The sequence below is a fragment of the Pelmatolapia mariae genome, linkage group LG2 (genome assembly GCF_036321145.2).
Source record: "Pelmatolapia mariae isolate MD_Pm_ZW linkage group LG2, Pm_UMD_F_2, whole genome shotgun sequence".
Taxonomy (NCBI): domain Eukaryota; kingdom Metazoa; phylum Chordata; class Actinopteri; order Cichliformes; family Cichlidae; genus Pelmatolapia; species Pelmatolapia mariae.
The window spans coordinates 543,465-612,500 of record NC_086228.1 but is presented as its reverse complement, the minus strand read 5'-3'; the positions used below and the strand labels follow the sequence as shown (position 1 = coordinate 612,500).

At 46.6% G+C, this 69,036-nt stretch overlaps 5 protein-coding genes and 1 long non-coding RNA gene across 9 annotated transcripts in view; 3 read left to right on the top strand and 3 right to left on the bottom strand.

Annotated features, from left to right (window-relative positions):
* Positions 1-5,047, bottom strand: part of dok2 (docking protein 2) — a 19,862-nt gene extending 14,815 nt beyond the window's left edge. The window contains exons 1-3 of the mRNA XM_063483780.1: positions 4,529-5,047; positions 4,119-4,256; positions 3,769-3,936 (exon numbers count right to left, since the gene is read on the bottom strand). Of these exons, the coding sequence (XP_063339850.1) occupies positions 3,769-3,936; positions 4,119-4,256; positions 4,529-4,588 (366 nt within the window). The 5' untranslated portion in view covers positions 4,589-5,047. The remainder of the gene's footprint in view (positions 1-3,768; positions 3,937-4,118; positions 4,257-4,528) is intronic.
* A 1,898-nt stretch (positions 5,048-6,945) lies between these two features.
* On the bottom strand, positions 6,946-8,378 carry LOC135932118 (uncharacterized). Its single transcript, XR_010573285.1, has 4 exons — positions 8,205-8,378; positions 8,059-8,091; positions 7,571-7,754; positions 6,946-7,112 (listed from the first exon to the last, which is right to left on the bottom strand). It is a non-coding gene; the product is annotated as an uncharacterized LOC135932118 (long non-coding RNA).
* A 4,630-nt stretch (positions 8,379-13,008) lies between these two features.
* Positions 13,009-30,142, top strand: tsc1a (TSC complex subunit 1a). Of its 3 annotated transcripts, none has more exons than XM_063489405.1 (22): positions 13,009-13,116; positions 13,514-13,631; positions 13,820-13,923; positions 14,003-14,155; positions 14,288-14,432; positions 14,546-14,700; positions 14,789-14,862; positions 20,610-20,800; positions 20,934-21,001; positions 21,070-21,181; positions 23,774-23,841; positions 23,937-24,033; positions 24,104-24,324; positions 24,394-24,527; positions 24,953-25,023; positions 25,447-25,613; positions 25,708-25,890; positions 25,980-26,090; positions 26,465-26,587; positions 28,401-28,588; positions 28,662-28,802; positions 28,959-30,142. In XM_063489405.1, exons 1-22 carry the CDS (start codon positions 13,045-13,047, stop codon positions 29,398-29,400), a joined length of 3,138 nt encoding a protein of 1,045 aa, XP_063345475.1. In that variant the 5' UTR covers positions 13,009-13,044; the 3' UTR covers positions 29,401-30,142. The 3 variants fall into 3 exon arrangements, with proteins under 3 accessions (XP_063345475.1, XP_063345483.1, XP_063345465.1); XM_063489413.1 differs by having other exon boundaries at positions 23,934-24,033; positions 24,953-24,996; XM_063489395.1 differs by having other exon boundaries at positions 23,934-24,033.
* Positions 30,143-41,915: 11,773 nt separating this feature from the next.
* ak8 (adenylate kinase 8) lies at positions 41,916-52,365 on the top strand. The gene is made up of 14 exons (XM_063489382.1): positions 41,916-42,917; positions 42,986-43,070; positions 43,933-43,982; positions 44,077-44,169; positions 44,414-44,482; positions 46,921-47,002; positions 47,086-47,157; positions 49,294-49,494; positions 50,229-50,351; positions 50,671-50,760; positions 51,091-51,232; positions 51,329-51,409; positions 51,581-51,710; positions 51,927-52,365. Exons 1-14 carry the CDS (start codon positions 42,834-42,836, stop codon positions 52,014-52,016), a joined length of 1,392 nt encoding a protein of 463 aa, XP_063345452.1. The 5' UTR covers positions 41,916-42,833; the 3' UTR covers positions 52,017-52,365.
* Positions 52,366-53,778: 1,413 nt separating this feature from the next.
* On the top strand, positions 53,779-64,416 carry ddx31 (DEAD (Asp-Glu-Ala-Asp) box polypeptide 31). Of its 2 annotated transcripts, XM_063489360.1 has the most exons (20): positions 53,782-54,037; positions 54,141-54,269; positions 55,607-55,743; positions 55,864-55,939; positions 56,030-56,073; positions 56,207-56,277; positions 56,682-56,791; positions 56,879-56,920; positions 57,838-57,902; positions 58,085-58,204; positions 58,294-58,400; positions 58,483-58,709; positions 58,799-58,951; positions 59,029-59,088; positions 60,139-60,189; positions 60,819-60,958; positions 61,037-61,121; positions 62,661-62,772; positions 62,854-63,100; positions 63,939-64,416. In XM_063489360.1, the coding sequence occupies exons 2-20, from the start codon at positions 54,165-54,167 to the stop codon at positions 64,033-64,035; spliced, it is 2,049 nt and encodes a 682-aa protein (XP_063345430.1). In that variant the 5' UTR covers positions 53,782-54,037; positions 54,141-54,164; the 3' UTR covers positions 64,036-64,416. The 2 variants fall into 2 exon arrangements, with proteins under 2 accessions (XP_063345439.1, XP_063345430.1); XM_063489369.1 differs by lacking the exons at positions 62,661-62,772; positions 62,854-63,100 and having other exon boundaries at positions 53,779-54,037.
* Positions 64,417-64,856: 440 nt separating this feature from the next.
* Positions 64,857-67,797, bottom strand: barhl1a (BarH-like homeobox 1a). The gene is made up of 3 exons (XM_063488474.1): positions 67,434-67,797; positions 65,857-66,058; positions 64,857-65,192 (listed from the first exon to the last, which is right to left on the bottom strand). The coding sequence occupies exons 1-3, from the start codon at positions 67,795-67,797 to the stop codon at positions 64,991-64,993; spliced, it is 768 nt and encodes a 255-aa protein (XP_063344544.1). The 3' UTR covers positions 64,857-64,990.
* Between the last annotated feature and the right edge of the window lie 1,239 nt (positions 67,798-69,036).

The window sequence follows — 69,036 nt, the reverse complement described above, 5'->3', positions numbered from 1 at the left end:
TCTTTTGCTGCCTGCTTTTATTTTTCAATCCTGGAAGATTTTTGTTAAAGAGAACATCAAATGTGAGCATCACTGTTGCAAAAAAGAGGAAACTTTTTCATGCACGGCTTCTTTTCGGTGCATGTTTTTATTTCCTCCTCTCAGAAGCTGCACTCTGATTGGCTGGTTCCTCGAGGACTATATTTCCTGTTACACAGAGCCTGAAAGAGGAAGTGGAGCTGTGAGTCAGGACGGTCAGCTGTCTGCCATCGCGCTGCTATTTATACCCACGGCTTCAATGTGACGGAGCAAAGCAGCAGGAGAAGAAGAAATGGCCGTCGGTCTGTAATGAGCCCTCAGCTGTGCCGCGGCGTTGTCATGGCGGTAGCATGCTGCCACACCTCCTCACCCTGACCCGGTCCTGCTCATCATTCAGACAAACATCAGCACGATCGCGGTGCTTCAGCTCATCTCCTCTTTAGTCTTTACTCTGCTAAAGCAGCTTTGCATGATTCACACATCAAACTAATCCTTCTGTGTCTCTTACAGCAGCGGTCCCCAACCTTTTTTGTGCCACGGACCGGTTTATGCCCGACAATAATTTCACGGACCGGCCTTTAAGGTGTCGCAGATAAATACAACAAAATAAAACTAGTACCGGTACCGAAAAAAAGAAGATCTATTCATAACACACGTGAAAAGACCCAGGAAAACCGAGTTAACGATAAAAACGAAAACAAAATAACGCTGAAAACCGATAAAAACCCTGAAAACCATACATTTCACACCTGAGCCTCAACTCTCGTGGCCCGGTACCAAACGACTCACGGACCGGTACCGGTCCGACGCCCGGGGGTTGGGGACCGCTGATTTACAGGCCTTGGTGAAGTCTTTAGGAAGCCTGCAGAGGGGCAGGGCCCAGCGCTAACATATATATACTTTTTAGTAAACACTGAGAAACAAAACAAAAAGTATAAAAGTACTCCCAAAAGTATTTTTAAAATGAAAGTAAATATTAGATTTTAGATTTTCATCTTCTACAAATGTTTTCATTTTCAGCAGAGACGCTCTGATGATGTGTTCAGTGGGGCGATCGTGGCTCAAGAGTTAGGAGTTCGCCTTGTAATTGGAAGGTTGCCGGTTCGAGCCCCGGCTTGGACAGTCTCGGTCGTTGTGTCCTTGGGCAAGACACTTCACCCGTTGCCTACTGGTGGTGGTCAGAGGGCCCGGTGGCGCCAGTGTTCGGCAGCCTCGCCTCTGTCAGTGCGCCCCAGGGTGGCTGTGGCTACAATGTAGCTTACCATCACCAGTGTGTGAATGTGTGGATGACTGGATGTGTAAAGCGCTTTGGGGTCCTTAGGGACCAGTAAAGCGCTATATAAATACAGGCCATTTACCATTTAAAACCTGTAAAATGTATGTATACAAATCACAAAGTGCTTCACAATAAAACCACAAAAATAACTAAAATAATAGAAAACATGAGGAAATTCATTCAAAGCTTGTTTGTATAGAAATGTGTTCAGCTGCTTTGTAAACGAGTCAGTGGAGCGTGCACAGCGTAAAGACGACAGCCTCGGCGCCTGACGACCCACGCGGGGTTTGAACCCAGTACGTGGGACCGACGGTGACCTCTGACCCGAGTGCTCGGGAAGAAGCAGGAGGCCTCAGCGGGTCAGAGATACGCTGGGGAGCTTCACCACGCAGAGCTCGAAAAGCTCAAACTAACATTTTACACGAAACCTCAAATTTACCAGCGACCGATGAGGAGAAGCCGAATCTGGAGTAACATGTGACCTCCTGTTAGTGCGGCAGCGTCGCGTGCAGTCTGAAGGCGATCCAACGCCGATTGGTTGAAACCAGTAAAAAGACCGTTACAGAAGAAGTCAAAGCATGAAGAATCACCTCAGGCTCCGCCTCTGACACCAGCACAGGTTACAGATGTTTGAACACACACTCAGCTCTCAGAGATGACGCCCACATTTCTGACGCAGGAGCCTAAAAAACAGATCATGTGATCGCCAGCAATAGTTTCTGTTTTATCCGTGTTTAACTGGACGACGTTACATAGAAACCATTAGAGTAGAACCAACCACCTCGCCCTGCAGACCGCGGCCGTTAAGCTGCAGGCAGACTCGTGTGATTAAGACTAGACTTTGTAATAAGATGTGTGGAACGTTTCATACCCTGTTTGAAGTTTTCTGGATGCTGAAAAGTTGTTCATTGACTTGTTGTGTAACTACAGAGTGACAGCTCACACACTGTCGTGCTAATCAGCTGCTGTTTTGCTGGTTCAGTCTTACAGTCTGTGGTCTTAAACTGACACAGATTCAGCCGCAGAGAGACGTCATCACATGACCAACGGACGGTTCATTTAAAAAGCTCTGGCGCTAACATTGAGGCCGGAGGACAACGATGGTGCTTGTAGCGCAGCAGTGAGTGTGGCTGTCGCTCCGTGGTATTGAATAGAAGTCGGGGGTTAGGCTCGCAGGCTGTTTGCTGCGCTGGTGCTCAGACGTGTTGCTTCCCTGTTACACTAGTGTCTGATCCTAGAGCACATGAAGATGCTGGTGAATCGCGAGCAGTGAGAGGAGACGTGAAGCAGGGTGTCATCAGCATAGCCATGGAGTGAAATGATGGAGGCGCTTTTCAAAGGGCCCTGAAACAGATCCCTGAGGGACGCAGCACGACCCAACACGAGGACTCAAACAGGCCACATCAGCTCAGAAACAGGAGGCTGCTCTTTAACTCTGAGTGAGTCTCTGTCAGTTACAGAGAGCATCAACATGAGAATGGAGAAGTTATCTCAGGTCGGCAGGAAGACGATGTTACGACATCGGCGCTGAAACAGTTTGCGGGTGAATATAAATTTCTTTTCTTAAAAGTAAAACAGTTTCACGTATGTGACGATTTACAAGAAACAGGAACCGCGTCCTCGCCGGCCTGAGGCCCGCCTGCAGCCAGTATATATGTACACGTGATCACACGAGTACAGACACACACCTAAACACACCTGCACAGTCTCAGGTTGACCTCTGACCTGTCTGTTGTCTCTGGGCACTTTTTACAATCACTGTGACATCACACCTTCATTCAGGCGCCTACCAACCATCCCGAGGTCAGGGGTCAGTTTGTCACAGAGCCACCACCCTAAATAAGCTAAAGATGAGAGCCGTTACATCACCGTGGCCGTTAGGAGGTTTATAAAAACTCCCGAACAGTCAAAACGATGTTTTCAGACAATGAAATGAATCCAGTGAAATCTATGAAAGTTTTAAAAGTAATTAAAGGATGGACAACAGCTTCATCTTCCTGTTTCTAGTACGTAACAGCTTCACGTCCGAATGGACCCAAACCATAAACATGACCTTTGGTTTGGAAATGATGTTCCTCTTAGAGTCACGGAGGACCAGGAAGCAGGGGCAGGCTCAGGGCGGGGCTAGTGAGCCTCAGACACAGCCATCAGTCGTTTTAAAAGAACAACCCGGAGAAGGTCAGCCCGTTTTGATCCCAAGCACAGTTTCCATGTCTGACGCTGAAGGATTCCAAAAGTTTTCCGATTAGATGACACGATCCACTGGATTATGTAGCTGTGATTTACACGGACGGTTATTACAGGTTCGCCTGAAGCAGCGATGTCAGCATCACCTGCTCTTTACTCTGATTGGTCTATAACAGATCACTGTAGGTGAGGTTTCCTGTGACTGTGAGAGCAGACCAAGTGTGTGTGTGTGTGTGGGTGTGGGTGTGTGTGTGTGCGTGTGTGTGTGTGCGTGTGTGTGTGCCTACAGGGAAGGCGATTTCACACAGCTTGTGTGTCCAGTCATCCAGATGGTTCCTGTCGGCGGCGAACACGTAGATCTTCTCCGTGGTCTCCACCAGGAAGGACCCGGTGTCTTTGGGACATCCCTCCATCTCCACCTCCGTCACCCGGATACAGTCCGCCAGACGGATCACCTAGGACACGTAAACACACACTATCACCTGGGTACCAGCATGCATTATTGCTACGGTAATAACCTGGAATGATGCTGAGCCGACAAAAAGTAGCCACAGAGTGAGAAGAAGAAGACGAACAGCAGCATCGGCAGGCACAGTAGAAGAAAGAACACAGTAGAGTCCAGTAGAGTCTGCTGCACCTTCTTGTGCTCCTGCTGCTTGCGCAGCGTTTTGTCATTCTTCTCGGCGTTGCCTCCATCTTTGCACTCGTAGAACTCCAGCCTGGAGATGGAGCAGGAGCTTTCTCTGTACAGGACGCACCACACCCGCTTCCACTTCTGTAAAGACACGCAGGAGAATACACGTTACACAAACACACCAACACGCACGAGTATTAAAAGGTGACCACGGCTCAGGACGGGAGGCGTGCTAACATTCTTCTTCTGGACTTTGTGAAATGACCGTTTGGATGTTTGGACAGGTGAATAGCCTCGAACACAAACTCAGGTCAGCAGGTCAGTGCAGGGCAGTGACCACAGCAGAGGAAGAATAAGACTAATGGTGACACAGGCGACCAATGACAGAGGTGAACAGGTGAACAGGTGGGTACCTTTCCAAACCTCTGCTGCTGGAGGTACAGCACCCCCTGCTTCCTGATGTCCTCCTCCATGACGACACCGCTGCTTCACCTCTCCTCTCCTCGTCTTTCTCCGCTCCTCTTTTTGCTCCACCTTTGTCGATGTTGGCGTCCCTGCTGTCTCACCTCCTTATATGTCTAATCCTCCTCCCTGCTCCTTAAAGGGTGAGGGTCTCCCCCTCTGGTTGTCCACGTTCTCCTCCTGCTCCTCTTCGTCTGTTTGCCTTTCGCAGCTCTTTCTCTTCTGCGTAGTGTTTACGCTGGACTTTTGTAGTTCAGGTTTGAACTTCTCCTTTACGTCTTCCTGCTCCTCTCTGCTCCTCTCTGGTCTCGTTCTTCGTCTGTTCTCTTTGAAGGAGCCCGATCGGTCCAGTGTGCAGACTCTCAGCGTCTCCTCTGCTCCTTCTGTGGTTCACCTCCCCTCCTCTGCTCCCTCCCTCTGTGAGTCTGTGGTGTGAGTGTGATGCAGAGAGACGTTGAATGTGTCATGTGTGTTTCCTGCCTGTTGCAATGAGTAATGCAGAACTAACAGGCCGTGTGAAGCTTTGCCTGAGTGCTGCGCTGCTTCCTCATGCTGTCACTTTGTAGCGTTAGTTCTAACAGAGCAGCTTCAGCGTCTGCTTTGACTTTTTCACAGTTTTCTTTCACTTTTGAACCACCCGTTCCTCCATGTGCTGAGACGCTGATTGCACAGGACTGTTTAGTGTTACGACGCCCCCTGGTGGCAGCCTGGTGTCCTTCGCGGCCTGTGTGGTTTGTCTTGATTGAAAACATACTTGGTGCTTTTCAGGGGTCCGTTCTTCGTACCTCGCTTACTACATCCAAGATCAAATCATCGCGCTAACTTTGAGCTCGCTAATCCGGTTCTCCGAACACACCTGTTGTTGACGATTAGTATAGCTGGATGAAGTAATCTGAGATCACTGGGTGGCTTAAAAGGGGCTACGCATCGATAGTAGAAACATTGATCGGCAACCCTGTGATTGGTCGGCGAAGATGTCGAAGGAGCGCGCTCAGTATTTCACGGCAGCAGAGCAAGAACTCTTGATTGAGGGATTTCAGGAGTTTCGGAGTTTAATTAAAACGCAGGGGAACACTGCAAAGGCTGCAAAAGCAAGGAGAGCGAGCTGGCAGAAAGTTGCTGACAAATTAAACTCGTAAGTAATTTATTATATTATAAGATAAGATAAGATAAGATGACCTTTATTAGTCCCACACGTGGAAAATTTGTTTTGTCACAGCAGGAAGTGGACAGTGCAAAAGTTATGAAGGACAATTAGAATAAAATAAAATAAGAATAAATACAGTACACAACTGTACAGAATAGAATAAAAATAGAATACTATATACACTAGAATAAAATAGAATAAAATATACAATAGGATAAAAATAGAATACAAATGCTATATACAACAGAGTGAAAAATACAACGGTGCCAGAAAGATTATTGCACATTTGTGTTATTGCACATTTGTGAATGTGTGTGTTTGATCAGTTAAAGTCTTTGTTGTGGAGTCTGACAGCAGTGGGGAGGAAAGACCTGCGAAATCTCTCCGTCCCACACCGTGGGTGCCGCAGTCTCCCACTGAAGGAGCTGCTCAGTGCTGTCACAGTCTCCTGCATGGGGTGGGAGATGTTGTCCAGCAGGGATGACAGCTTAGCCACCATTCTCCTGTCACTCACAACCTCCACTGGGTCCAGAGGGCATCCTAGAACAGAGCTGGCCCTTATTATATTACATTATATCATGTGATATTATAATATACCACATTATATTATATTACATCATATCCTCTTTCACATTAGAGCCACAACAGGACCCACTAGAACATGGGAACAAGTAAAAGTGAAATATAAGAATATTCTACAGAATGGTAATATTTATCACTTATATTGCTTTTAGTCTCTTGAAAAGAGACCCTGCAATAATCTGTTTGTTTGTAAATAATACCCTCACGGGAAAATCGATATCTCTCTATGAGCACACTGTTGCGCTGAGCTAAAGGATCCTGTCTATCCCGCAACCCAGATAGCAAGGAAACATTGAAACAATGTTGAGTCAATATCAGGCGACGTCATTGAAGCAACGTTGAAGTGTGACGTTGACCCAACATCACTCTTGCACCCATTTTTAATGTTGAAACAACGTCAGGTTTTGATGTTGAATCAATGTTGAAACCTGACATTGATTCGACGTTATATTTTCTAACACTGTTGACATTGAAACAATGTCAGATTCTGATATTGAAACACTGTTGAGATATGGTATTGATTTTCCACCTCTTTCGCACAGTTGCTTTTTATTGAAAAAAACAAAAAACCAAAAAAGGTCAATAGACATGTATCATTTGCAAAATACTTTATTAAAAGACAAAGTTTCCTATTTACATTTCTATGTTTCACATCACTTTTTATTATTTACTCCGGGATGGGGATGGATGATGTGCTTCCTGCGCGCCACCCGTACGATCTGGAGCATATCTGAGCCATTTCTGGACTGCTTGAGCAAAGACCAACTCAGACATAGAGTTCGCCCCTACCTGCTGCGCCAGGCCATCTAGGACAAAAAATAGACACACACACAAAAAAAGGGAATTAGAGCACATGAATAAGCTCTTGTTAATTGTCTTCAGCAGGGAGAAAGTATGTAAACTCCTAGGCTGATAAACATGAAAGTCACCAGGCGGAAATCAGCAAACTGCCGCATTTGATTCCCAAAGAGCTATAAGCTGAAAATGTGATATGTCTTAGCATGGTGTGCCGTGTATCCTTTAAAAAAAAAAAAGAAAACATGGGTCCTCGGGCTGTACAAAGTGTACAACCCGAGGACAAAACAAGCCGAAGACCAAAGACTCCATCTCCAGATTAACCGGACATGAAAGTCTTGTTATTAAGAAAGACAAAGTAATATAGCAAAAAACAGACATAGGAAATGTGAAACGCACCCAGCACATCAATTGATCCCTTTATTGTTCACTTTAGGCTCATAAAACTACAATAAATGTTAAAACTTACCAAATATGCATCTGCACAGCGCTGTCTCTTTAAATGCCCTTTTTTGCTTTGTCTGGTCCTTGGTATTTTTTCCCTGCCCAGTTGAGTACAGAGGCCAGCTCCTTTGTAATGGCATAAACCATTACACGGCGGACTCGCACCTCCAGTGTGGTCCAGCAGCACCAATCAACGCAAAGCGTCTCACCTATAGACACATTTTAAGAGATGGAATTAGCGAGTCTCATGTCTTAAATGTGTATGCAAGTGCTTGTGTGTTTACTTCATGTAATTGATGATAGAAACATGTCATTTGGTTTTCCCTAAAGCCTGATTTTCAAGTCATACAAAGAATAAACCAAAGTATTGGCAGTGCAATGTATTTCTATTCACTTTTGTTGGATATTCATTTGTTAGTTCTTGTAACTGCTAAAAGTGTTTACTAGTTTTTGCCTGTCACATATATTTGTTATACCATGTAAACTGTGAAATTCCAAGATTTTCAAACTTGCCTTGTAATAGTGGCCTCACAGAGTCTCTGGGATCTACAGAAAAAAAAAATCACAACAAGATGACATTCAGGAGTATAAACTGGTGTTTTGAAGATAAGAGTACAATAACATTGTGATGCAGCTTTAAAGCTTTTTTAAAAGCATACCATCTATAGGGAAGACATCAGACTCTGCATGCTGGGGAGATCGCAAAGCTGTGTCGGTTTGTGCCGGAGTGGCGAAAGGTGCCGGAAGCTGGGTGGGGCATTATGATGGTTGCTATCAGTGGGCTGGGGGGCAGACTGCGGAGTGATGAGGGCTGTTTAGAAAAAGATCATTTTTTAAGTATTTAAGAATACAGACAACTTGTCAAAAAAGTTTCCTTGTGTCAGACACAGATATGTACACAGACACTAGACAGTATTTTATTACCTGGTATTTTCACTCGAGGGGCCTGGGGAAACCGTTTTTTTGTAGGCTGCTCGTCCTCTGAGTCCGTATATGTGTACAGGGGATTTGGTCTAAAGAAAAGAAATTAAAAACGGTCTTAAGTAATTGTAAATATGCTTTTGGCATATTGTTTCCTAAAGTTAGTTTGATTTCTAACAACACACACAGGAAACAGAGACGTGCAAGAAGGTGCAGTATACAATGAATTTTTGAAGTGCACAAGTGTACACGGCTTTGCATTTTTAAAAAGTTTACAAACTTCCACTTTTTGGACTATATTATGTGGTGATATTGCAGTATGCAAGCACCACAGATATGTATAAAAGACAAGATCATAAATTCTTAACAATCAAAGATATGTTTGTGAATAAAAAGGTTTTACTTGTGCTTTCTTTTAAGACTGGTCTGGGTTTCTTCTTCGGACTGAAGGTCAGACGTATCACAGCGTTCACGTGGATATCTCTGAAGACTGCGTTCTGCTTCGTGAAATGTGCCTGGAAATACAAACACAATGTACGGCCAGACATACATTACGTGTGGACAAAAGGTGCAAACGCATAGAAAAATCAGCGTACCAGCGTATTTCAAAAATACGCTGGTACGTGTGGACGTAGCCTTATTCATTATTCAAGGCACAAACGGAAAGTCATGTACGCGTGCAACGTAAAGTTAGGTGAGCGTGCAACGTACAGTCACGTATGCTGCGTGAGTCTAAAGTTTTCGTGTGCGCATTGAAGTGAGTGCTCTCCAATCATCAAAAGTAACAAAGTCATTGAACACGTTTATACAGTTAACTTTACGTTTATCAATCATATATCACAGATTTAGAATTTTTTGTAGTACTAAGCAACTACAGAGCGAAAGTCTGGGTCAAGCGCCGAGGCGACGGCAAGAACAAAGGAAACCTCGAAGCGTTAAAGCTAGCTTTGTAAGGGAATATAACGAAGAAATTATGAAACGAAAATGTTTTCTTTGTTGATATACTTTGTTCGCAGTGCAATTTATTTGTTGCCGGATTGTAAGAAGTAGACACAATTTAAATAACAGTAAGAAAAAAACTCGTTAATGTACAACATTAACAAGTTTTTTTTTTTACTGTTATTCAAATGCAAACATGGAAATACCGAGTAGGAAAAAAAATCATTCATTCTTACCTTATACTAATCGTGGTGCGGGCCAGTGCAGTGCATGAACTGATGCCTTCTCCGGTCAATTCCGCTGAGAGTAAATTAAATGTCCCGCTCTACTGTAGAAGACAATGAATACCGGGGGAGGGGGGGGGGGGTGTACCAATGTGAGAGGGGTGCTGCGGAATAGTCCAAGTGATCGCTGCTTTAATTTCCCGGTCAACTATACATAAATTGCACGTAGACACGATTTTTTAAAGCTGGTGAACTAGACCAAGTCATTGATAACAAATGAACAATAAATCTACTTTCTCTGGTACTTTATACCCGATCAGTTGCAATGCAATTTAATGCTCAACTACAAATCGATGGTTTTTGATGGTGACCGGAGCCGAATGATCGTCAACTATAAATAGACGTTTTCTCGACGTTGTTGTTGTCACCTGGTCGACTATAAATAGATCAAATATCAATGACAAAAAAACAACGGTGAATCAACATCGTTACAACGTCTCTATAGTAAGACCGTCGGTTTACCACAGTATTTCAATGTTGTTACAACATTGGCATTTCAACCCCGACCATATACGACGGTTCGGATGAAAAATCAACATAGATTCAATGTCGTCTTGCTATCTGGGAATATACGCTGAATTCTGAAAACTCTCCTTATCAATCTTGCACCTTCCGCAATGGGTTGCTCGCGTACAAACGGACAGGACATGGCTGCGACAGACTTCCCAAATCCACCTTCGCTTTTATAGCCGTGGTCTCTCATCTTGATTACACAAAGTAATTTACTATTACTACTCTAAAATATGAATTACATCTGAAATAATCAAATACATGAAATAGAATGATTAATAGTACATTTCCCTTTTTTTAGGAAATGACCTGTATGTATCTGTATGAAATCAATAAAAGAATCAAATGCTGCATTATCTTTAGTTACATTGATAATATTTATTTATGGTAAAACAGTGGAGAAATATCGCTGTTGCTTTCATATAACTGCAGCGGACATACCTGAGTGGCCGCGATCTAATCCTGTTTACATAAAGTAAGCCTGCTCCCGAGCAGGTTTACGCTTACGGATCTGTTGCTATGACAGCAAGTCCCGGATGAGCTTCGGAGAACCGAACGATCCAAGATCACGCGAAATCGTCAACATTCAAATCCGGCTAACTTACTTAGCGAGGTACGAAGAACGGACCCCAGAACTGGAACTTTCACGTTTTGTTTCGTTTCGTTTTTTGAAGCAGTTTTTGTATTTTTGACCTTTGAACTTCAGTCTGTTCATTTACAGCCTCCTGTTTTTGTTCCAGGCTTCAAGAGACGCTCACACTTTTCTTTATACGGCACCGAATCACAGCTGGCCCCTCAAACAATCTGGACTCGTTTATGCAAAGAGGAGCAGACGCGACACTCGTGCTTAATCTCCGAGTGAGTGTGTGTGTGTCTGTGTGTGTGCGGTGGAGGGGGGGGGACACACGCAAACGTTTAGTGTTTAATGATGTTGATGTTTGTTGTTTTAATGTGCTGTCAATAAAATTGTGTTAATGGTCTCTCGTCCCCCCCCGTCTCTCGTCCCTGTCCTCTCATGGATGGTAAATGGACCCAACTGAGCGCTCTTGTTTCTGTGCTTTCACTCTAACATTCACACTCTGATGGACGCAGCGAGACACACACACACACACACACACACTCACACTCACACACACACACAGACACACACACACTCTTACACAGACACACACGCTCGCACACTTACACACACACAGACACAGACACACGCTCTCACACTTACACACACACACACACACACACACATACACACAGACACACACACAGACACACACTCTCACACACACACAGACACACACACACACACACACACAGACACACACGCTCTCACACTTACACACACACACACACACACACACACTCACACTCACACTCACACACACACACACACACAGACACACACACACTCTTACACAGACACACACGCTCGCACACTTACACACACACACACACACATAGACACACACTCGCTGCTTTCACGCTCTGAATCAGGTCCAAACGATGCAGCATGAATTGGAGGGTCACTTGAAGTCTGTGAGGTCACAGAGAGACGGCGAGGACATGGCGTCAGCTCGTTTGCTTCACAGCAGGACGATCAGCAGCAGACGTTCCTTCCTGTTGTTTCATCTGACGCAAGAATAACAAAGAATCAAACACTCAGCGCGGTCCAGAGGAGTCCGCCTCGCAGCCTCCAAAGACCAAAGGGAACATCCAGACTCTCAGCTGAGGCAAACATTTAAATACAAATATCTTTTTCCACCTCAGACCTTAACAAAAAGAAGGCTTTCTCCACGTGTTAAGTTTTTATTTGTCATTACAGCTAAGAATGGCACATTACTGCTGCAATGAAATCCTGAGGCTCAGAGCCCGTCAGCACTGACTTATGTAAATAAAGAAAATGTATGTTTATAAAACAAGAGTGGAATAAATAAACACAGATGAGTAAAAATACTGTTAGTGTAACAGGGTCATAAATCACATCTTGTTATAATTACACAAAATGTGTTCTAAACCCCCAAACCGTTCCTGTTATACCTGACTGTTAGGACCTCCAAGCCTGTAGTTATGTTCATCATCAGTTAGAGCCCCTCCTCATTGTTCTTCTTCTTTGGTGCAACCCTATAAATACAGTGTACCCCTTTGGCCTCTCCCCTTTTCTACAATTCCCCTGTGGGAGAGGAGCTGGAGTGGGCAAGCTGTTTATTTGGAGGTCTTTCTTTCTTTTACCTTTTTATCATCAGGATCAGACACAACGCAGAAACACACCGGTTACATTAGGTTGTAGTGCAGAGGCAGTGCTGCATACATGTACAGTGTGTATAGTGATAGTGTAAAAGACACTGTCCAATATTTCAGCAGTTAAAAGGAACACTAAAAATTTACTGAGAAATCCAACATTTTCAACACCAGAGAAATAACAAGGTTTACAATGACATGTCTATACTCATCACCCGTCTACTGGGGAAAAACATCACGAACACAAAGAAGAAACGGCCAAAAGAAAAATAAAGTTTCATAAAATCAGTGAAAACACTGATATAAAAAAACACAAGCTAAGAAAGTCAAAGGAGTTTGCAAAGAAAAGCGTCTGGACTTCTTTAAGTTGCTTGAAGACGTTTCACCTCTCATCCGAGAAGCTTCTTCAAGCTAAGAAAAAAACATTCTGAATCAAGAAAAAGACCACGCAGCTGTTTGTTTGTATCCACACAAAAGTATAACAACAGCAACAGCAACAACAACAGCAACAACAACAACAACAATAATAATAATAATAATAACAAATCCTTTTTCCCATCCTGACGGGTGGCGCTGAACGCCTCCTGTGTGTGATTGGCTGCTGAGGCTCATGTCACCGCGGTGGGCGGGTCCTGCTGTAGCTGAAGATGGTTGCTCCGTGCTGGGATCAGCAGGTCTGAAGGTAACCGTCTCTGCGGCTCTTTGGTCGGTGTGAGCGGCTGTCTGCGCTCCGTATCCCGGCCGGAGGCTCCTCCGCGGGGCCGGGTCCCGGGCCGCCGGCACGCGGCCGCTACACTGCTTGTTAGCATGTTAGATTAGCATCAGCTGCTAACGGAGGGCTAGCAGTGACGTGACAGCAGCTGTTACACAACAGGCGTGAGGTCAAAGGTTGCGCAGTGTTAGGCCAGCACACATTGATGACTGTGCGGGGACAGAAAAAGCAGCAGCAGATAATCATCGTTTATTGATTTTGTTCCTCTGTCACAGAGAACTGAACACGATGACGTCAACGTGACCTCACGTGACGTTCAGCTGTCTGGCCTGTGTTATGATGCGTTCACTGTCTGGCCGTATTGCAGGTGTCCGCGATGTCCAGGGAGCAGGCGAGCATCAGCGAGCTCCTGCTCTCACTGGACAGTTCAGAGCTGCAGGAGGCGGAGCGAGTGAGAGCCGCAGTCAACCAGCAGCTGAGTACAGGTGAGTTCAACTGTGCAGCACGACTGAATGACGCAGGTCTGCATCTCTGTGACGCGCTCACCACGTGAACCAATCACGAAGCTGCACTTTTGCTGACGTCCAGCAAAGCAACCTTATCAACTCAGTGTGACATCACTTGTGACGGCCAATCAGTGCAGAGCTCCCAGCATGCATGTTTCTCCTCTCAGACAAAGGGGGCGCTGTCCTCTCCTCCGTGGTGGAGTACTACCTGGACTCGTCATCTTCTCAGGCCTTGCTCCTCCTCTCCTCCATCAGGGAGCCGCATCACAAAGTGAGCCCCGCCTGCTCGCAGATCTCCTGTTCTTTACACTCTCTCTGTGACTCTAACACCTGTTGGCTCCGCCCACTAGGTGCTGCTGGAGAAGCTCAACGAGTCTGTGAGTCGATCCGGGACCAGGCTGGGCGCCCTCACCCTGCTGGGTCACCTGATCAGGAAACAGCCGCCATGGGTTCATCACATCAGCCGCTCGCCGCTGCTGCTCTCACTGCTGCGCTGCCTCAAGGTAGCACACACACACCTGAGACACACCTGTCCTCCTGCACATTCAGACTCTGTCATGATGTCGATCACGTGACCTCCTCACAGGTCTGATTCCTGCTGCTGTAACCTCAGAATTCCACTTCCTGTTTTTCAGACGGACAGCGATGTGGTCGTCCTTATCACGGGAGTCCTGGTCCTGGTCACTCTGTTACCCATGATTCCTCAGGCCGGGAAGCAGCACATCAACGACTTCTTTGACGTGTTTGGGCGCCTTGCATCCCGCAGCTGCAAAAACCCAGGTAACTCACTCACACAGCAGGGGGCGCTGCAGGAAGCAGCTCCTTATGCTTTCTGATTGGTCAGTCTGCTTCTCTGAGTGGTTGTTAAGATGTTTTCTGATTGGCTCGTGCAGGTCATGAGCCTGTGGCCCACCTGGTGCACCTCCATGCAGGTACGTACTCTCTGTTCCACCGCCTGTATGGGATGTTCCCCTGTAGCTTCATCTCCTACCTGCGGCTGCACTACAGCATGAAGGAGAACCTGGACACCTTCCAGGAGGTGGTGAAGGTGAGTGCACACCTGCAGGGGGCGGTACTGATGTGATGACCGCAGGTGTTCCTTCAGTTTCACCTCACACTTTGTCCTGTCCCGTCAGCCGATGTTGGAACACGTCCGGGTTCACCCAGAGCTCGTTACAGGCACTCAGGACTACGAACTGGACCCGTCCAGGTGAGTCCAGCTTGGAGACAGAAACCACACCTGAGCGTGCTGAACCAGGTCAGCAGGTCCTTTGACAGAGTGAAACCAGCGCTGAGCTCAATCGAACGCAAATCAACAATAAAGAAACAAAATAACACCAGATTGAGTTTTCTTAAAGTATCCTATCCAGCTGAGTTCACATCGCACAGAGGCGTGTTTACCGCAGCTCAACATCAAGCTTTCCTTTATCTGAACGCCCGCCACTCGATTCCAGCAAATGACAGGAAGTGATGCGCTCTGATCTGCCAGCAGGTTCAAATAACACGGGCACACACACGACGTGGCCTCAGAGCAACACATTTCATCTCTAAGTTTGTAACCAGCCTTAAAAAACAGGGACGTCTGCAGCAGCTGTTAGTCTGAGGGAGGTCAGCCAAGCTTGATAGAAACACACAGAACACAGCTAAATACACAGATTAGATAAGGACAGGCCTGGAAAGAAACCTCGTGCACTTCTTTAGCATCTATCCGAGGATTAAGGATCGCCAGATTCCAAAACTCTGATCCTGCAGTTCTTCAGGAAGTGAAGAGGGCAGCATGCAGCTACAAAAGTCTTCTATCCTGAAGACGAAGGAGGTCGCTCAGACGCAGAAGCTACGTGTGTGTGACACAACGACTAGTGTACCTGTCGTGATAGCTCCACCCTCTCACACGGATTAGAAAGGCAGTGTAGCCTAGTTACCCATGAACTGCACGTTTTTGTTTGGTTTTCTTATCCTTGCATTCAGTTGGGTATCGTGACTCTGATGTCTCTAACTCCAAACATTTAAAATGAAAAGAAGACTTTGACTGTTTTCTGTTTGAAATATGTTTTCTCTTCCACCACTGTCTGCTAGGATGTAATCAGAATCAGAATACTTTATTGATCCCTAGGGGAAATTATTTTTTTGTTACAGTGCTCCAATACAAACAAACATTAACAAAGACAGACAATACACTAACTAAGAATAGCACAATATATACAGGCATATATATACATAAAGTCACTTATTAATAAATAGCTGAAAAAGAAACATGTTGCAGTACTGCTGTTGCAGTAAACAGTGTGTTAAGTGGATGCGTTGTACAGGGAGATGGCCACAGGCAGGAATGATTTCCTGTGACGTTCAGTGGTGCTTTTCGGTACTCTCAGTCTTTCACTGAACGTGCTCCTGTGACTGACCAGCATGTCATGGAGTGGGTGGGAGGTGTTATCCAACATTGTCTTTATTTTGGACAACATCCGCCTCTCCGACACCACCTTGAGGGAGTCCAGCTCCATCCCCACAACACTACTGGCCTTATGGATCAGTTTATTGAGTCTGTTGGCATCTGCGACCCTCAGCCTGCTCCCCCAGCATGCCACAGCATAGAGGATCGCACTGGCCACAACAGACTCGTAGAAAATCCTGAGCATTTTCTGGCAGATGTTGAAGGACCTCAGTCGCCTCAAAAAATAGAGACAACTCTGGCCCTTTCTGTAAAGTGCTGTGGTGTTTGTAGCCCAGTCCAGTTTATTGTCAATGTGTACTCCGAAGTATTTATAGTCCTCCACAATGTCAACACTGACCCCCTGGATTGAAACAGGGGTCAAGTGTTTCCTGGTCTTCCTGAAGTCCACGATCAGTTCTTTGGTCTTTGCCACGTTGAGCTGCAGATGATTCTGCTCACACCACGTGACAAAGGAGTCGACCACAGCCTGGTACTCCGTCTCATCATCCCTGCTGATGCATCCAACCACTGCAGAGTCATCAGAAAACTTCTGAAGATGGCAGGTCTCTGTGCAGTGGCTGAAGTCCGTGGTGTAGAGGGTGAAGAGGAAGGGGGAGAGGACAGTCCCCTGTGGTGCCCCTGTGTTGCTGATCACCTTGTCAGACACACACTGTGGGAGACGTACATATTGTGGTCTTCTTGTCAGGTAATCAACAATCCAGGACACCAGAGAAGCATCCACCTGCATCGCTCTTAACTTACCACCCAGGAGGGTTGGCCTGATGGTGTTGAAAGCACTAGAAAAGTCAAAAAACATGACCCTCACAGTGCTCGCCGGCTGGTCCAGATGGGCGTAGACACGATCGAGCAGGTAGATGATGGCGTCCTCTGTTCCGAGACGAGGCTGATAGGCAAATTGAAGGGGATCCAGATGTGGTCTGACAATGGGTCGCAGCTGGTCCAGGATGAGCCTTTCCAGGGTCTTCATGATGTGGGAGGTCAGTGCCACAGGCCTGTAATCCTGGGGGCCACTGGGACGTGGCGTCTTTGGTACAGGGACGAGGCATGATGTCTTCCACATCACTGGGACCCTCTGCAGACTCAAACTCAGCATAAACAGTTTATGAAAGACTCCACACAGCTGGGGGGCACAGGTCTTGAGGACGCAGGGACTCACTCCGTCTGGTCCAGCAGACTTGCCCGAGTGCAGTCTCCTCATTTGCATCTCAACCTGGTATTGAGTGAAGGTGATGGGTGGGGGAGGGGTGTCAGGAATCTCACAGGAGGCAACAGCGCCATGTGAAGAGAGAGGCTGGCACAGTGGTGTGGCTCTGGATTCCAGGCTGACTACAGGTGAGGTTGTGGGGGTGTGAGCAGACACTGTGGTGTCGAATCTATTGAAAAACAGATTCAGCTCGTTAGCTCTATCCTCACCTCCCTCAGCTCCCCTGCTGTTGGTTGGCCTGAATCCAGTGATGGTCTTCATGCCCCTCCACACCTCTCTCATGCTGTTCTGCTGGAGTTTCCACTCCAGCTTCCTCCTGTAATTGTCCTTAGCCTCTCTGATCTTGTCCCTTAGTAGCACCTGGACCTTCCTCACCTCCTCTTTATTGCCCCCTCTGAAAGCCCTCTTCTTGTCGTTGAGGAGGGCTTGATGTCCTTAGTCACCCACGGCTTGTTATTTGGGTAACAATGAACAGTCTGAGCTGGAACAATGGAGTCGGTGCAGAAAGTTATGTAGTCTGTGATACACTCAGTAAGCCCATTGATGTCCTCGGCGTGAGGCTCACAGAGTGTTTCCCAGTCGGTCACCTCGAAACAGCCCTGTAGTTCCTCTAAGGCCTCCTCTGACCACCTCCTAATGCTCCTCGTGGTCACAGGTTCCCTCCTCACAATTGGCACATAGCGGGGGGTGAGGTGAATCAGGTTATGATCTGACCTACCAAGTGGGGGGAGGGAGGAGGAGCTGTATGCATCCTTGACATTAGCATACAGTAGGTCTAAGATTCTCTCCCCCCTGGTGGGACAGTCCACATATTGTCTGAATGTTGGTAGTATATTGTCCAGTGATATGTGGTTGAAGTCACCCGAGATCACAATAAAGGCACTCGGGTGCTGAGTCTGTAACCGGGCTATGGCAGAGTGGATAGTGTCACATGCAGCTGTGGGGTTAGCAGAGGGAGGAACATAAACAGCTGCCAAGATGACGTGAGAGAATTCCCTGGGCAAATAATACGGCCTGAGTCCAACAGCACACAGTTCAATGTCCGGGCAACAAATCCTTTCTTTGATTGTTATGTTGGCAGGGTTACACCACCGGTTGTTAACTAAAACAGCCACCTCCTTTCCGCTTACCGCTAGCGATGCTGTCCCTGTCCCCCCGAACAGTGTGGAAGCCTTCCACGGAAGCATTCTCGTCGGGAATGTCCTGGTGCATCCATGATTCAGTGAAACACATCAGGCTACACTCTCGGTATTCCCTCTGACTCCGTACCAGTGCTGAGAGCTCGTCAATTTTATTCGCTAACGATCGCACATTTCCCATTACGATAGACGGCAGACACAGTTTATACCTCCTCCTCGCTTCGAGCCTCCGCTGTCTCACCGTCTCCTTCTTCCTTCTCTTCTGTCCTTGACCTCTGCATCCCCGATGTGTTTTCCTCCAAATTTCAGCTGGTACTTCTGCGGGTCTGGCCAGCGAGCCGGCCGGCATCAGGGCGATCAGCTGATCTCTGGAGTAAACAGTCCGTGCATGTAGATGTGCCGCGGTCCCGTTCCTTGATAAAAGTAATAGTTCCACGGCCACCAGAAGAACAAAAACTCTCTCAATCCACATGATTGGGTGAAGGATAATAAACGGATGAAAATACAAGTCAGAAAAAAAAGAATACGTAAGAAAACAGAGCTAAACTAAGAGAAAAAGCAGGAGCGACTGTAACAGGCTGCACGCTGGTTGGCGCATGCGCAAATATACACTTACTGCCAGAAGGTGGCAGTAAAAGCGACCACTGTTAACTAACAAAATACAACATGGCGATTACTACTCAGAGTGGAAAAACTCGTAAAATGTTTCTGTAGAAACAGGAAAGCAAAGACGACTGCGACCAATGAAAAGGTCTATAAATAATAAAGAAAAGCGAGGTAATGAGAGCGTTTGAGAGTGGCACTCGTCACTACCACCAACATCAGTATCCAAACTGACAGTGTGTCCTCTGAGATGTGACCTGAAGCACAGCATGAATAAACATGACCTCTGCTGTCCAATCAGAGTAAAGTATGAACTGCAGCGTGACTGAGAGCGTTTGAACATTGATTTAAACTGCTGCAAATTAAACAGGAGAGTCCGGGTCACCAGAGGTCAGGTAGATTTTAGTCAGTAACATAAAAGACGTGTCATCGTCATGCCAAATCTGCACTACCAGTCGAAGTTTGGACACATCTTCTCATTTAATGGGCTTTCTTTATTTGTACTACTTTCCACATTGTAGATACAAACTGAAGACATCTGGGATGTAGCAGCAGCTCAGATCAGAGCCCAGATAGATGCCACAGTAGCAGACACATCTCTACATGTTCAGAGGAGACTGTGTGAATCAGGCCTTTATGGTCAAACGGCTGCTGAGAAACCACGACTGAGGAAAAGCAACAAGAAGAGATTTGTTTGGACCAAGAAACACAAGGAGTGGACATCAGACCATCTGTGCTTTGGTCTGATGAGTCTAAATCTGAGATCTTTGGTTCCACCTGCTGCTTCTTTGAGCAGAAAAGGTGAACAATGGTCTCTACATGCATGGTTCCCACTGTGAAGCATGGAGGAGGAGGTGTGATGGTGTGGGGGGGCTTTGCTGGTGACACTGTTGGGGATTTATTCCAAACTGAAGGCACACTGAACCAGCATGGCTACCACAGCATCCTGCAGCAACATGCCATCAACTCATTTATTCTCCAACAGCACAATGACCCCAAACACACCTCCAGGCTGTGTGGGGGCTCTGTGACCAAGAAGGAGAGTGATGGAGGCCTGGCCTCCACAGTCACCTGACCTGAACCCAGTGGAGATGGTTTGGGATGAGATGGAGCGCAGAGTGAAGGCAAAGGACCAACAAACGCTCAGCATCTCTGAACTCCTTCAAGACTGTTGGAAACCATTTCAGGAGACGACCTCATGAAGCTCATGGAGAGAACGCCGAGAGTGAGCGAAGCAGGAATCAAAGCAGAGGGCGGATATAAAACATGTTTGGAGTTACTTCACAGTTTGGGTTTACTGCATAATTCCACATGTTTTCATTCACAGTTTGATGCCTTCAGTGAGAATCTACAATGTAAACAGTCATGAAAGAAAAACCATTAAATGAGAAGCTGTGTGCAAACCTCTGACTGCTGGTGCCGTAATGGGCCCAGCACTGAGCCCTGTGGGACACCTTTACTGGGCGATTTTATTTGAAGCTGTTGGTGAGCAGAAGCAGCTGCAGTTAGCGAGCTGCTCCCTGCTGAGCTCAGACTGACACTCCCCTCCTCCCACTCAGGTGGAGGTGTTACGAAGTCCATGACATTGTGATCGAGTGCTCCAGAGTGTCCCTGGATGCTCTGGAGTCTTCGTGCGAGGAGGACGGTTACTCCTCCTCCTGCTCTTTGATCAGACCTCTCCCCCTGACTCCCCTCCCTCACCTGGACCTCACCTGCAGTCCTCCGGTCACAGATGCTGTCAGCAGCTCAGGTGAGTAACAGCAGTGTGAGGTCATGTGACCTCCTGTGCAGTTTGTAACAGAGGTCAAAGGTCAAAGTGAAACCAGAAGGAAACGGATGTTTTTTATTTGTGTTTTTAATTAAGTGTTTGTGTTTGCTGACAGGAAGTTCAGTCTGTCCTCCGGGATCCAGATGTGTGCCTCAGCTGGACCTGAACGCCGCCTGCACGCAGGTAAGTCACCTGTCTGTCTGACCTGTGCGCCAGATGAGCAAGCACTAACACTTCCTGTTTGTGTGCAGCCTGACGACGTCACATGGAGCCCCGCCTTACACTGTGGTTTGTCCACACCCCCTTCTGAACGCACTGCTTTAGGCTCCACCCACCCACTGAGCAGGAGCACCTCCATCTCAGGTGACCTCGCATGTGTGTGTGTGTGTGTTAATAATGTTGTGTGTGTGTGTGTGTGTGTGTGTGTGTATTAATAATGTTGTGTGTGTGTGTGTGTATTAATAATGTTGTGTGTGTGTGTGTGTATTAATAATGTTGTGTGTGTATGTGTGTTAATAATGTTGTGTGTGTGTATGTGTGTTAATAATGTTGTGTGTGTGTGTGTGTGTTAATAATGTTGTGTGTGTATGTGTGTGTGTGTTAATAATGTTGTGTGTGTATGTGTGTGTGTTAATAATGTTGTGTGTGTGTGTATGTGTGTTAATAATGTTGTGTGTGTGTGTATTAATAATGTTGTGTGTGTATGTGTGTTAATAATGTTGTGTGTGTATGTGTGTGTGTGTGTTAATAATGTTGTGTGTGTATGTGTGTTAATAATGTTGTGTGTGTATGTGTGTGTGTGTTAATAATGTTGTGTGTGTATGTGTGTGTGTTAATAATGTTGTGTGTGTGTGTATGTGTGTTAATAATGTTGTGTGTGTGTGTGTGTATGTGTGTTAATAATTTTGTGTACGTGTGTTAATAATGTTGTGTGTGTGTGTGTCTGTGTGTGTGTGTATTAATAATAATGTTGTGTGTGTGTGTGTGTGTATTAATAATAATGTTGTGTGTGTGTATTAATAATGTTGTGTGTGTGTGTGTGTGTGTGTGTGTATGTGTATTAATAATGTTGTGTGTGTGTGTGTGTATTAATAATGTTGTGTGTGTGTGTATTAATAATAATGTTGTGTGTGTGTTTGTGTGTGTATTAATAATAATGTTGTGTGTGTGTGTGTGTGTATTAATAATGTTGTGTGTGTGTGTGTGTGTGTGTGTGTGTGTATTAATAATGTTGTGTGTGTGTGTGTGTATTAATAATGTTGTGTGTGTGTGTGTGTGTATTAATAATGTTGTGTGTGTGTGTGTGTATTAATAATGTTGTGTGTGTGTGTGTGTGTATTAATAATGTTGTGTGTGTGTGTGTGTGTGTGTATTAATAATGTTGTGTGTGTGTGTGTGTATTAATAATGTTGTGTGTGTGTGTGTATTAATAATGTTGTGTGTGTGTGTGTGTGTGTGTGTGTGTATTAATAATGTTGTGTGTGTGTGTGTGTATTAATAATGTTGTGTGTGTGTGTGTGTGTATTAATAATGTTGTGTGTGTGTGTGTGTGTGTATTAATAATGTTGTGTGTGTGTGTGTGTGTGTATTAATAATGTTGTGTGTGTGTGTGTATTAATAATGTTGTGTGTGTGTGTGTGTGTGTGTATTAATAATGTTGTGTGTGTGTGTGTGTGTGTGTGTTAATAATGTTGTGTGTGTGTGTATGTGTGTTAATAATGTTGTGTGTGTGTGTTAATAATGTTGTGTGTGTGTGTCTGTGTGTGTGTGTATTAATAATAATGTTGTGTGTGTGTGTTAATAATGTTGTGTATGTGTGTTAATAATGTTGTGTGTGTGTGTTAATAATGTTGTGTGTGTGTGTATGTGTGTTAATAATGTTGTGTATGTGTGTTAATAATTTTGTGTACGTGTGTTAATAATGTTGTGTGTGTGTGTGTCTGTGTGTGTGTGTATTAATAATAATGTTGTGTGTGTGTGTGTGTGTATTAATAATAATGTTGTGTGTGTGTGTATTAATAATAATGTTGTGTGTGTGTGTGTGTGTGTATTAATAATAATGTTGTGTGTGTGTGTGTGTGTGTGTATGTGTATTAATAATGTTGTGTGTGTGTGTGTGTATGTGTATTAATAATGTTGTGTGTGTGTGTATTAATAATAATGTTGTGTGTGTGTTTGTGTGTGTATTAATAATAATGTTGTGTGTGTGTGTGTGTATTAATAATGTTGTGTGTGTGTGTGTGTGTGTGTGTGTATTAATAATGTTGTGTGTGTGTGTGTGTGTATTAATAATGTTGTGTGTGTGTGTGTGTGTGTGTGTGTTAATAATGTTGTGTGTGTGTGTATGTGTGTTAATAATGTTGTGTGTGTGTGTATGTGTGTTAATAATGTTGTGTGTGTGTGTGTGTATGTGTGTTAATAATTTTGTGTACGTGTGTTAATAATGTTGTGTGTGTGTGTGTCTGTGTGTGTGTGTATTAATAATAATGTTGTGTGTGTGTGTATTAATAATAATGTTGTGTGTGTGTGTGTGTGTATGTGTATTAATAATGTTGTGTGTGTGTGTATTAATAATAATGTTGTGTGTGTGTGTGTGTGTGTGTATTAATAATGTTGTGTGTGTGTGTGTGTGTGTGTGTGTATTAATAATGTTGTGTGTGTGTGTGTGTGTGTATTAATAATGTTGTGTGTGTGTGTGTGTGTATTAATAATGTTGTGTGTGTGTGTGTGTGTATTAATAATGTTGTGTGTGTGTGTGTGTGTTAATAATGTTGTGTGTGTGTGTGTGTGTGTGTGTGTGTGTATTAATAATGTTGTGTGTGTGTGTGTGTATTAATAATGTTGTGTGTGTGTGTGTGTGTATTAATAATGTTGTGTGTGTGTGTGTGTGTATTAATAATGTTGTGTGTGTGTGTGTGTGTGTGTGTGTGTGTGTGTGTGTGCGTGTGGACGCAGGTGAGAAATTGCCTTCATCAGCCTCCATTCTTGAGGCTCCTCCCACTAAGGACCCCGACCGCAGCCAGGTGAGTTAAAGACTTTAGTTAAACAACTGGGAGTTAACTGGGATGCTTTTATTGTGAAGGGGCAGCAGGAAGAGTCTTGCTTTGTCTCCCAGCAGGTGAGGATGGTCAAAGATGGGGAGGGGTTAACCTGTCAGCCAATCACTGAGGGGGAGGAGCGAGGCCTGAGTGACCTCGTTAACAACAACAGAGAAGGTGAGCCGATCAGCTGATCGATCTCGGTGATGTCACTGCAGCTGTTTCTTCATCTTCTCTTTGTCTCCAGATGTTAAAGACGAGTCCCAGCAGCCTTCGCCCCGCCTCATCACCTCCACCCCCACTCAGGCTTCAGGTGTCCCCCTGCCTCCCTCCTTCACCACTCCTCACCCCAGATTTGAAGAGCCAAGCTCCGCCCTCTCGGACTACAGCCCCAGCTCTCCGTATGACCCGCTGTTTGAGCTCGCTCTGCCCCGGGCGGCCATGCTGTTTGTCGGGAAGAAGACCCAGGTAAGGTCAGGTGGACAGAGCCACAGGTCGTTTTTGTGAGCGTGCTCAGTAACGGGCTGTGTCCTGCAGGAGGTGCTGGAGAAGAAGGGGGCAGGACCACAGAGGGAGAACAGAGAGGAGGAGGTGACCTCTGTCTCCCCTCTGAAGGTTCTGGACCAGCTGATCGCCCGTGGAAATGACGCCCACGATTGCCTCAGCAGGAGGTGAGCCGCAGAAGGTTATCAGAGGGCATTATCAGGCAGAACGCCGCCTCACGCCCAAAACACACCGATCAGTATCACATCAAAGGTGTGAGTCGCCTAGCTTTATATTGTAACGCAAAAACCCCCACTGAGCGCGCGCTTTGGAGATAGTGGAAGACAAAACCCCTGAGCACAGCCAGGCTGAGGGAGGAGAGGCCGGGCGGGGTGAGGCCACAAAACGAGACATTAAACAGGAAGCGAGTATTCCCGCTGCTTCTTTGAGGACTCGCCGATCGATGGAGCGAGGTGCAGCCATCGTCGATATCTAGGCTGTCGATGAAACCGTGTCCTTAGATTTGAAACACGCGTGTCATCAGAGACCCGTCTGATGCTGTGTAAAACGTGCTAACCTGCGGCACCTCTTTCTTCTTCTGTGGTGTTCACAGGTTATCAGCTGGGAGTAAGTCAGTGGATCGGAGTCACTTTGGAGGTAAACAGCAGAGCATGAAAAGCAAAGGTACCTGAACACTCATCTCATCACTCTCATTAACCTCATATGCAAATGAAGCTGTAAGCAGCAGTTTATTGGTTCACTGTGTGGAGCTGACGAGCTCCGGAACCCGCGCCGCCATTTCAGCTCGTCGTCACATTTGTTTCGCTGCTGTTTGCGGGCGCCGTCCCGAATCTGCGTTCAGGTTTGATTTAGCCGGCTGGTGTTCTCGGGTTCAGTTTTCACGTCTTGAGGCTGATGAGGAAGCGATTCGCGGCGGGATCCACGCTGGTTCTTGGCAGCTGTGGGACGCCGTGCTCCAGTTCTCTCGTATTCGCCGTACTGACCACGCCCAGCTCGTTTAATGACCCTCAGACGAGCTGCGGCATGAAGCTGCCGGGTTTGCACCAGCACAGAGGATTTCCTTAGAACTGTGTGTGTGTGTGTCAGGCTCCACCCAGGAGGAGGAGCTTCAGTCTCTGACCAATCAGCTGCTGCTCGTCCACGCTCAGCTCCAGTACGAGCGCTTCAAGCGGCAACAGCACGCCATCCGAAATCGCCGGCTGCTGCGGAGGGTCATCAACGCCACAGCGCTGGAGGAGCAGAGCGCTGCCATGGTAACACACACGTCAACCTCATCATGATGCTGAACACCACCCACGTAGCCCCTCCTCTCATGTTTTCTCTCCTCCGTCACGCTGCTGGTTGCAGAAGTCTCAGCTCGGCGTTCAAGACGAGGAGATCCGAAGTCTGAGGGCGAGTCTGGACGAGGAGCAGCGCCGATACTCGGAGCTGCAGCGCGAGACACACACACGCAGCGAGCAGCTGCACACACACATCGCACATCTGCTGCAGCTGCAACGAGACGAGCAGAGAGAGAGCCAGAGACTGCAGGTCTCACACACACACACACATACGCAGACACACACACACACACCATCAGCAAAGAGCTTCACATCCTGTGCTCTGATTGGCTGTTGCAGGGTGAGCTGCAGGAGTGCCAGAGCAGACTGCAGGATCTGGAGGCGGAGCTTCAGAAAGCCAATTACAGGGCGTATAATGCTGAGCACCAGCTGACCCAGCTGTCAGTCAAGGTGAGGAGAGTCCCGATTAGTCGATGGCATCGTTGAAGGCGCCCAGCTGCTCCTCTCTGTGTGTGGACTCGCAGCATCACAGTGTGTCCATGACGACTAAATACACACCGAGAGGAGGCAGATATGTGGGTCAGAGGGGTTTCACTTCCTGTCAGACACTCATAGATCTGTCAAGTCTGTAACGAGTCTGTGTGTGTTCAGACTGTTTCAGTTGAAACCTGAGGACGAGCCCACAGTGAAAGCCAGCAGACGTGTCGCTGATTAGAAGCTTCGTTAATCTGTGGCTCAAAAACAGTAAAAACAGCTGAAGTCCTGAGGCAGCTGCTCCCACTCAGTCCCGTTCTACAGATGTTTGTGTGTCTGTGTGTTTCCAGCTGTGCAGCAGTGAGCAGCTGCATCAACAGATGTTCCTGCTGAACCAGCAGCTGGTCCTGCTCGGAGAGACCAACAAAGCTCTGCAGCAACAGCTGGAGGGCGGAGAGACACAGCGCTGCACCGTAAGACCCACACACCAGCTTCAGTCAGCTTCAGTCAGCTTCACTCAGCTTCACTCAGCTTCAGTCAGCTTCAGTCAGCTTCACTCAGCTTCAGTCAGCTTCACTCAGCTTCAGTCAGCTTCAGTCAGCTTCACTCAGCTTCAGTCAGCTTCACTCAGCTTCACTCAGCTTCAGTCAGCTTCACTCAGCTTCAGTCAGCTTCACTCAGCTTCAGTCAGCTTCACTCAGCTTCACTCAGCTTCAGTCAGCTTCAGTCAGCTTCACTCAGCTTCAGTCAGCTTCACTCAGCTTCACTCAGCTTCAGTCAGCTTCACTCAGCTTCAGTCAGCTTCACTCAGCTTCACTCAGCTTCAGTCAGCTTCACTCAGCTTCAGTCAGCTTCACTCAGCTTCACTCAGCTTCAGTCAGCTTCACTCAGCTTCAGTCAGCTTCACTCAGCTTCACTCAGCTTCAGTCAGCTTCACTCAGCTTCAGTCAGCTTCAGTCAGCTTCACTCAGCTTCAGTCAGCTTCAGTCAGCTTCACTCAGCTTCAGTCAGCTTCACTCAGCTTCACTCAGCTTCAGTCAGCTTCACTCAGCTTCACTCAGCTTCACTCAGCTTCACTCAGCTTCACGCGCCCCCTGGAGGCTCTCTGGTTGATCCCTAATCCCTTCAGCTGCAGCTGTTATCAGCAGCTGTCCTTTAAACCGGTGCACCTGGTAACTAACTGGGTTGAAGTGTAGTGGCCCAGAATCATTGGCCTCAAGGGTCTGTTAACGTTTAACCCGTAAGAGCCCTTTGAGTGACGTCATAGCAACACACAAGCAAAAACATGATGGGGAGGGGTTAATCTGTCAGCCAATCACTGAGGGGGAGGAGCGAGGCCTGAGTGACATCATCGTGCAGACATACGTGTACACGTGACTAACACAGCGTGTTCCTGCTCTCTGCTCATGTTGTCTTCATATGAAATCATTTAAAGAACTTATTTTAACATTGCACTCAACAACAAACATAAAAAGTCACTTCATCGGCCAAACTGCATTATATTTCTTCACATCATGTACGGCCGCAAGTAGGGGTGACGTGAGCCGTGAGTGGCCCCTGGGCCACGAGTTTGAGACCCTTGGTGTAGATAAACTCCAAATGCTTGGAAGTTGTAAACACGGCAAGAATGAGAAACAGACAAATAAATAAATCCAGTTTGTTGGTCCACAGTGTTCATCCTCATTCGCCCACATGGCTCCTCCTCTCTCTCCTCCCTCTCTGTGATGTCACATCCTGCTGCGTCTCTCTCTGTGACTAAAGCTCAAACATCAAAATCGCATTTTCTTGTTTTCTGCGTCGTACCTGAACATGACTCATCGTTAGCTCTGTCACATCAGTATTCACTTCAACAGGATCTGTTTTTAACTCAGATTCGTAAGAACACGTTTTCCCTTTGGCCATGTTGCTATGACGACCCCACGCACCTTAGGCGCTACTCGACGGTAGCGGAGAACGAGTGGAGTGGGTGATAAAGCACAGACATGCGCCTGCATGCAGAGCTTCAGGATCTGAACTACGACTGTTTCGGTGACACACGTTTTCTCTTCCACGCTAACCTGCCGAGGTCAGCACGTCACAATCGTTACCCAGACTCCGTTTCTCCTTCAACGTATATTTGATTTATATTTCTGTTTACTATTAAAGACGGTTCACTAAAAGCACGTACAGAGTTATAGCACTCTCTCAACAACACACCGCCCTCTGCTGACCCTTTTGTGTAATGCACTGCAACACATGTGGTCACTATGATGAACGCTGTTCTAAATGTACTCTGCTGTGTGTCAGGAGGCGTCCATGCTGCAGTGCAGTGTGGGTAAGGAGTTCCTGAGGCTGAAGGACAACGATGTCCAGCAGAGACAGAAGCTGGAAGCAGCCAATCACAGGATCACTGAGCTGGAGAGCCAGCTGGCCAGGAAAGACCAGCTGATCCTGAGCCAGAAAAAACTGCTGGAGGACACCAAGAACCAGAACAGGTCAGTCCGGCTTCACCTTCTGGAACTCTCCACACGGGAAGCGTCGGGCTCAGACTGCGTATGTCGCTTTCAGGGCGGAGCTGTCGGCGTCGGAGAGCCGCTGCGCCGCTCTGAGGAGAGTTACTCAGGCGCTGCAGACCGAGATGCTTCAGCTGTACGGTCAGATCGCGGGAGGCGGGGCTTACCCAGACGGCGAGCTGCGGGATGTCAGCAGGTAAACGGGCCCATCGTCCAAGGACGCCTCGATCCCACAGAGACGTCCAAAATGATTTAACGAGACAGGCAGAACCAGGACGAGTGTCTGTGCTTTTATTCTGCATGTGTGCTTTGTTGATAAATGTTTGCCTTTCTGTGTCATACTGTCCTCCAGATCCGACAGCGGAGCCTTACCTGATGCTCAGGGAAGCCAAAAGTCCCTCCCTCCGTCTTCTTCTGCTGTTGGGATCATGAACGGAGCAGTGGAGGTCCTTTCCACCTCCCCCGTGTCCCTCTCACTCTCCCCCATCGACTCCCCGCTGGCTGTCGGCTCCTTCCTGGAGCAACGAGCCCGACAGCTGTTCGGACCCACAGATCAGAACCAGGAGGAGGAGGTGGAGGTCGGGGAGGAGGAGGAGGAGAATGTCCAACCAGCAAGCCCTCCGCTCGGTCAGGAGGTGGAGGAGGCCACACTCCTTGTAGGAAGTCCTCAGACTGAGCCGCTGAGCCGAGCCGCAGACCCCGTCGTGGCCCCCGTAGACCTGACACTCGCCGTCCAACAGAGGAGACACGAACTGAGCATCATGGACTACGACGAGACACTGCCCGACATCTGAGGGAGGAGGAGGTGGGCGGAGACCGCCAATGAGTTTGTTCACCTGTGTTCAGTTACCTGAAACTCAATAGGCGGGGTCCTCGGGGCTCCGCCCTCACTCTGGAGAAGAGCAATAAAGATAATAATGATAAGGCAATAAGCAGGCTGATCCAAGATCAGCAAACTTTCAGTAACGATTATTTATTAGGGAAACTAAATCTACAGCTAGCCTGGCTAGCATCCACAAACAAAAATGCCCTGGCATCCAATCAAAAGGACAGTCGCTCCTATCCAGCGCTGATGGGAGTGGTCTGTTGGGCGGTCTGCTAGTACCGCCACAGTCTCAGCCATAGTATTGGTCCATAGTTATAATAAAAGGAGTCTAGTTCAGGGACTCCAGTTAGCTGAGGTGAAGCCTCACAGATAGCTAGCAGCTACAGCCGCCTGCGTCAGCCAATCAAATTCCAGGATTTGATCTTTTTTTTTCTTCTTCACCATCTTGTCCAAAAATGGCCTCTGGAAACAAGAAAGTGACGCGGCTGAAACTGTAACGCTGAAGCTTCAGAGTCGGTGATGTGCCTTTGTCCGTCTTTTATCTACAGTCTGTGTGTCAGCTGATTTTCCTCTTTAAGCCAAAAAGTGCTTCATGCCAAATTAAACGCTGATGATTGTTTTCATTATGGATTTGTCAGCTGATCAGTAACTGCAGACAAACCAAAGATGTGCTCCTGAAACACTGTGACAGAAATAAAGATGTAAACGTCTGTTTGTGCGTTCTATGTTAAAGTTGTCACACTTTTCAATGCTCTTTGTTTAAAAAGATTTGCCACACATTTAAAATATATTTGAAAACCAACATTATTTTAAGGAAATTTGTGAACTACTTTCTAAATGAATTCTCTTATTAATATTTGACACCATGAATATGACATTTATTACTAATCTTTGTTTTATATTAATTTTTATATGCAATTTGGGGGTGACTGTATTTTCTGGGTATTTTAATCTGAATATTTGACAAAACTAACCTGATGTTTTCCTCACTGACGGACTTAAAGGCGCCATTTTTCTCCAGGTTCTGGCTCAGGTGTAAAAATGCGCCAAACGTGTGGAAATGAGACTTTTCTGACATCAGCCGGGTCCCGATCGATCGTCTTTAGGGCCCTGTCTCAATATGCGTACTTGTGCGTACTTGCGTTCTCGTGTACTCGTGATACGTCATCGGTCGGAGACCAAGTACTGTTCCAATTCAAAGTTGTTGTTTTTTTAAATGAACTTTGTCATTGTTATTGTTCTAAATAATCTCAAAGAGACAAGCGACATATTGAATCATTCAGAACAGAATCGCACCTCCTTTTTCTTTTCTCCCAATCAGAGGAATACACATCATTGCCACAGTGCAGTTGGTACACCACAATGAAATCGACAATGACTGAAAGTAAACATACATACATACATACATATATACATATGCACATACATATGCAAACATACACATTTATACACTGTTGTGGAAGTTTTCCATTAAATAAAGCCTGCAGATGAGTGGTGAGCGGTAGCTAACATTCTTTAATCCAAACACACAAAGAACAGACAACCAAGCTTGATGGAGAGCCTGCATGTCCGCGGGACAGACGGTCAGCAGAGTCTCACTGAGCCGAGCATGGCTCTCAGTTAAATACCTTCTCCAGGAACAAAAGGCAGTACACAGCTGTTTCACACCTTAAGGTTCACACTCCCTTGCTACCTCCCAGAGTCCTCGAAGAGACAAAAGACTCTTCATGTGGAGTGGTCTGCTCCCCCCAACTTCCTTCTTACAGTATGGGTGTCAGACATGTTAAAATCCAGTGGCACCAAGGCATTATACAATAAAATAATGTGATTAGTACATAAGTAAAAGAAATTCCTATACAACACACACGTCTACATAATAATAATAATATAAAAAAAATGAATAACCAATACAAAAATAAAATAAATAAATAAATAACAATAAAAAAGAATGAAAAACAAGGAACAGAAATAAAGGAGACAAGGGGGATCATAAAATCTCTAAAAGTGAGGTTCCATAAACAAGACACATAACTTAAATAAGGGGCTAAGAAAAATCAAACTCTTCTAAAAATCTATGCAATTTGATTGCTTGGGGCTTATTTATTAGTTTAAGAGATTTACGGAACAGGGAGAGTTCGTTTTTAAGAGCAGACCATGAAGGGGGGGATTTGGCATATCGGCATTTATGAATGTAATACTTTGTTATAATAATGAGATTGTTAACTAAAAACTCACAATTGTTGTCCTTAAGGATTACTCCAATTTGAATATTTTGAAAAGACCAAAAATCAATATTTCCATACTGGGACAATATTAGGACATGGAGGGATTTCCATAAGTTCTGGATTGTCACACACCCATAAAACATGTGCTCTGTTGTTTCCGAAGTTGTTTTATAAATATAACAGTTGTCTAACACAAATTTAAATCTGTCTCTCATAAATTCATTGGAGGGGTAAATATGTTTTGTAGTTTTAAAATGGACTTCTTTAAATTTGGGGGAATTGGAAATTTTAAATATTTGGTTCTGATCAACGAGATCTCAGATTTGTTATAATCTTTAAAGATGAGTGAATGTTTTGTCCTACCTGGATATAAGATGTTAACCAAATACCTCCTCAAAAACTGATTATTGCATTTTTCATTAACCAGGTCAAGACCATCTAATTTAATTTTATGTAAGTTTGGAGTCGGTATATTTGAAAAATTGTTCTTTATCATATTGACAAGAACTATTGGGATATTTTGTGAAACCTTTTTGTAGAGCTCGAGCGAGCAACTCATGTCATATTTCTCATTAAGCCTGTTTAATTCAAGTATATCTCCATTTTCATCCATTATATGTGTCACAGACCAAATTTGTTTTGTCATCCATTCTTCCACAAACATAGATTTCCCCCGATTCAATATCACCCTATTATTCCACAATGGAACGTTGTGGGGACTAAAGTTATGTTTAAACATTAATTTCCAATTTAACAAAACTTGTTGATGAAATTTGGAGAGTTTTATGGGCAGTTTAGAAATTTCAAAATCACATACTAAAAGGAATTGGATCCCCCCAACTTTGTTGAAAATAAGAGATGGTATCAAGAACCAGATCTCATTATCATTTTTAAAAAAGATCGGAGCCAATTAATCTTTAACATGCCATTCATTATTTCAAAATCAATTGCTTTTAAACCCCCCTCTTCATAGTCTTTTATCAAGTCTCTGTTACTGATATAATGATGTTTATTTTTCCATATGAAATTAAAATTCACCTTATTGATGTCTTTTATAATTCTTGGTGGGATGGCTAGGGAATAAGCTGGATAGATTAATCTGGACCAAGATTCAACCTTGGTTAACATTATCCTGCCGAACAACGTTAAATCTCTCTGTAGCCAATGGTTTAGAGGTTTTTTTGCATTTTTCAATTGTATTCTGAATATTCTTTTCTTCACTATCAGCCATGCATTTAGTTAGCCAAATTCCAAGATATTTGATTTCATTTTTGACAGGTATATTGTACAAAGAAGAGTGAGAACAATTGTGGATACTCGTGAGTTCACATTTGTCCAGGTTCAGGCGTAGTCCAGAAGCATCAGAAAAGATCTTTACTGTATCTAAGGCCAATGGAATTTGTTCTTTATTTTTAGAAAAATTGTTGTATCATCAGCAAGCTGACTTATTATGAATTTGTGGTTATTTATGTCTAATCCTTTGATGTTTGAATTTATGACAGTAATAGCAAGTAGTTCAGTGGCTACAATGAATAAAAGAGGTGTTCCAATTCAAAGTACGCATCAAGCCAAGAACGCGAAAAAGTCCCGGATGTGTTCTCGCTCCGCCTGTTTTATCGATCATGCATCGGTGGTGACTTGTGTGGACTTGGTACAGCTAAATATCCCAGAATGCATTTCGTCCAAAACTCAAACGCGGAAATGGCTGTATCCCAATTCAGGGTCTGCAGCCTTAACGGTCCTCAAGGGCCGCGTACTCAAAGACCGCTAAGGCCGGAAGTGCGAGGCTTGTGAAATGGGACGGTCTAGCCTCCGTCGCGCTGCCCAGGTTGCCTAGCAACCATACTAACAGCTGGAAACGTTTCATACAGCTTTGTTTGACAGAAATGAAGGAGAACATCCTTTGGTCGTTTGTTTGTTTGTTTGTTTGTTTCTACACGAGCTTTGTGTGATTAGTTGAGTATCTGAGGCTGAGACCACAGGACTGTAAAACATGATTGTTGGGCTTCATTTCTGTACTGAACAGTCATTTAAGATTAGCTAGTAAATAACAATTAGCTAATGTTGTTCATGAGACTAAAGTCATCTCACTGTGGTAATGTAAATATAATATGGCCAATATTATAGTTATTATATTAACCATTATTAGTCATTACAGCAGTGAGTTTGAAATCTGTTTCAAATACTGAGCTTCAGTAAAGATTCAAGCTGCATTTATTTATATTTCCTGTCACCTTAAATCTTCATTTAAAGACAGGTTCCTTTGACACTGTATATATAAATGTATTATATATAAGAGACAAATATTGTTCTTTCAATATGTTGGCATTACTAAATTTCTCTCAGTGCTGACTTTAATTATCCATAAAATCATCACATTCTCTGTAAGATTAAGGTCGACTATTGAACGGCGTATATTTGAAAGGCTTTAAAACCAAGTTAGTACAAACATCGCTAATGTCACATAACTTTGCCGACATGTGGCCAACAGTAATGTTTTAATGTTCTTCATTATTAAACATTCGCACATAAATAAGTGACATAATATTCAGTACTTACTTTTAAAAGTTTACTCTTCGGGCGCCCCTCTTCCACCGTTTTTTTCGACAAAATTATCCACACCCACCGCCGCGCTATGCATTCTGGGATATGTTGGGCCACGAAGTCTACACCGCCACATCCTTAAAATTCAGGGAAATGAAGGACGCATTTAAGGGCCACATTTCGAGCAGCCTTTGAATTGGGACAGCCTTCGTCGCGTCGCTGTGACGTAATCGGCCTTAAAATGCAGCCTTTAAGGCTGCAGACCCTTCCTCTAGAAAAACGGGACACATTACATCAGAAAGAGTGTAGTGATGAATGACTATGAACACGGTGGTCTCAATGTTTTGGATTTTACTACTCTAAACAATACATTTAAGATTAATTGGGCTAAACATTTTCTTAAAAATCCGGTATCCATTTGGAATTTTATTCCTCACTACATTTTCTCTAAGTTTGGGGGTCTAAGTTTTATCTTAGGTTGTGATTATAATATAGATAAGCATCCAGAAAACCTTTTGATGTTTCACAAACAAGTTCTATTAGCTTGGTCCCTTCTATATAAACACAACTTTACACCCCATACGTATTCAATTTGGAATAATAGGAACATAGTGTATAAAATAAATCATTATTTTTTTCTAGGTGGGTTGAGAAACGGATTGTTTTAGTGAATCAGCTGTTTAATCCTAATGGGCAGCTTATGTCCTATTCAGAATTCTTAAACACCTATAAATTTCCAGCCACACCCAAAGAATATGCCATATTATTTGATGCAATACCTACGGGTATTATAATGCCTTTTAAAGGTATTCAACCTTGCATATCATCTGTTTCTCTCCCCAACCCTTTGGATTCACACATAGGAAGAATCTGTCTAACAAACCATAGTAAAAGTAATAAGAATATTCGTGCTTTGTTCCAGACAGAATCTCTAACTGTTCCCCGTGTGGTCTTTTATTGGAATTCCTTTGTCAGTGACATTAACTGGAAAAAAGTATGGACAATTCCTAACAAGTATCTGGTAACGAATAAAGTGAAGGAAGTCTCATTTAAAATACTGCATAAATTTTATCCTGCTAATCATTATATGACAAAGTTCAAAAGGGACATAAATGTGAGCTGTGGATTTTATGGAAGCCATCCTGAGACTGTGCAGCACCTCTTCTGGATCTGTTCATACGCTAGAACATTTTGGAAAGACTTCAGCAGATTCATTGCTGGACATCTCTACAAGGACTTTACTGTGAAATGGGAAAATGTTGTATTTTGTTTCTTTCGAAGGCAAAAAAAAGAAGATGTTTACTTTATAATAAACTTGTTAGTTATCTTAGCTAAATTTTATTTTCACAAATGCAAATACAGTAACAGAAAGCCTAATTTTAAACATTACTATAATGATGTTTTATGTTACATAAAATTGATTCGTGGATCACTTAACCAAAAGGCTATGAAAACTATTACCATTTGTAGTAATTACAAATTATTTGAATGTATGTAATTCTTTGTATTACACCCCCTGGCATATGTTCATTTTGTTTTGGTTGTATACATGTTCTGTTTCTCAATAAAGTTTAATAATTAAAAAAAAAAAAAAGGCTGCAGACCCTGAATTGGGATACAGCCAATGGCGGACGAGCGGGCCTAAAAACTTTTAAATATTACTCTTTCTGGGTCACAAAATACACTTTTAAGTTATTTTCAAGCGAGAATGTAGCTGTGTAAACTTCAAATATCTGCTCGATTTATCAAGATATCACATATTTCCAACCGTGCTCCGACGTTTTCGGAGACGTCTGTGACCCGCCAGCTCCATAGCAGACAGCGAGGTCGAGGATCACTAGAGCCGGCGAGAACAGCGGACTCCCGGCACATCGTTTTCACCCCCCCCCCGCGGTCTTTCGCTACTCAGGTTAAACAAACCCCAGCAGCTGTCTATTGTATTGAATGTCCACTAGAATAAAAATAAAAGCGTTCTAACATCTCACCTGCTTGTTTTTATTAAGACATACATGTACACTATTTTTATTAATAGAGATTTTGCTACTGAGGTTAACAATGATATATAAGTCACTTAGATCACTTCTAAATGTTAATGTTTGGTTTATTTCAGTGTTTTATTTGTTCCTGAGTAAACCGGTTTGGCTGTGATTAAAGTTAAGCTTCATAACATGTTACTCACAGTTAAATTAAGAGGGGACGGCAGTAAAAACTCCGGACCTGTGACATCATCACGTACGCTGGTGTACAAATCGCGAGTCCGTGCTCGCGTTCTCGGCAAGTCCGTACTAGCAGAGTGAAGCTGACCCCCCACCCACTTGAAACGTAAAAGCAAATAGGCGGAGCGGTTAGTGCTATGTTTGTGCAGATTTGTGCAGTTAAAATGAGCGTTTGTGCTGCTACGGTTTTTGAGATATTAAACATTATTTTATAGGTCATTCAAAGGTCACCATCCCCCCCCCAGACTGCTCCAAAATGGGCCAAAGTGGTCTACTTTTTTAGTGCTACGTTTGTGCTGATTTGTGCAGGTAAAATGAGCGTTTGTGCTGCTACGGTTTCCGAGATATAATGATTTTAATTATTGCGGCCTACGCTGTATAACACCAGTGTCTGTGGCAGTGAGTTTCAGCAGCTGTGGAGTTTTGCACTTTTATAGAAGACTGTCCACTTTTTCTAGGCTTGCTGCATATTAACTTTAATTAGTTTACACTTTAGTAACACAATTTATTCAGCGGAAAGGTCGATATTTCTTTTGTTACCAGTGCAGAAACGTACACAAGGTAGGCTAAAGTTTTTATTTTTTCTGTGGCAAAACTGAGTTTCACTTGAAGTGATTCACGTATACCTAAATTATTATTATTTTTTACATACCCAGTTGGCCTCTATGATTTTTTTTTTGAATTATATATGTTCATTATTATTAATGTAGCTATCTCAGAAAAAATTAAGTGTTTGCTTTGATAGGTTGTTTCCTACGTGTAGAAAACTGAATATTCCACAGCACCGAGGCCAGGGATGTTCAACCTGCGGCTCTAAAGCCACATGTGGCTCTCCTGCCCCTCCACTGTGGCTCTTATAAGACCAAGTAAGTCATTTTTTATTATAAAGACAACAAGAAAGGGTTCTGTTAACAGTTTTTTTAAAATGAAATATCTGCATTGACTATTCACTGAATGTACAAGGCTTTTAAAGTGATTTAATGTTTCTTAGCTTCAAATCTGTTTACTGTAATTTTCAAGTTGGTTGCTCATCTTTCCTAATTTTCACTCACTTAGCTGACATCATTTTAACAAATACTTTTTTCCGTTATAAATCTTTGATGATTAGTTTTCTTATAAAATCTAAAAATAAACATTTTTATTTACATTTCCATAGCTTACACGATACAACAACTCATTTTCTAGATATTTATAAGCTCTTTCTTTTTTTAGGCTCTAGACAGGTTTTGTAGCAGCAGGGGAAAAAGGGGCCCTTTGAACTGAAAAGGATGCTGACCCCTGACTGAAGCCACGAGGTCAACACAAAACATACAGAAAAATTATTGAAAGAAAAATGGAACGGTTACTTTCAAGGCTACAGGTGAAGGGGTGTGTAAAAGCAAATATGCATCAGACTGACAAAGAAAAGAGTGTTAAAAGATTTTTAATTTAGAACTTTAACTTTATGTGCAAAACTGAACTTACTGATAACACACACACTAGCCATTTGAACACATGTAACTGTAATGAACCAAATAAAACAGAAAAATGCAGGCAGCACTCATTATACTGTGTATAACACAGCATGGGGTTGTATTTTTTTCTTTTCAGATGCTCCTGTCACTCCATTTCCCAGGTCATCATAGCACTCCCACACACATGGAGCTCTCCTGCAGTATGCAGTGTAATGGCCCAAACCATCAGTGGTCATCTTCCCATGGAAAGCAATTAATGCCCTCAAAGTGAATGACTTTCCTTGGAGAACCAGGTTGGAGGGAAATTCATTCAGTGGAAATTCTGTTTGGTTTGCAAGGTCAGTATCAATCCACACAATATCTCCAATGTTGTAGCTGTGAGTCACTGTCCCTGCACAGAGCTCATTTCCTGTGGTGCTGTCTTCTGTTTTGAATTCTGATGGACACAGAGATGGATTGGAGAGTGGCCTGAGGCAGGTAGACTCAGGTAGGCCGAGTCCTGCTTCCACAGCCGTGCCAAGATGAGCCATACCAGACTCTCTGAGGACAGAGATAGCAGGAGAAACAAATGGCACTTCCCTTGTCATCCCTTTGCTGAGGTAGCAGTGCTGTGAAGAGCAGTGTTTGGTAAAATAAACACTTGAGATGTTCCTCATTGTCTTAGCAATTACAGCGGAGACATTGCACTGAGCATCGATTTGGATCGCACCAGACCTCAACGAGACAGCTTCAAACATTACACTAAGCAGCTCTGCTCTCCTCCTGTAGGTTTGTTGGGTCACACCATCTGTGGCAATGGCTTTCACCAGCTGCAGGACTGGGTTTTCACTGTCCTTCAGAACAGCATTTTGAAATGTTGAGCTGTCACAGAAGGCACAACATAAGCACTGAAAAAATGCATCAAATGCACAGGTATTGAGCACAGAGATTGTTGATTCCCCTAATCTAATAGGCTGATGGAGGTTTCCATTTTTTAATAATCCCACCTTCACTCTTTTGGCCTCGAAAGTTTCATCTGCATGGAGCCATTCGGTACACGAAGAGAGGTAGGAAGTCCTCTTCCTTTTTTTGGGTGGAACAGCTAGGCCCCTCCAGTTCTCAACTGCATCCCCATCAGCCAGAGGAATGTTTGTGGCAGCATCAGATCCCACAAACGGGTGAGCATCCATTTTCATTTTGTCTTCTGCACTGTGAGTCATCATGGATCCAGAATTGGCATCTGTGACTTTCAGTGATCCCACTGTTGCCTCATCTTTGACCTTTTCTTTTGCAGAACAAATCCGCATATTTCCCTCGATGAAGGAAAGATGACGAGCAATGAAGCGATCGACTCGAACAGGCAAGTTTTCATGTTTGAAAAGTCCGTGTTTTATGTTTTTGAACTCAGCTTCAACAGTGGCTGAACTTGCTGTGATGCTGGTGCTTTGGAAGAGAGGGACCATTATTCCTGTCCAGAGTGGCAAGTAACTTGCCAGTCTTATTATATGAGGAATAATCTCAGGGAGAAAGTGAATATTATCTCTATCCCCGTTTGCTGCAGCAAGTGACCTGCTCTCCTCACATATTTCTGTTACCCACTGTCGTAGGTCAGTCTGGATCTCATCCACTGAATCCACTCTCTCACTTTCCTCTGTCTGTTCATCTGGAATGATGATGGAGTCTTGAGCAATTTGGGCTTTCAGGTATTTCTTGCACCTTTCTGAAGGAAGAGGGGATCCAGAACTGTCATCACCTTCTGCCTCACTGAGGGCCACAACAGTGATAGCACGTAGGAGCTGTTTTGCATGGTCCAAGCATTGAGACTGAAGAAGTTTTGCTAATGACCTGACAAAGAAATCTTTAACACGGTGTGTTTTCTTCTTCAGGCAGTCCCACTGGCATATCATCTTGATGCAGTGCGCAACATCAACCCTGATAAAACAAGGGGGGAGTTTGGCAGACTGGGTTCCAAGAAGGACATGAAAGCATTCATTAAGGTAGGACTTCAGATCAGGATGAGGAGTGAAAGCCTTGACCAGAGCTCCCAGAATTGCCAGAGAAAAGTCACTCACAGCTTCCTTTGGCACAGGTGCACCTGCACGAATCCATTCTGTCAACCAGTTTGCGATGGCATTAACATCATGTTTCTCTGACAGCATTTGCACCACTGGGACACTGGGACAATTGTTTTCTTTCAGAATACCTTGATAAAGGAAGATATGGCCAGATTTGCCATTTGGTCTCAGCAGTTTTTTCACAACTGAACCGGTTGCATCAAAACACACAGTTGGGGGAGATTTTTTGGACAATGTCTTATAAACATGCATCTGAGTTTGACTCCAGTAGTGACAGAAAAACCTGTCCAGTCCAATATCTCGGATGCTACCACTGTGAGGAACACTATATTTTAACAATTGCAGAGATGCAATGGGGTCCTTATCTCCTAATTCCAAGTCTTTTCTCTCTTGTTTGGCTTTTCGCAGAGTGGCCAAATTTGGAAGGTGGCTTGGCTCAGGATCTCCAACATCCATCAGATCTGCTGCCTTCGCTGACCTCCATACAGCCGGTTCCATTCTGCCCTCACACAGCTCTTTAGCGACCAGTTCACGCAGGTTTCCAGACATGAACTGCTTGGAGTGGCCAGTGTGCAGGGAGAGATCTGTATTTCTCATGAAACACTGGAGCACCATTGGACTATTAATTGCTGGCTGTCTGTCACATGACATTTCTAACTGGCCATGACACTCCTTACAGTCGCCTCTGATGTCCAGATAATTATTGTTGACAGTTGGATGGACCTTTGCTCTTCGGAACACAAGTGTACATGTATTTTTGATCTTCTTCCATATAAGATCGTTGATGATATGAGTCCAAGTGCCAGGTTTCAAAATTGTGTATTCTCTTTTTTGGGTAGGAGAAAACTTGTCATTGTATTCAACCTTTTCAGGAATAAATTTAACCCAGTCCTCAAAAGGGACTTCTAGTTCAAAAGCTTGACAGTTTTCTTGTCCAGGAGAAATGCAACGTGACTCTAACTCTCCTTCACTATTACTTTCCTGATCACTGATTTCCAAAGCTGACCAGATGTTGTGTCTATTTAGCTTCACAAAAGTGTACAGGGCCTTTGCTGACATCTTGTCTTCTAGCTGCTGACTCAGCTCTTTCCAGACTGATGCAGCTGGAGTGGCTATTTTGCCATTTTGGACTATGGCCTCTTTTGAATTGCAAAAAGGAAACCTTGTCTACAGATGGCTTTCGAGGCATCTAAATTAAAAAAAAACACACACTATATGATTATGATGGAGCGAAACGTGATTTCTGACCTATATATACAGCCAGGAGCAACCCCTCCCCCAAGTTCTCCACCAATCTACACTTTCATATTTTGTGGAATTATTGTTAAGATGGAGCTATTGAATTTGTGAGTTTATTAAATTGAGTCTGAGTGTTTAACCCATTAACATGTACTGTACAGCACTTTAGTCCCGTGTACTACATGTTTTTAAAGTGCTTTAGAAACTTTTTTCCTTGGATTTGCAAATTTGCAATTGCTGTATTTTTGAAAATGTTTAACATTGAAAAAAAAATCCCTTTGATCCAGACAGTTAGCTATATCATGTATTAACTCAGTAACTAAAACCTCAGTATTTTAAATGTAAGCTTACCTTGTTCAGAAATCAGATGTAACACGCTGTTCTAAGAATCCTTCAGACACAGTAATGCCAAATAATAGTTTTTTCTGCCAGAAAATGTGTATTTGATGCAAAAGACTGCTAGCTTGTTCGTTTCTCAAAAAGTGTTCATGGGAGTGTAAAATGTTCAAATGTAGTTTTCAATAAAGTTTTTTTAATCCACTCTAAAAAAAATTAAATACTCAAGCATTTGCATCGTAGTTTTATGAACGAAAAGTGATTGAAGTAAAGAAATTGAAGTAAAAAAAAAAATAGACTCATTACAAATTTAGCTGATTAAATACAATAAGAGGGTTTTTTAACAGGACTTTATTGAACAAGTGAACACACAAAGCAAAAGGTCATTTGAAAAAGACATTTTTCAGCAGTAACACCATAACAGGATATGTCATATCATAGCGGCACAAACGCTCATTTTACCTGCACAAACCTGCACAAACGTAGCACTAAAAAAGTAGACCACTTTGGTTTGTTTTGGAGCAGTCTGGGGGGATGGTGACCTTTGAATGACCTATAAAATAAAGTTTAATATCTCAGAAACCGTAGCAGCACAAACGCTCATTTTAACTGCACAAACCTGCACAAACGTAGCACTAACCGCTCCGCCTATTTGCCTTTACGTTTCAAGTGGGTGGGCGGTCTCGGCAAGTCCGGTCTCGCCGAGAACGCGAGTACGTACTTGCGTACTTAGAATTGAGAAAGGGCCACGATAACCGTTCAAGAAACGTCCCCTCGTGAACGCGGCACCGTTTGCCCTGCACGCGCAGTGATGACGTCGTTCCCTAGCAACCGGCCAACGCGTCCTAGCGACCGTCCCTGAGAGCGAAGCGGCGGGAAGGCTTTTGGTGTTGTCGTTATTTTCGGTTTTAACGTCGTTTTTGTGCCGGATTTTACGTTCGGATTTTACCGGATACGTCTGCGCGCGAGACGTTTGTTTATGTTTCCCGCGCTTCAGCAGCCAACAGAAAGTTCCCGGGAAACGGTGAGAGGTGTTTGGACAGGTGAGAGGCCGGAAGTGGAGCTCTGAAAGCGGACGTCAACTTTTTAAAAGATAAAATCAGGTTGACCGTTAAAACATTCATGTTTTAACGCTGTCAGAAAATGTTTGAAGAGTTGTGTGTTTAATGTATGTTGTGTATTCAGCTGACAGTCCTTTATTTGTGGGTCCGTGTTGGCTCTCTAACCCTGAGTACAGGAGATGGTCGGTGTGCGGCGTTCAGGGCAGTCGGGACAGAATATCAGTGTTTGATCTGTGTGTGGTGGGCCTGGTGGTGCTTTCAGGGACTTCCTGATGGATGAGACGGCGAGGCCTCTGAGGATTCCTCCTCAGACGTTCGTCTACGCCGACAAACACAACGTGGCCCAGCTGGTCCAGGTAAAGGTGCAGCTGCAGGTTTCCCACGCGTGAAGCTGCTCTACATTCACTGTGTGTGTGTGTTTCAGAGCATGCTGTGCAGCCTGGTGATTGATCAGCCTGATGATCCGATCTCCTACCTGATTGGGCTGCTTCAGAGGAGCACCGATGATGGTGAGGACGCCGTCGTGTCCCTGATGGCTTTTATTTGTTAGCATCACTTAAAGCATTCCTTTAAAATTGTCTTTAAACACAGACCGGACAGAATATAAAGTCTTAAAATGGTCTCAGCCTTAATTCATCATTTTTATCACAGGAACACATACAGGACGTTTGCGCTATATCTGGAAACTCCAACGAAATGCTCGCACACCTGTGAAGCTTTGAGTCAGGAATTTATTCTGACGTTATTAAAAACGAGACGTAACTATGGGGCTCATCAGACACCACGTTTTACAGATACTTTTATGCACATCTGAAATGTTTAGTGTCAGTCTTAAACGTTGTTCAGTTAGGATTAGAGTTCAGCACCAGAAACAGCGGCAACAATGAAGACACAAACACACGAGGTTCTCTGACATCAGCTACACAATAAGCAGTAAAAAGCTTAAATAAGCACAAACTAACAAATACGTTTGGCATCATGAAGTCAAAGAAGTGTGTGAACTGCATGTGACTCAGATCGAGCTGCAGGACAGCCAAGAGGAGGACCGAAACACAGCCGAGGCAGAAACATGCTGCCGCCCCCAGGGGGCGCTCTGACTCCAGAAACATCAGCACAGACGGACACCACTGCGCTCACAAACCGCTAATAATAGGTCGTGGTTCTTTGTTCTGACGTCGCTCTCAACGCTCTTCTGAAATATTGATGTGGTCGTGTGTCCACGAGACTTTGAATGCAGCGTGTTGTGTTTAAGGACAGTAAGGCGTTTCATTTCTCCTATCGGTGGTGATCTTTGGCGAGCGTCTGCAGCAGGAAACAGTCAGACTGCAGGTCATGTGACCAGCTTGTTTTCTGACGTCTGATCTGTGTCAGTCCCCAGGGTCATGGTGCTGGGACCTCCTGCTGTCGGCAAACACACCGTGGTGAGTTCAAGTGAGCGTGGGAAACTTTCAGCTGACCTCTGCTTGCTCGTTTACGTTTCTTCTTCTTCTATGTTTTTTGGGGGGTTTTCTTCAGGCCAAAAAGCTGAGCGCTGAGCTGAGAGCTGTTCACGTGACTGAAGGCAGTTTACTGCAGTACCGATCAGAGCTGAGCGTGCACGCCGAGCAGGTACACCTGCTTTTTCCTGATGTCTGTATCTGATCATGTGATTTTTAACTGTTGGCTGCTCTGATGTTAGTGCGTGCCGCCGCCGCTGCCCTCAGACTCTGAGCGGTGTGATGAAGTCTGACCTCAGTGTTGTCACTTTGTGACCAAACCGCCCGACCCCTCCCTGGTCCTCCTGTCTAGAGCCCATTTGTTCATTCTGTGCATCATCCTGATGCCCGTGTGACCTGTTGTTTTGTGTGTTTAGGAGCTTTCGGAGGGGCTGCTGGTTGGACTGGTTCAGCAGAGGCTGAAGGAGATGGACTGCTTCCACCGGGTGAGTCAGCCTCACAGTCCGGTTAGCTTAAAGCATCATTAAACATTCGTGCCGTGTTCGCACAGACCTGGGTCAAAGATCGTCGGTGCCACATGTCACAACCCGTTAGAAACATCCCCTGTTAGAAACGTCCCTCCCGTTAGAATGGTCCCCCCTGTTAGAAACGTCTCCCCTGATGTCCCCCCTGTTAGAAACGTCCCCCGTTACCTGCCTCACTTACGTCTGTGATTGATGATAATTAGCGCTCTGGTCTCCGTTGTGTCCTACTACGATTCCCAGCAGGCCGAGCAGCGTTCTCCCCGAGGACGGGCTGATCAAAGGGATGCTGCTGTCACATCATGCGTGTTATTTTCACACGGGCCGCTCCTCGCCGACGCTCCTCGTTAGCATCACGTCCCCTTTGCGAGGGCTGCTTTCAGATCAGTTTAAGGCAATGAAAGACGGAGGAGCGGCTGTCACAACAACAGCGACAAAAACTGAACGCCTTCAAGCGGCATCGTGCTCAAAACGCATCCAGATAAATAAAGACTCGCCTGCAAGCGAGATCGGCGGCACCTTGCCTGCTCTCCCGGGAGGTCTGAGAGGGCGGGGCTTTTTGCAGGAGGTCTGGAAGAATTCTGCCTTCTTTTGTACTTCCTGCAGCTTTGAGCAGGACCCAGTCGCAGCACAGGTTCAGGAGGGTGTCTGTGGTGTCCGCTGAGGTCTCTGCAGTCCCACAGGAGGGTTTCTAGTCTGCTTCCTCCACAAGCTCATCTTTATTGTTGCTCAGTGTGAAGAAGTTCAACTACGTGTTCAACAATACCTTTCCGTGTCTCTACACGATAAAGAAACAGAAACTGCCACAGACGTGGATCAGCTGCTGGACCCGTCTGATCAAACGGTTACAAATGCGGTTACAAACGCATTTGTAACCGGAAGGTCGCCGGTTTGATCCCCGGGCTCTCTGTCCTGGTCGTTGTGTCCTTGGGCAAGACACTTTACCCTACTGGTGTTGGCCAGAGGGGCCGATGGCGCGATATGGCAGCCTCGCTTCTGTCAGTCTGCCCCAGGGCAGCTGTGGCTACAACTGTAGCTGCCTCCACCAGTGTGTGAATGTGAGAGTGAATGAATAGTGGCATTGTAAAGCGCTTTGGGTGCCTTGAAAAGCGCTATATAAATGCAATCCATTATTATTTTATGTAATGAAGGGAAAGAACCATGTGTTGTGATTGGTTCAGGACATACCTGTCTGCCCTCGGCTACCCTCAGCCACCGCCACAGGTCGGCTGATCTTTATTACTCTGCTTTCACTTGGTTTCGACAGGTATGCCAATACTTAACTGCTCTGCTGCAACATTAGTGAGCAAAGCTTTAACAACATTTCGTGTCAAAACTTCAGAGAAGCAGAACAAACAGAAGCTGTTTACACCTCAGACTGTAAACGAAAGATGGACACGGCTCGTCACATCTCAGCTTCTCATGTGAGACTCACTCCTGCGAAGATTTCACTGAGATAGCTCCACCGTCACAGTGTGTGTGTGTGTGTGTGTGTGTGTGTGTGTGTGTGTGTGTGTGTGTGTGTGTGTGTGTGTGTGTCATTAGCAGCTTCTTTGATTTGCTAATAGCTGTTTTTGGCTGCAGGCTAAACTCGTCACACACACACCAGGGACCGTCTGTGTGTGTGTGTTTGTGTGATGTTTCTGTCGGTGTGTGTGTGTGTTGAGGATGATTGACAGGTCCCGTCAGGACGCCGCCTGCTGCTGTCACATTAAATCGTGCAACTGTGCGTCCGGCAGGAGCGTGCATGTGCAGATGAAGATGAACCGTTAGTACAACGTTCCAGCAGAACCGGGACAGAACAGAGAGCAGGCACCTGTCAGTCTAACAGGCCACACCCCTAACAGCGCACCCTTTAGCAGCCCCTCCCTGAGCCCGGTTCTGCTGGAGGTTTCTGCCTGTTACAAGGGAGTTTTTCCTTCCTGCTTGTTCATATGGAGGGGTCTGATTGGTGGGTTTCTCTGTGAAGCTCTGTGTCAATAAAGCTGAACTGAATCAGAGACACGTGCAGAAGCTCAGAGTTGGAGCTCTGACGGAGGCTTCTGAATATACTCTGAACGCATCACCTGCTCATCAGCATGGGATCATGCTGACCTCTGAACCAGCACACACACACACAGCCTGACATCTGTGTGTGTGTGTGTGTGTGTGTGTGGCTTGATTCAGCCTGGCAGGCAGCACTGAGGAATCATAGCTCGCCTTTCAGCCTCAAATCACTTCATTGCTCTTAGTTTAATGAGCTCACTAATAAGGCAGCGATGGGCGGAGCCTCACATTCACACAGCTAAACACAACAAAGCAACACCAAAAGCACAAACAGGACACCTGAACCTGACATTACCTACACTCTGTGTGTGTGTGTGTGTGTGTGTGTGTGTGTGTGTGTGTGTGTGTTACTGCAGGGCTGGGTGTTGGAGGGAATCCCTCAGACTCGCCTGCAGGCTCTGAGTCTGCAGCAGGGCGGAGTCATCCCCGAGCACGTTGGTAAGTAACAGGAAGTGAGATCACGCTTTGTGCCCTGCGCGGCTGCTTCCTGTGTGACATCACGCTGTGGTGTGTGTCATCAGTGATGCTCGAGGCGGCAGATGACGTGCTGATGGAGAGAAGTTGCGGACGGCTGGTCGACGCGATCACTGGGGGTGAGTCCACGCCCATAATCAAACATCAGTGAATATGTTCTTTCCTTGTGACATCAAATCCAAAATCCAAATCCAATTTATTTATATAGCACATTTAAAAACAAAAGGTTTGCCCAAAGTGCTGTACAAAAACAAAGTGTAAAACACAAGATAAAACCACTGACACTTACATAAAACATAATAAAACACATAAACTATCAATATAAACACAACACATATACAAATATCAACTCACGCCAGTCTGAACGCTATTGAAAAAAGGTGTGTTTTCAAAAGCATTTTAAAAACAGGAAACGAAGATGCCCGTCTAATATTTAAAGGCAGCGTATTCCAAAGTTTTGGGGCCATAATTGAAAAGGCTCGCTCTCCTCTGCATTTGAGCCTTGATTTTGGGACAACCAACAGCAGCTGGTCAGCTGATCTGAGGGTCCGTGAAGGAATATGAGGGTGAAGTAACTCGGAAAGGTATGGGGGAGCGAGACCATTAAGACATTTATAAACCAGTGTTAGGACTTTGAAATTAATTCTGTGATAAACAGGAAGCCAGTGAAGAGAAGACAGGATAGGTGTTACATGTTCATTCCTGTGGGTACCAGTTAAGAGGCGGGCAGCAGCATTTTGAATGAGCTGAAGACGAGCAAGAGACCCTTGGCTGACTCCAACATAAAGTGCATTGCAATAGTCAAGCCGTGTTGAAATAAAGGCATGTATTACCTTCTCCATGTCACGTCTTGACAAAACTGGCTTCAGCTTTGCTATTTGCCTCAGCTGGAAAAAGCTTTTTTGCAACACCGAATTAATATGTTTGTTCAATTTAAAATCTGAGTCCATAATGACTCCCAGGTTTGTCACGTGCTGCTTGATATAAGACCCTAGCCAACCACAATTTACGAGCGGGTTGCATGAAATATTATTAGGTCTAAATACAATCACCTCCGTTTTACTCTCATTGAAACTCAAAAAGTTCAGAGCCATCCAAGCTTTGACATCTTCGAGGCAGTTTAAAAGGATTTGGATGGAGCCTGGGCCATTTGGTGCTAAAGGCAAATAAATTTGGCAGTCGTCTGCGTAACAGTGACAGGATATTTCATGTTTTCTATAAATAGACCCCAAAGGGAGCAGGTATAATGAAAAAAGAAGAGGGCCAAGGATTGAGCCCTGGGGCACCCCACAAGAAAGCGGGGCTGAGGTGGACTCAAAATTTTCAACTTTAACACAAAATGTTCTGCAGCTCAAATATGACCGAAGCCAATCCAGTGCTGCACCTTTGATGCCAACAAGGTGTTCCAAACGAGAGATAAGAATATTGTGGTCAACAGTGTCAAACGCTGCAGTAAGATCTAAAAGCACAAGGATCACGGAACTTCCACAATCAGTAGCTAAAAAGATATCGTTAAAAACACGTAAAAGTGCCGTTTCAGTTGAGTGTAGATGTTTAAAACCAGACTGAAAAAGTTCCATGATGCCATTAGCATCTAAAAATGCATTCAATTGGGTAAAAACTATTTTTTCCAATAACTTTGAAAGGAATGGAAGCCTTGAAATAGGTCTAAAATTTGAGCAAACTAAAGGGTCAAGGCCAGGTTTTTTTAATAAAGGGCTAACAATTGCATGTTTAAAACCATCAGGAACCACACTGGAAGTAATACTGCTATTTATAATAGCAAGGACTGAGGTTCCAATTGAAGGGAAAACGTCTTTAAAGAGCCATGCAGGGATCACATCCACGGGAGAACCAGAGGGTTTAATTTGTCTAACCATCTCGTTAAGAAGTGTAATTGAGACGGGTTCAAACTGGTATAAGGCAGCTGAACAGGGACTAAACATGGATGGGTCATATGTAGGGAGGTACTATTGCTGACCTGATGGATTCAACCTTGTTTACAAAAAAAAGAAAGAAACTGACTACATCTGTTAGCAGAGCCTTCCAGGGTGGCAGACTGATGGTCTTATAAAGTGCGCGGGGATTATGACAATTTGATGCAATCACCTGAGAAAAATGGCTATTTTTCTCATTTTTCACTTTATTTTGATAGCATTTCCAACAGTCCTTTAACATTTCAAAAGAAACCTGCAATTTGTCCTTCTTCCACTTTCGCTCTGCTCTCCTGCATTGACATCACTTCCTGTCTGCAGACATCTACCATCGGACTTTCATCCTGCCAGATGATGACATTATCGCTCAGCGTCTGGAGAAGGGGAGGAGTCTGACAGACCAACAGAGACTTGCTAAGCTGCACCGTTACCGCTGTGAGGTCACGGGTCTGAAATCAGCCTATCAGCACGTGCTCAAGGTCATCGACAGCGACCAACCACACGTTGACGTCTACCAGCAAGGTACAGACACACACACAGATTCACACACACCCACAGACTCACACACAGACTCACACACACAGACACACACACAGATGCTGATTGGTCAGTGAGGAGTGTTTGCGTCACATCAGTGTGAACGATGCTTCTCTGTGGTTGTGTCCGGGTTCAGGTTCCTTCTCCTCCGCTGTGCCACAGTTTTGGTTCTGCTCCTCTTTAGCACATTTTGAGCAGCTTTAAGGACATTTCTCATCACTGCTATGCAGATGATATTCAGGTGTATATTGCTCTAAGCCTCGAGACGTGTGTACAGGTCCTGCAGAGGTGCTTGGACTCTATTAAAAGTTGGATGACTGACAGTTTTTCTCCATCTTAATGAAGAAGAAGCTGGAGGCCCTGTTCGTGCCCCTGACGGAGGCTCTTGGTCCCCTTGCTCCGTTTATTAAATCCTCTGTCAGGAACCCTGAGGGGACCTGGACTCTATGATGATTGAACTACATCCTGCAGGTCCCAGAGGTCATGTGATCAGGGCCTGCTGGCTGAAGCCTCGGACACATCTAAACACTTGGCGCTTGGCTTTATGAACTTTATGAAACTGTTCTTTAATGATGCCTCAGTGAAACAGCCACAGGCAGGTTTACAGTAACACAGCAGGCAGCTCTGTACACCTGAGCTCGTTCTTCCTGTGATCTACCTGCTGATTCAGGTAAAGCATTAACTGGTGCGTGTGTGTGTGTCTGTTTGTTTTCTCTTAGTGCTGGCTTTCGTCCGGACTCGTCAGCGCTCCAGAACTCCCAGAATCCTCCTGCTGGGACCACCGGGGTCTGGAAAGAGCCGTCAAGCCCAGCTGCTGTCAGAGACGTACGGGATGGTGGACGGTACGCAGCCAGGATGGCGTCACAGTTGAGGGACACCAGCTCAGGCTCACTGTGCATCCAATAGGAAGCTCCGGGCGAGCAGCTGCTAAATACAAACCTGCCACAGTCTCTTTGTAGCATGTAAAGATATGACAGAGACCTTAAAGGTGACTCGGGGGTCAGAGGTCACACTGATGAAAAGCATGTCCTGTCAGGTCACATAAGGTCAGAGTGAAATCTGAGGTTTCGCTCAGGTGGAAGAAGTGATGAGAACGGCCAAAGGTCACATGACGAAGACTGTTTTCACTTTTTGCTGTGTGTGTGTGTGTGTGTGTGTCAGTGAGCTGTGGTCGCTTGCTGAGGTCTGTAGCTGCAGCTGGTTCCAGTCGAGGAGCAGAGGTCCAGGCGTACCTGGATGACGGACGTCCAGGTGAGCACACACTCCCACCACCATGTCTGCCTGCGGCTGTGATGTTGTCTCTATCAAACCAGTTTTTCTGACATAACGGGACTCAAACCTTCCAGAAAGTGCCGCTCGTCTCACGTCAGTCCACACAAGGTTTCCCACAAGTCTCTGGGACCATCCAGAGGTTTTTTGGATATGTTTATGGTGTGACTAATGTGCAGAAAAGAAATCAGGGAGGGGGCAGAGACAGTACGAGCTGACATAAGCCTCCGACCGTCGCCTGCCGAGGCGGGGCCGGCTGTGACCGTGTGCGCTAGCGTCCAGAGAGCGACACTAACCCCGCTGTGGCTGCAGTTCCAGACTCGCTGCTGCTGCAGGTCCTGGAGGAGCGGCTGAGCCGACCCGACTGCACCCGCGGGGGCTGGATCCTGCACGGCTTCCCCTGCGACCTGCAGCAGGCCCGGAGCCTGCAGGAGAGCCACCAACAGCCCAACAGGTACAGGCTCACTGTACTCACGGAGCCGTTCTCCAGAAAACTCCGAAATCCTTTTAACCTGCTCGCATTCTCGTCTCGTCCTCCTCTTACTGTCAGGGTTTTCTTCCTGGAGCTGACTGATGACGTTTGCCTGGAGAGACTCAGTCTGAGAGCCACAGACCCGGTCAGCGGTCAGAGGTCAGGAACTTTAACGTTCACCTGTGACGGGAAAATTCCCACTGCAGGGAGAACACGTCTGCATCAGCCTGTCAGCCCTGTGATGTAACACACACACACGTGTAGGCACACACAGTGCTGATGGTGCAGTGGTGGTATTGACCGTGTGTGTGTGTGTGTGTGTGTGTGCAGCTTCCATCCTGTGACTCGGCCGGCTCTGAGCTCTGAGGTTCAGCACAGACTAAAGACCCGACCTGAGGACAGCACGGAGTCTGTAACACAGAGACTGAAACAGTACAGGGTCCACAGCGCCGCCCTGCAGGTACACACACACACAGGAGAGGGATGGAGGCAAAACATTAGGAACAACAACAAAGACTAAAATGCCAAAAACAAAGAGCTGTGATTTAAATCCATGGATAATAAGATCAGAACAAGCAGCAAAGACGAGCTGTGACCCGCAGGTGCACACGCTCAGAGAGAGAAGTATGATTCACAGGTGAAAATCTAACTGTGTGTGTGTGTGTGTGTGTGTCAGTCTGTGTATCCTGAGGCCATTCACATCGATGCTGATCAGGACCCTCACTCTGTGTTTGAGGCCGTGGCGAGCAGGCTGACCTCTGAGTGACCTCTGACTCACCTGGACTCACCTGAACAAGCTGAGGTCACATGATTGTCTGTAAAAATAAAGCATGTGCTGCTCCTCCCTGTGTTTGTTATGCTTCTCTTCAGGCTGAGCTCCCACCTGACCCGCTCTCACTGACTCCGCCCACTCGCCCATGTGTTTTATTTTCCAGTAAAAGTCTGAAGCACATTTTACTAAAATCACAGAAACAAATAAAGACGGAAGTTTCAGGGAAACATGAGCACGACTGTGACACACACACAGACAGACGCACGCACACACAGACACACAGACAGACGCACGCACACACAGACACACAGACAGACGCACGCACACACACAGACACACACACAGACGCACGCACACACAGACACACAGACAGACGCACACACGCACACACAGACAGACGCACACACAGACAGACGCACGCACACACAGACACACACAGACGCACGCACACACAGACACACACACAGACGCACGCACGCACAGACGCACACAGACAGAGACACACAGACGCACGCACACAGACACACACACACAGACGCACGCACAGACACACACACACAGAGGCATGCACACAGACGCATGCACACAGACAGACACACACACACAGACGCACGCACACACAGACAGACACACACAGACGCACGCACACACACAGACGCACACAGACAGAGACACACACACACCGAGCACCTGTGGGTGTCCGAGCCAGCTGATCTCACAGATCAACAACAGTTTCACTCAGCTGCACTGAGCATGCTCAGTACTACGAGTATCAGTACATTGTAGTACAAGTAATATTTTGACCACTATGCAGTAGCATCAGCAGTGTATCAGTACTCTGATGGCGGTGTGTGTCGGCGGCCTCGGCGTGACTGACAGCCATTGACGTCTCTGTCAGCTCGCCGCCGTCTCCTCCCGTGTGAGAGCAGTAATCACAGTTTAGGACGCCTTCATGTTAAAATATCTCCGTTTACCTCTGAAGTCGAGATTGAAACATCGCTCAGACGCTCGCCACCGTTTCAAAGCGCTGATTTGGGTAAATGACTATAATTAATCCTCCGCCGCGGCGGTTTGAGGCCCCGCGGGGCCGGGCGTGCCGTCTGATTGACAGCTCTATTTTTAAGCCTTCCTGCTGACAACAGGACGTGGAGCGGGAGGGAACGGGGACGTTTGATGGATGATGGACAGTTTGTCCTCATTTCCTCTTCCTCCTGCCATGAAGTCCTGAGCGCGGCGCCCGTCCCCACCTGGAGCCGACCTGACGGCACTGATTGGAGGAAAGTTTCTCCTTGAGAATCTGGACCAGGTTCTGGAGCTGAGCGGGGAAGTTATTGAAACCATTCTGACGTCAGAGCCACGAGGATGCTGCGAGCGGTGGAGACCCTGAAGGAAAGAAAATCTCTGAGCAGTGTTGCTGGAGGAGGCCGGAGCTGGAGGCCGGAGCTGCACACCGTGCAGGCTCACCTGCAGCCTCAGGTGGAGGCTCAAACCACACCTGCTGCACCGCCCGCCCCTCCAGTGTTCTCACTGACAGCAGGATGTTCCTCCCTCTGATTGACTCCCTGAAATAGTTTAAGGATATAAATGTTTATAATAACATCCAAAGTATGTCAGTGTTTTTTACACGCAGGGAGTCTCCCTTATTACTAGCGTGTGTATCCGGAACGAGATGACGTTACTGCGCATGTCCACGCAATCAGCTGCTGAGCGGAGAAGGCGGGGTTTGTGACGTAGCAGGAAGCGTTAATCACGCGTGTCTGTGCGTGTGGAGAGTTTCACAGTGAGTTTATTTGTGTCGTTTTCCTCTTTTTAATTTCTTTTTTCTTTTAACTGAAAGGTCTTCGCAGACCGGAAGCTTCTGTTGTCAGCATCAGGTCAACGGTAGCAGCCGCGCGGGGCGACACGGACACGTGTGTGTGTGCGCGCGCTCTGGTGTCGAACTTTAAACACGCGGCTCTGTGGTGGGTGAAGCTCCTCGTGGGCCTAAGTCACAGCTGTTTTACACCTGACTGAAGGTAAACTGCTGCGCAGCTGAGCCAATAAGAGAAGCTCTTCTTCAAAGTGTTTCTGAATGGAGTTTGGTGTGAGAGTGACTCGCTGCTCTGTGTTTACCTGTAGTTTGTGGACACACGCACACCTCTGATGATGTCATCATCCGATGAAGAGTTGTATCCGAACAGCTCCCGCGACGTGACGTCATCACCGCCATCCCGCAAAAGGAAACGTCAGAAGGCTCAGCAGCCACGGGTGAGCTCTCTCTCTCTCTCTCTCTCCCTCAGTGCGTTCATTTGATGTTTCTGTGACTCTGAGGTGCCGCAGAAAGCAGAGAAGAGGAGGAGCTCCTTCATACTGCAGGTGGCAGCAAAGGAGGAGGAGCCTGCAGGTGCAGATCCAGGTTTCCTCTGTTAGCCGGCTCAGTAAATCCAAACCGCTGTCTCTGCTTCAGCTTTCAGCCTGTTCCTCTTCTTCTGTATGAAAAGCATCAGCAGAGCTCCGCCCACTGTTATCAGAGGAACAGCTGATTCGGTGGCGTTAGTGACTCGATTCATGTGGGAAACATTGGCCGTTTCTCAATTCTCAAGTACGCCAGTACGTACTCGCGTTCTCGGCGAGTACGTACTGGCCGAGAACGCACGGGAGTACGGACTCGCCGAGAACGCGAGCACGGACTCGCGATTTGTACAATTGGAACACCAGCGTACGTGATGATGTCACAGGTCCGGAGTTTTTACTGCCGTCCCCTCTTAATTTAACTGTGAGTAACATGTTATGAAGCTTAACTTTAATCACAGCCAAACCGGTTTACTCAGGAACAAATAAAACACTGAAATAAACCAAACATTAACATTTAGAAGTGATCTAAGTGACTTATATATCATTGTTAACCTCAGTAGTGAAACCCCTATTAATAAAAATAGTGTACATGTACATACGTGTACATACCTTAATAAAAACAAGCAGGTGAGATGTTAGAACCCTTTTATTTCTATTCTAGTGGACACTCAATACTATAGACAGCTGCTGGGGTTTCTTTAACCTGAGTAGTGAGAAGACCGCGAGCGGGGGGGGGGTTGAAAACGATGTGCCGGGAGTCCGCTGTTGAGTTTTGGACGAAATGCATTCTGGGATATATAGCTGTCCCAAGTCTACACCGATGCATGCTCAATAAAATGGGCGGATCGAGAACACATCCGGGACTTTTTCGCGTTCTCGGCGTGATGCGTACTTCGAATTGGAACAGTACTTGGTCTCCGACTGATGACGTATCACGAGAACGCAAGTACGCACAAGTACGCATATTGAGAAACGCCCATTGTCACACTGAGAGGCAGCAACACAATCAGAATGTGGATTTTAAACACAAACTCTGAAGCAGGTGATGTGCTCAGAAGCAGTTACCATGGTGATCTAACAGGTAAAACGGAAGCTGCCTTCAGGTCATCATAGCTTGCTAACCTCACTTAGTTACAGCTTTCGCTCATGGCAACTGCAGAGAGCCACAGAATAAAGGCTGCAGTTCCCTTCATGACCACAGGGGTCACCATATGAACTGTCTTGATTTATTTATTTATTTATTTTTTTAGGCTCCACCCAGTGACGGGACAGACGGGACCCCAAAGAAGAAGAAGAAGAAGAAGGATGGAGCGAAGGAAACAGGACGTGGCGGCATCAAGACCTCCTCACTGTTCAAACACAACCCTGACATCCCAGACATCCACAGGTGCAGCTCCGCCTCCAATTGGCTCATTGAACCAGCTTCTCGGCTGGTTCTGATTGGCTCAGACTGCAGAACGTTCCTGAATGATCAGTAATCAATAATTTGGATTCTTCTTTCCTTCAGACCAGCCATCGCTCAGCTGAAGGAGAAGATTTTTACCTCTGACTCGTTTTCAGACCTCGACCTGCACCCTCACTTGGTAACACACAGACACACACTTTCGTCTGTCTCACGTTCAGCATCGCTGCTTCATTGTCAGCTGCTCTGATTGGCTGTTTCTGTCTTCTAGGTGGCAACTCTGAACAAAGTTATGAATATTTCTACACTCACCAGGTTGGTTTTTACACACCTGACTGTGACCTGATCAACACTGTGCGGGTCCCCACAGCAACAGAAATACAACTCTTCAAAGGGACATTGCAATGTTGTTGTTTTGTTTTGTTTGTTTTTTAAAATACTTACGCAGTGTACAGAAGCAGACTATCCCAGCTCTCCTGGCCGGACGCGACGCTGTGGTCCGCTCTCAGACAGGATCAGGTGAGTCACCTGTCGTACCTGATACAGCCGGACTGCAGCAGGTCTCTGTGGGTCGATCAGTCACACTGAGGTGTTCTCAGGTGACAGGGTCTCCTTCTGGGTGGACATGAAACACGTCACCTGACTCAGGAGGTGTCCAGGTGACCTTGTGGTCAGATGACCGACGGGCTTGTTAATGTGTGTGTCTGCGGGCCTTTTGTGGGTGTTTATCGTACGTGTGTATCGATGCAGCCCAGTTTAGTTCCTGAAGCATCGTGTTGTTTTTGAAGGTCACATGTTCAAACATGAACGTGCAGGATCAGAACGACTCTCTGTAACGAGGAAGAAGGTTTGTGTTAGATCGCACTGTGAGGAAAGTCATGTGGCAACATGTCCTAATGAAAGCCACACAAACGTGTCTGCAGGTAAAACTCTGTCCTACGCCGTGCCGCTGGTCCAGAGTCTTCGGTCGATTCAGCCGAAGGTCAGCAGGTCAGATGGTCCTCTGGCTCTCATCATCGTCCCCACCAGAGAGGTTCGGTCGGATTAGCACGTTTCACTGTAGTGTCGTCCGTGACTTCCTGTTCACACGCTGAAGGTTGGCTCTTCTTCTGTTTGTCAGCTCGCCCAGCAGACCTTCCAGACCTTCCAGAAACTTCTGAAGGTAACACAGTATTCACAGCTGTTGTTTCATATTGTACTCTATGGTTAAAGCCCCTAAAGCAGATGGAGGCGCTCGTCCTAAACGAGGTGTTACCTCTGTCACATGGACATGCTCCGGTCCCACCACAGACACAGCAAACCCACCAAACACAGTCAAACGTTAGAGTGCGGTACAACGTCAGAGAACCCACCGAGGGAGCGGTGGCCACTACAAAGATTTCTATAAATATGTGGTTTGTGCATCGGGCTAAATTCCAGGCAGCGGCGCCGAGCCGACAGCACGTCACACCAGCTGATTTTCCACATTCTGTTTCGAGTGTCGACCAAAGTAATGAAGGAAGCGTGCAGCGTAGCTTACCACCCTGCGACGGCCGATATGTGGACGAGCCAAACAAAGTGTGCTTAGCGCTGCAGTCGATGTTTGCACAGCGGTTGGTTTCCTGCGTCCACACGGGAGCAGGAGTGACAGCCGGACGCCTCGGGAAGTGCTCGCGTCACTGCGTGGGGTCAGCCAGTGAGGTCACTGTGGGATAAGGCCACGTTCATTTTGTAAGAATGAAATAGTGCTTAGGATGTGGTGATTATGGAAATCCTTCACTGCATTTACAGAAAATGCATCAGCGTATCAGAGAATATGGCAGCATAGATCCCAAAGCAGGGCTGGGTCCCAGTATTGACTCCTGAGGGACGGCTGTCCCACCAACCCAGCACAAAGTCCAAATATTCACCAGAATCAGTGGCTCTGAAAATTCACTAATGACTTCACGGCCCCAGCTCTGCGTTTTTCAAAGGTGTGTGCTTGCTGTGGTTTGTAGCACCAACAACTTCCTGCTTCGCATGTGGATATAAAAATCAGCAGCTGACAGAGAAACGAGCTTTGCACGAGCCGCTCTCTCAGGTGTGTCTCTCTCTTTGCAGCCGTTTACCTGGATCGTCCCGGGTGTCCTGATGGGAGGAGAGAAGAGGAAAGCGGAGAAGGCCAGGTGTGATCACAAAGCACGTTCGTTCGTCAGCTCTGGAAAAAGAGCAAAGCTGTGTGGCGCTCTCAGATGTGTGAAAGCACAGCAGAGCTCAGATCCAGGCTTTTAGAGATGCTGGAGTCTGTTCTCAGCTGCTCTGTGGCGTCTGAAGCGATGCTGTTGTAACAATATTATTCTGTCTTCAGGATCCGTAAAGGAATCAACATCCTGGTTTCGACTCCTGGACGTCTGGTGGACCATATCAAACACACCCTGAGCATCGCCTTCAGCGCCGTCCGCTGGCTGGTCCTGGACGAGGCCGATCGGTAACTCTTAGGCGTAGCTGACTCTGATTCCCTTTGATCGGCGCCCTCCTGCAGCGTGGACTTAATTTTATGTCCGTGTGTGCGTTCAGGACGTTGGACCTCGGCTTTGAGAAGGACCTGACGGTCATATTAAACAGCCTGAACTCTGCGGGACCGGCCCGACAGAATGTGCTGCTCTCTGCGACGCTCACAAATGGCAAGTCCACCGCTGTGCTGCCCCTCCTGTAGCTCCTCTGTCGGCCTGTAGAGGGCAGTATAACAGCCTCTGTGTGTTTCAGGTGTGACGCGGTTAGCAGACGTGTGTTTAAACGACCCGGTCAGCATCCATGTGTCTGGCGCTCCCTGCTCTGACCTCACCACCACCTCCGCTGTAACATGTGACCCCGAAGCAGCCAGCCAATCAGAGAGCTTTGCTGTGCCTGAGGCTCTGAAGCAGTTTGTGGTGGTGGTTCCCAGTAAGGTCAGACTGGTCTGCCTGGCTGCTTTCATACTGGACAAATGCAAGGTGAACAGTCCGGAAGTGGTCATAACGATAACTACAGGGCTGAAGAGGGAAAGCTAAAATCTGATTGGTCCTCGATGTTTTCCTTTCAGTTTTCTCAGAACGACAAACTCATCGCCTTCATCTCGAGTTGCGAGGCCGTCGAGTTCCTCCACTCTCTCTTCACCGCTGTCCTCTCCAGGCCCTCAGCCAATCACAAACCTCCGCTGAGGTTCATGCGTCTCCATGGCAACATGAAGCAGGAGGTAATGCCGCCGTTTTGCTGCTGTTTCTGCTGCTGTCCATCTCTCAGTGTTAAATGCGTGTTTGTTTTCCCCACCAGGAGCGCACGGAGGCCTTCCAGCAGTTTTCGGCGTCACAGTCAGGAGTGCTGCTCTGTACGGTCGGTATCCTTTAACCTGCAGTGTGCGCTGTGACCACCAGGGGGCAGACTGTATTTTAAATGCAACACATGACTGTACATATATGTAATACATATGTAAGTCGTGTCCAAATTCATGGGCTGCATCCTCCTGAGGACCCGGCCTTCGCGGTCTACGTGGGCCGGGTCCTCAGAAGGTCGGGTAGGCCGGAAGTAAACGGCTGGGGAAATGGACGGTCTAGCCTCCTGATTAGCGTCACCGCTGTCTCGGTGGAGTTTAATAAACTCGGCCGTCTGCTCCTTGCTATCTAAAGTATAACAGGACACTGGAGTAGACTCTCGACCGTCTCACACTTCTGTTTAATCAGCTGTGTGAAAACTAAGGAGGAATCCACCCGGGGGATTAATAAAGTTTTATTTTATCTAATCACTTTAATCTCAGCCAAACAGATTTACTCACGAACAAATAAAACAAAAAGCCAAACAATAACATTTTTAGGTTGTCTAAGTGACTTATATATCACGTTTAACCTGAGTAGCGAAAGTCCGCGGTGATCTGAAAATGATGTGCCGGGAGTTGTGCCGTTCTCGGCGGCTTCAGTGACCCTCGAGCTCTCGGCTAGCTATCGAGCTGGTGGGTAACAGACGTCTCTCTCTGAAAACGTCGAAGCACTTTTGCAAATATGTGGTGTCTTGATAAACTGAGCAGATATTTGAAGTTTGCACAGCTACTTTCTCACCTGAAAATATGTAAAAAGTTTATTTTGTGACCCAGAAAGATTAATAAGAGTAATTTTAAAACTTAGTAGCGTCCGCCATTGTTGGAAACTGGAGTTTGGCTGGGCCGCGCTATGAATTCTGGGATATGGTGGGCCACGAAGGACACACCCATCCTTCAAATTCGGGGAAAAGGAGGACGCATTTGTCGGCTGCATTCGGAGGAGTCTACGACTCTGGACAGCCTTCGGCGCGTCGCTGTGACGTAATCAGCCTACAAATGCGTCCTCAGGAGGATGCAGCCCATGAATTTGGACACCCCCGTAAACTTCCTTTGTGTGCTCTTTGTTTCAGGACGTGGCAGCCAGGGGCTTGGACCTGCCCCAGGTCACCTGGATTATTCAGGTGACTTCATGTTATCGAATGAATCAGAAGGATGCAGCGAGTGTGATTTATTTTGTCTGAAAAGGATGGCATGAGTGAGAGTCACGACTGTAAGAGTTAAGGTTGGGTTAGCAGGGGTTGTGATTCCAGATTACATGATGAGCCTTTATTAATAATTTGTGATGATGGGTTTGTGGATGTAGCCAATCTGGTGGCAGCTCTGCAGTGAGGTCATGTGTGGGGCGGATACCTGTCATTTGAATCGTTTGTCAGCAGAAGACGGGGTCTGTAAACAAGTACGCTAACCCAGGTTTCCTGGTCTGTACGAGTCTGATGATGAGTGAAGGAGCCACGTCATTGGCTTATATAAGCACTGCAGTTCCTGTAATGTCCACTAGGGGCTTTGTGCAGAAATCATTTTGAAGTAATTGCTCAGAGGTGTCGCAAAGATGGCCGCCAAGTGTTTGCTCTGTAGAGCTTAGAGCATAAAGCTGGTCAGCTCAGTAGAGACGGTGTCGTCATAGAGACGACACAGCAGAGGGGAGGAGGAAGCGTGCGGAATAAACGGGCTCAGATCGCGAGCACCTACACAATGTATCTAGCCAATCAGCGAGCAGCACATGACTGATAACCTTTTTGGTTTTTCCCAGTACACTCCTCCCACCGCTGCGGCCGAGTACGTTCACCGCGTCGGACGTACGGCTCGGATTGGAGCGCGAGGAAGCAGCCTCCTCTTCCTCACCCCCGCTGAGACCGCCTTCATCACCGAGCTGGCCAATCACAACATCAGGTTTGCTGACGTGCAGTGTCATGCTGGTTGGTATTTGTGCTGATTTTAACCATGTGGGTGGGGCTTACTGTGTTTCAGCCTATCAGAGATGAAGCTGCAGGACATCCTGACCAGTCTGATGTTCGATGATGTCTACAAGGGGCGGGGCAAGTACCATAGCAAGGTAGGTCACTTCCGAAAACTTCTGTCAGGTGGCTGCAGGTGAGGCTGGTGATCAGATGTGATTGGCTGAGACACTAAATGTTTTTTTTTTTTTATTTCTGCCATTTTTTATCCTGAGCAATTCAAGCTCCGCCTCCTAGTTAACTCTGGTAACTTGTAATAGCTGAATAGCAACAGCAGGCGGCGCCTCCTTTGACGTTATTAGATGTAGGCTCCCATCATGGACTCTGAATGTGTTGCCATGGAGACCTGGCATTGTTAGGCCATGTAGACAGTGTGGAGGTCTCCATCAGCTCTGATGCTGTTAGCGCGCGGTGCAGTGCATGCTGAGTGAAGCAGCGGCTACGATCTCCACCTGTGACCTGCTTCAGAAGCTGGTCGCTGGTTTTTGTCTAAAGAAATCCTCCATAACAACCAGTCCGAGCCCATACCAGCCCATACCAGCCGGTATCGGCTTAGCGATTGGTGCCGCAGCTTTGTGAGGCGAGCGTGAGCAGGAGGTCACCGCTTGTGGTTTAGCGGCGAGCAGATCATGCCCTGATGATGAGGAGGCGCCGGCCTGCTCGTTAGTCTGCAGACACAGGAAGCGTGTCGTTTGTGCCTGGAGCCCGCCGGCGGGGGCGGCCGGGCGATCCCCGTGTGTGTGTCGCTGTGTTTTTAATGAGGCTCTTGTAGTATTTTTAAAAGGCTTTAAGACTCTGAGAGAGTGTGACCCCGGCCCAGACCGCCTGCTGTGCGCCGCTTTAAAGTCGCTCCTGTCAGCCAGTCAAAAGCGCCGTGGCGACGGCGTGTGTGTGTGAAGCAGGTTCAGCCTCTGATGTTTCCGCTTCCATGACGCATGACCTGCGACGCCCTGATGCTTGTGTCGTCACGCTGAAGCTGTCAGAACAGATTTCAGCTCCTCTCTCTCCACGTCGACCTTTATTTAAACATCTGTTGAGCAGACATCAGGTGGTACGTGGGCGCGTCTCGCACGCCGCCGTGGGGACGATGTTCGTGCTGATGCAGGAGCAGAGCTGCTGAATCAAACACAGTCTGAACACATCAATGAAATGATGCCAAATTCAGGAATTCTGGATTCTTCCCTGTCGGAGTAAACAGGAATAAATCAGTGTGGGATGTTTGACCCGCAGGAGCTAAAAATAATCACTTGTTGTGTTTGCACAGCCCACACGTGCTCAGTGTCATCAGCGCTGTGACGAGCACGCCCTCTGTGCAGGTTTGCACCTTACAGTAGCCCCTCCCACGACCCCAGTCTGAAGTCCTCACCTTTAACACGGGTCAGAGCAATGATTGACATCACAGACCACGCAGCCCAGCAGGGGGCGCTGCGCCACACTGAAAATCAAAGCTGTCCATGATCAAACAGGCTCGTTCCGTTGCAGCGCCCCCTGCTGGTCACATGTGGTGCTTTATTAAACTGTTCCAGCGCTGAGGCGAGGGAGCTCGAGGTGCAGACGGCAGATTTCCGGAGCATGGCCGAGTCTGACGTGTTTGGTTTTTTTTTTTGTTTGTTTTTTTTTCTTCTTCTTCCTGTCAGAGTTCGTCCAAAGCTCTGGAGCAGGAAGTCCGCGAGCGAGCGACCGTCCTTCAGACCGAGTTTGAGAACTTTGTCCACACGGACGCTCGGTCGCTACAGGCTGCCAAGAAAGGTAACGACGCCGAGAACGTGACGAGAGTGACGAGAACATGCTGCTGTTTTATTGGCTGACCTGTCACTGTGATGTCAACAGCACTGCAGTCCTTCCTGCGAGCGTACACCACCTACCCTGCTCACCTCAAACACATCTTCCACATCCGCTCGCTCCACCTGGGCCACGCCGCCAAGAGCTTCGGCCTCAGAGACGCTCCGCAGGGTCTGAGTGCCGCCGCCGGTCCCGGGGCCTCCGGGGGCCGCAGGAAGAACCAGAACCAGGCCCGGAAGCAGACCGGGAGTCCGGCCAACAACCAGAACCAGAAGAAGCTGACTGGAAAGAAGAGGTGAGTGAGGAATGTGCAGCCGAGGGTCCTAACCTTTATTTAAACACACACAGAGTCGGGATGGACCCGCTGCACACCTGGACCAGCAGATGTGACTGTTTGAATCGATGCAGTCACCAGCTGAGCGCACGCTCACCTCCACCACTCCATCGCTAAAGCAAAAGTTTGCTCAACGGCTTCTAGACGAGCCTGTGAGAGAACACAGACACACAGCGTGTCAGGAGGTCAAAGGGCGCGGCGTATCAGCCCAGAAACTGTGAGGTGGGGGCCGTTTGTCAGACACGGCCCCGACGCGCTTCGTGTAAGTGAAGGAACCACGAATGCTTTCAAACACAAAGATGGCGACAGTAAAAGCGCTCAGGCGAGGCCTCGACGCAGCACGATGTCGCCACGGCGATGTCCACCTTTCATATACAGTCTGTGGTCAAAGATAGAGGTGTGTGTGTGTGTGTGTGTGTGTGTGTGTGTGTGTGTGTGTGTGTGTGTGTGTGCACGCGCTCATTGGTCCTGCTGTGATGACTGCCACAAACACACACGCTTTTACATAATCAAAGTGGGTCCCCTCAGTCACACATGGTGTTTACACTCCGTCCACGCAGGACTGTGTGTGTGCGCACAGGTGTGTGCGTGCATGCGTGCGTGTGTGTGTTTGTGTGCGCGCAGGTGTGTGTGTGACATATAAAGACATTAAAGTGATTATTATAAAACTCTGGAATAAATGTTTGAGCGTCTGAAGCTGATTATAAAACTAATACTGTGTTTGTTGTCATGACGACGGGGGGAGTTTTAGTATTTTCATCAGAAGCTGATGGCGACCTTCTTCCTCTCTGTGTCTCAGGTTTGGTCAGAGGGAGGTCCGGCTGATCCGCTCAGAGTTCTCCAGCGGGCTGGAGAGCAGAGACACCAAGAAGAAGAAGAAGAAGGAGGAGGAGTGATAAAGAAGAGTCTGATGTTGAGCAGCTGAGGCGATGGTCGATATATGGAAGATGTGATTGGATGAAGACGTGTGAGTGAGCTCCTCCTCCTGCATCTGATTGGCTGCTGGCTGGTTGGCCGGTGCGCTCGTCGGTCTGTGACGTGATTTTTGAGTTTCAGACAGTCCCAGAATAACGACCATCGGCCCGCTCCACCCTCACCACTTCACGCACGTTTCTGTCGCTCCGAGCTGCGAGTTTGAAACCCGAGTGCTGCTCATGGACACGCCCCCGACTCCCCGCCCTGTTCCTGACTGTGCGCCTGTGTCATTTGTCCTTAGGGGCCACCGTACTGCGTCCCCAACATGAACCTGTGCTAATAAAAGCAGATGTTTGTGTGCAGATGTTTGTGTGCAGATGTTTGTGTGCAGATGTTTGTGTGCAGATGTGTTCTTTCAGCTGTTTTCACTGTTGAAGCAAAGCAGACGAGATCCTCGTGGCTTCAGTGTTCACGGGGGGGGGATCAAAATTGAGGTTTAAATTTTGATCTCGACCAAATATGGTTACTTCCTGGAACAAAGCCAGTTCAGCCTTAGAGGAGGAGGCAAGGAGCTCAGAGGAGGAGGATGGGGAGGTGGGTCCCAGTCGGAACCAGCAGAGTGCCGCCTGCTCATCAGACAGAGTTGCTCTAAACCAAGCCTGGGAACCAATCAGAGCCATCGCTTTCACTTTGAATCAAAGGAAAACAACAATAAGAATCTTTATTTTCTTTATTGAAAATGTAAAAAACGAAGTCAGAGCTACAGAAACGCACAGAGAAGTTTGTGGCTCGACTACGGCTCTACACTCCTGCCTGGACTCGCTGGTTTGTCCAGACGTGAACGTCACTGTTGTGTTTTCTGATGTTTTGCTTGAGCCCCGCCTCCTGAGCCCCGGCACCGCCACAGCAGTTTGTTCCTGAGGGGACCAGTCCTAGTCAGCGGGGAAGGGGCTGAGTGTGGGTGAGAATGTGGGGTAGCAGAGGCGGGGCTGGGTGGTGTTGGTGGGCGTGGCTTCGATACAGGTATAGGTTCGTTGTGGGCGGGGCAGGAGGGTACAGGTAGTGCGTGGGCAGGTACATCCTGCCGGCCTCGGCCAGCAGCTCCAAGCCGGCGGCAGACTGACGCTTCCACTTGGTCCTGCCGGGAAAAATAAAGCACACGTTACTCACCGCAAACACACGTTACTCACCGCAAACACACCTTACCCCAATCTGCTGTCATGTGACTGGATCTGAACCAATCAGCACGTGTCAGCACATGTGCAGTAAAATTCCCTCCATCCATCACTGATTCCAGCTGACCCGAAGCACACGTAAGTCTACGGTGATCGCAAAGACTGCAGCAGACATGAGGCAACCCGATTGGATCAGAACCTGCAGACAGGAAGCAGATGTTCCTCCAGCTGTGTGACAGGCTTTAACACCCAAAACACATCAGCGACTTCTGAAACTTCTGTCTTCCTTCAAGACAGCTGTCATTTGATTGGCTGCCCCTCACTAGCAGAACAGTGGGCAGGGTTTCTGCCCCCCCCCCCCCCCCCCCCCCCCATAACGTCACAAAGATTGCAGAGTGGAAAAAAACTATGACAAACTGAGTGTTTGGAGCAGACTGAGGCTGCTGAGCTTTTCGCTCACAGGGTCACCGCGCTATTCGAGATGATCACAGTCTGCGCTCACATCCTGGTCATGTGATCAGGTTCAAATTTCATGTCAGTGATCTTTAGAGTTTTTTAAAGAAGCAAACAAAATAATGAGCAACCACGAGTCCAGGACCGGGAAGACCGGGAATGTGCTTCATGTACCTGCGGTTCTGGTACCAGGTCTTGACCTGCGTGTCGCTGAGCTGCAGGGAAGCCGCCAGCTCCATGCGCTCCTGGACGCTCAGATATTTCTGTTTCTGGAAGCTTCTCTCGAGCCTCGCCAGCTGCTGGTCGCTGAACGCCGTCCGTGCCTTACGAGGTTTCTTCAGGCGTGACGTCACCGAGTCGGAGCCGCCGCTCTGCACTGAGGTAGGAATGACATCACATTAGTCCTGTAAGCTGATTGGTCGGCGACAGAGAAAAAGCAGGTACAGCTCATTGATGATGGTCATTTATTATGATTCAGCTTCTGTTTTAAAAGCCGAGGTTCTTGTTTTTAATGAAAGTGATCAATAAAAAAGCTCATATTGATTGACAGCATTTATCAGATTGTTGTGTTGGGCTTACCCGAGGAACGACCACAGTCTGTGTCTGTGGTTTGAAACTGATCAAAGTATCAGACGTGACCGTGAGGCTGCAGAACAAACCGACCCCGGCCTCTTGTTCGTTATCGTCCTTTCTTTTCGTTGTGCTCGTTAAATGACTTCAATCATGCTTTTATCTCCGTCAAGCTGTCAGATTAAAAATGTTTTGAATCATGTGATCACATGTGCTCGGTCTCCATTCGCGTGCCAAGTTTAATGAAACTGCCACGATATGATTTTTACAAAAAAAGATGAACTGAAATGAAGATATATGGTCAGAGTATCATTTGTGCTGAGGTTTCATTTCACAGCGTTAATGATGAAACACGGTGACCGTCGGCAAACGTGCCGTGATAACGTTTCAAACTAAATATGAACAAATACAATGTTTTAAGTTAACTGACTTTAATGGTGCTTTCATGTGGCCCACACCCACACCCACGGGAGCTCTGATTAGCAGCTGAACAAAAAAATAATAACACAAAACAACGAAGCCGCGTTTCAAACTGTGCAGCAAAGACAAAAATATGAAGCATCCACAGGTCTGATGGCTCCGCCAGCGGCAGCTCACTGCGGCTGAAGCCGGTTAAAAGTTTCAAGGTTCAGACGCCGTGACGGAGATTCCTGCGTGATCAGTGTTTTTAATCGGTGCTGATGAAGCTGTGTTTCTCTGTATGGGTCACAAAAACAAACAAACAAAAACAAACAACAACAACTCTGGTGCCAGATCATCATCAACGCCCCGATCACCGATTAGAAGTTATGATAAAGACTCTTTAAGATTATGAATTTCTGTTTCAAAATGAGAAAAACACGTAACGCAGAAACTCAGAGGCTTTATTTTCGCTTTAAAATAATTCGACTAATAAGTAAATGAACGCTCAGCTTGATTTCTCTAAATTAAAACACAAAGAAATGGTAACAATGAGACTGTTTCTCTGTCTCAAGCTTTCAGACTGAGCCCGCTCAGCCTTCACTGACTTTATCTGCTTTTTATTTCTGTCCACGAGTGAAAATATTTTTGGTTTCTTGGTCGTTAAAAGAAGAAAATAACCTTCTGATGTTTTTAATGAAAATAAAATCCGCGTTATTCTCATTTTTATTTTGATTGAAACTTTACTTTCTCCTTCTTTAAACTCTTTTCTCTGTTTTTACCTGTTTCGCTGTCTGAAGATGAGCTGCTGAGACTTTTATCCTGGAAATCTTCATCCTGTCCGGACCGGAATGGCTCGGCTTCCGGCCCGGGCTGTCCCGGTTCAGAGTAGACCTGTCCCGGGTGAGAGTCCGCTAAGATGTCCCGGATTAGGAAGGAGGAGCAGGCGGAGCGCAGCTGAAGCGGAGCGGGCAGCAGCAGAGGCTCCAGCCGGGGAGCAGGCTCCCTCCACGGGGATGAAGGCGCCGAGCAGCCGCTGCTGTTCCCCGGGCTGAACTCCGGAGGGTCTGCCCGGGGCAGGAGCGCCCCGAGCGAGAGCAGAGAGTCGATCCGGAACCCGGAGCAGCCGGAGGCGGACACCTCCATCTCCGCCCGGACTCAGGTGAGTCTGACCAAGCAGGTGTGGAGCCACAGCAGCCGGAAACGCGTTAGTTTGACTCTGACGTTATTTTCATGTTTAAAAAACAAAAAACAGGTTTGAAATAAAGCTATCAGAGTAATCAGAGTATAATCAGAGTAATCAGAATATTGATCCGAGGGAAACTGATCAGCAGGTGATCTCAGCGCCAAGACAGAGTTACACTCTTCCTCCTCTTCTTCCTCCTCCTTCTGTCCTCCTCTTTCTCCTCCTCCACCTCCTCCTCTTCCTTCTGTCCTCCTCTTTCTCCTCCTCCATCTCCTCCTCCTCCTTCTGTCCTCTTCCTCCTCCTCCACCTCCTCCTCCTCCTTCTGTCCTCCTCTTCCTCCTCCCCCTTCTGTCCTCCTCCTCTTCTTCCTACTCCTTCTGTCCTCTTCGTCCTCCTCCTCCTCCTTCTGTCCTCCTCCTCTTCTTCCTACTCCTTCTGTCCTCTTCGTCCTCCTCCTTCTGTCCTCCTCCCCCTTCTGTCCTCCTCCTCTTCTTCCTACTCCTTCTGTCCTCCTCTTCCTCCACCTCTTCCTCCTCCTCCACCTCCTTCTGTCCTCCTCCCAACAGCAGCTTGGTGCTAAACTTTCCCTCTTCGTCAGATGTGAGCTCGGCCCTGATTGGACACATTCAGACGTCTGTAAAAGAAAACAGGAAGTTGTGTCTCTGTAACGGTGTGAAGTTGGCGTCGTTTAAAAGTCCGTGAGCGTCAGACCAGATTTAACCCGGAGCGCGCCGTCCCTGCGTTCAGTCATGAAGCATCAGCAGCTCTGAGGTCAGGGCAGCGTGTGCAACCAGACGTCCGTCGAGACATTTTGCTCGTCGTCCACGAGGCGTCTTCAGTCTCCACCCAAACACGAGGCAGTCAGCAGGGGAACCCACCGACCCTCCAACAGCAGAACAACACTGACAGTCAGCGCCATATATATGGACACACAACTTTTTCTGATGTTGGCTGTGTTGATCAGCACAGTGGATTTGAAACAAGGGCGATTTTAGGGGGTGCTGAAGCACCCCCCAAAATGGGCACCCCCAAAGATTTCTTACTTTTTTTGACAATATTTGCTGTTTGTGGGACACACTACTAAAAATATAAAAAGCATACAGTACTTAATTGAGATGGAACATTTTAACAACAAAAGTATAGATCCCCCCTCCCCCTCCCAAAATGGTTTGTTGCAGCTCAGCTCTCCCTTACTCTG

Bases quoted from the DNA above. Each gene is read 5' to 3' on its own strand.
- tsc1a (XM_063489395.1), top strand. From the start codon at position 13,045: ATGTCACCGCGGTGGGCGGGTCCTGCTGTAGCTGAAGATGGTTGCTCC. The intron at 13,117-13,513 runs GTAACCGTCTCT...GCCGTATTGCAG, and splicing joins TGGGATCAGCAGGTCTGAAG to GTGTCCGCGATGTCCAGGGA. The intron at 25,614-25,707 runs GTAACACACACG...TGCTGGTTGCAG, and splicing joins AGGAGCAGAGCGCTGCCATG to AAGTCTCAGCTCGGCGTTCA.
- ak8 (XM_063489382.1), top strand. From the start codon at position 42,834: ATGGATGAGACGGCGAGGCCTCTGAGGATTCCTCCTCAGACGTTCGTC. The intron at 44,170-44,413 runs GTACACCTGCTT...TTGTGTGTTTAG, and splicing joins TGAGCGTGCACGCCGAGCAG to GAGCTTTCGGAGGGGCTGCT. The intron at 47,158-49,293 runs GTGAGTCCACGC...TCCTGTCTGCAG, and splicing joins GGTCGACGCGATCACTGGGG to ACATCTACCATCGGACTTTC.
- ddx31 (XM_063489360.1), top strand. From the start codon at position 54,165: ATGATGTCATCATCCGATGAAGAGTTGTATCCGAACAGCTCCCGCGAC. The intron at 56,278-56,681 runs GTGAGTCACCTG...ACGTGTCTGCAG, and splicing joins CCGCTCTCAGACAGGATCAG to GTAAAACTCTGTCCTACGCC. The intron at 61,122-62,660 runs GTAGGTCACTTC...TCTTCCTGTCAG, and splicing joins GGGGCAAGTACCATAGCAAG to AGTTCGTCCAAAGCTCTGGA.
- barhl1a (XM_063488474.1), bottom strand. From the start codon at position 67,797: ATGGAGGTGTCCGCCTCCGGCTGCTCCGGGTTCCGGATCGACTCTCTG. The intron at 66,059-67,433 runs GTAAAAACAGAG...TTCCTACCTCAG, and splicing joins ATCTTCAGACAGCGAAACAG to TGCAGAGCGGCGGCTCCGAC. The intron at 65,193-65,856 runs GTACATGAAGCA...TTTTCCCGGCAG, and splicing joins ACCTGGTACCAGAACCGCAG to GACCAAGTGGAAGCGTCAGT.